General features: G+C 36.8%; 5 protein-coding genes across 7 annotated transcripts; 1 reads left to right on the top strand and 4 right to left on the bottom strand.

Annotated features, from left to right (window-relative positions):
- Window positions 1-18462: 18462 nt before the first annotated feature.
- Window positions 18463-27018, bottom strand: fbxw10 (F-box and WD repeat domain containing 10). The gene is made up of 14 exons (XM_042735921.1): window positions 25833-27018; window positions 25281-25445; window positions 24949-25179; window positions 24203-24330; window positions 23745-23861; window positions 23530-23642; window positions 23222-23425; window positions 23021-23142; window positions 21870-22024; window positions 21529-21671; window positions 21243-21401; window positions 20898-21121; window positions 19524-19721; window positions 18463-19397 (listed from the first exon to the last, which is right to left on the bottom strand). Exons 1-14 carry the CDS (start codon window positions 26359-26361, stop codon window positions 18715-18717), a joined length of 3171 nt encoding a protein of 1056 aa, XP_042591855.1. The 5' UTR covers window positions 26362-27018; the 3' UTR covers window positions 18463-18714.
- A 1840-nt stretch (window positions 27019-28858) lies between these two features.
- On the top strand, window positions 28859-42953 carry unc13d (unc-13 homolog D (C. elegans)). The gene is made up of 34 exons (XM_042735920.1): window positions 28859-29198; window positions 30495-30539; window positions 30638-30685; window positions 30835-30891; window positions 30972-31079; window positions 31192-31251; window positions 31615-31681; window positions 31838-32012; window positions 32117-32161; window positions 32265-32336; window positions 32457-32526; window positions 32728-32832; window positions 33598-33690; window positions 33892-33992; window positions 34224-34341; window positions 35178-35299; window positions 35397-35487; window positions 35663-35719; window positions 35831-35928; window positions 36691-36742; window positions 36853-36983; window positions 37632-37752; window positions 37874-38026; window positions 38104-38199; window positions 38298-38504; window positions 39083-39157; window positions 39246-39325; window positions 39428-39533; window positions 39789-39860; window positions 39950-40033; window positions 40117-40237; window positions 40442-40565; window positions 41802-41998; window positions 42678-42953. Exons 1-34 carry the CDS (start codon window positions 29136-29138, stop codon window positions 42779-42781), a joined length of 3318 nt encoding a protein of 1105 aa, XP_042591854.1. The 5' UTR covers window positions 28859-29135; the 3' UTR covers window positions 42782-42953.
- Window positions 42940-52837, bottom strand: unk (unk zinc finger). Of its 2 annotated transcripts, none has more exons than XM_019118516.2 (15): window positions 52559-52837; window positions 51712-51921; window positions 51454-51630; window positions 50648-50778; window positions 50418-50553; window positions 49367-49484; window positions 48511-48595; window positions 48123-48346; window positions 47322-47387; window positions 47063-47231; window positions 46205-46303; window positions 45892-46077; window positions 45417-45601; window positions 44609-44869; window positions 42940-44456 (listed from the first exon to the last, which is right to left on the bottom strand). In XM_019118516.2, exons 1-15 carry the CDS (start codon window positions 52708-52710, stop codon window positions 44295-44297), a joined length of 2361 nt encoding a protein of 786 aa, XP_018974061.1. In that variant the 5' UTR covers window positions 52711-52837; the 3' UTR covers window positions 42940-44294. The 2 variants fall into 2 exon arrangements, with proteins under 2 accessions (XP_018974061.1, XP_018974062.1); XM_019118517.2 differs by having other exon boundaries at window positions 48123-48268.
- Window positions 52838-54106: 1269 nt separating this feature from the next.
- On the bottom strand, window positions 54107-59902 carry si:ch211-250n8.1. 2 transcript variants are annotated; one of them, XM_019118520.2, is made up of 16 exons: window positions 59603-59902; window positions 58067-58171; window positions 57478-57553; window positions 56946-57102; window positions 56827-56872; window positions 56684-56742; window positions 56557-56592; window positions 56410-56462; window positions 56084-56216; window positions 55450-55667; window positions 55304-55349; window positions 55107-55172; window positions 54936-54995; window positions 54767-54855; window positions 54373-54467; window positions 54107-54259 (listed from the first exon to the last, which is right to left on the bottom strand). In XM_019118520.2, exons 1-16 carry the CDS (start codon window positions 59775-59777, stop codon window positions 54225-54227), a joined length of 1449 nt encoding a protein of 482 aa, XP_018974065.2. In that variant the 5' UTR covers window positions 59778-59902; the 3' UTR covers window positions 54107-54224. The 2 variants fall into 2 exon arrangements, 1 of the variants encoding a protein (XP_018974065.2); XR_002020370.2 differs by lacking the exons at window positions 54107-54259; window positions 54373-54467 and having other exon boundaries at window positions 54773-54855; window positions 55082-55172.
- Window positions 59903-65895: 5993 nt separating this feature from the next.
- LOC109105526 (galanin receptor 2a-like) lies at window positions 65896-68810 on the bottom strand. Its single transcript, XM_019118821.2, has 2 exons — window positions 68277-68810; window positions 65896-67183 (listed from the first exon to the last, which is right to left on the bottom strand). The coding sequence occupies exons 1-2, from the start codon at window positions 68621-68623 to the stop codon at window positions 66442-66444; spliced, it is 1089 nt and encodes a 362-aa protein (XP_018974366.1). The 5' UTR covers window positions 68624-68810; the 3' UTR covers window positions 65896-66441.
- Between the last annotated feature and the right edge of the window lie 2852 nt (window positions 68811-71662).

Here is a 71662-nt window from a genome sequence, read left to right as displayed (position 1 = left end):
CATGACAGTCGCTCAGGTCACAAAATATAGACTGAATCCAGACGTCGGGCAAAACCGCAACGTTTTTGAGTTTTCGCTACCAGAGGAGACCTGAATGTGGACGGCGAGTTGGAGCTGATTAGCCATGGAGATTATTCCCAGTTGGTTTTCATTTTCCCACCTTGTTTATAAAACATTACATTCCCCTAGAGTCCCAAAACAGCAGCTGAGGTTTCAGCAAGATTACACACTGTACACGGAGGGAACGGGGTATTTGTTACTTTAGACGAGGCTTTAGAGTACAATTGGGTAAGTCAAACATCCAATTAGTTTTACTGAAACATTTGCGGCCAGCCCGTACTGTAATGTTTTAATTGCGCAGTCTGTTGGCGACTGTTTCGTGCCCAAGCCCTCTCTGTGCTTTTACTAGCTGACAATAAGCTTGCAAAGTAGGTGAGGAGTTACAGTGTAAACGTGTCACATATAAACCGCTCCTCTTTCCAATTCGATCGTGATGTATTGATGCCATTAGTACGCTTGGTCTAAATGATAAGCACAACTTGAAAGGTTAGTTTTGGCCCCCAGTGATGTCATTCCACGTGTTATTTCTGTATTGGTAGACCTCACTGTTTTATTCTGTCTGCTAAAGGTTATGCAAACATTTCCTTAATGAGCAAATTAAATTCATTTATCAACACATTTTTTGAGGATGATACATTTCTTCTCTTATAAAAATAAAGGGTTTTTATTGGCATCCATTAAGAACCTTTCAATTCCACCAAAGATTGTTTACAGTGAATAGGTTTTCTCATATTCAAGAAACTGAGAAAAAAAGAACTGTAGATTCAAAGGTTCTTCAGGGAACCAAAATGTTTATTCTATGGCATCACTGCGAAAACCCCCTTTTGGAACTTTTATGTTTAACAATGTAATATAATACACATTTTTACTTACTATACTACTATAGTAGCCAAACTTCTTTTTTTATTTAATTTAATGTTTATTATTATTATTATTGTTATAGACTTCTGTTTTTGACTACTATAGTAGTCTATAGACTACTAATAAATTAATTTAAAAAAATGTATTATGAAAATCCTGACAAGCTTATGAAGCAAGTTATCATAATACAGATGCATTATTTTATTTTATTATATGCATTTGTTTGAAAAACTAAATTTGTTATTGCAATGATCCAGTGTATCACTTAATGGCATAAAAAGCTAAAATATCAAGGTGCAGTCTTAAAGTTAGAGTATTCAGTTACAGAACACTGGCCCAGGATCTAAGGAACCTCAACAGGATGTGTTTTTATGATGCATCCTCAAATGTCTAACCCACTAGAGCTGTGGGTGACGGCCAGCAGTGTGCGTCATACTGTAGCCACCAGCGGTTGGACGCTTTGCACTTTTTCCCCTTAAAGGGACATTTGCAAGAAGCTATAACCATTTGCTAACACTGTCCGCTTATACTTCTCTCTCACACTGATTTCCATTTTTACAGCTTGAAGAACTTTGATGGAGGTTTGCTGCTAGCAAACATTCTCATAAAACAAGAGATGATATCATTATGGCTTGACACATTAATGCAATGTGGAAACCTGAGATATTGCTTGTTTGTGATGTCATTAAAATCTAAAAGTTGTAAAAATGGAAATAAAACATTATTTTAGTATCATTGATATAACATTTTTGTTATATTAGTTATTATTATTATTAATGTCAATATAGTTTTTACTAAAATTTGGTTTTCAGTTTTAGCTTATCTAGGTTTAGTTATTTTAGTAAATCAACAAAAATGAGGAATGTTACCTTGGCACTGCAAGGCAACAGTTCATCTCAGCTAGTTGAAATAAAATGCATTTGCTTTTTCATATTTTACTTTATTTCAGTTAATGTTTATTTTATTTCAAGTAAATGTTTCGTGGTTTTAGTTTATGATAATGACCTTATGTATAAGCTTATCAAAGAAAGACTCAAAAAGTCAAATCCAAAATGTCACATTTAAATTTTGTCATTTACAGAGAAAAAAATAAATAAATAAATAAAACTCTTAATGTGCTCAAAAACATGTTGAGTTTTGTGTCCATCTGGAAAGTTTAACTGTGTGGCAATTGTGGGCTGTTATGTGACCGTGCAAAATTGGTCAGTAAAGACTTTCATTACTTGCAGAGTTTAATGGAATTCAAATGGAAAAAATACATATATAACATGTATATCTTCCAAGATAAAGATGCAAAACCCATATATCCTATATCACAGTTTTCCTTTGAAATGAACGGCTTCGTTTTGCTTTGGAAGCTGGTTTAAGTTGTCATCTTAAAACTCTTACTCCTTCAAAAACACTTGCCATTCAAAGCCAACCAGAGCAATCAGACCATCAAACCACTCTTTCAAAAAAAAAAAAAAAAAAAAAAACCTGAGATGTAATCATCCCTCTATATGCACAAATCCCAAGATATCAATTCTTTTGGATGAATTCTGATATGGAATACATTGTCTTGGGCAAAAAACGGACTTTCAAAGATCATTTCTGACTTCTCCACATCAAATATGTCAGCGCACAAACCCCGACACATGTGGAAGCCTGACATATCTGACTTATCAAATCAGATCAGGTTACCGCTTCGGGGCACATTTTCTCAGGCTTCAACCGCATGAGGCTCTTAGCAGAATTGTCAAGATCGAGGACCCCATCACCAGCCCATTCAGCAGATTGCAAGTGATATTCGTCAGCCGCTGTCGCTTTGCCCTCTATCATGTTCCACTGGCAGAACTCCACTATTTGCCCTAGTTAACTTGTAGATAGGCTCTCTATCCGTCTGACAGTAAGTACTAAGACTAATCCCAAAAAGAGTTTGGTTAACACTCCAGCTACCCATTTATATACCGAACGCAGCCAAGATGCTGAGGGATCAATTACTTTCCAATCTTGTGCAATTGTGGCCGCATAAACACTCCAAACAATGCTGTTTATATGAGCGTAAGGTGGCCAGCAATATTGTTTTATTATCTCTAGTTTTTCAGCCTCTTAATTAATTTCTGTGCAGCTGTTAACAGATGTTGCGAGGTGAAACCCTGAAATATGTTTCATTAGAATCGTTATAGGCGGCCGGGGAGAATCCAATAAAACAGGCACGTCACAGCAAACTGACAGCCAAACGGACGCAGCCGTGAAAACATTTGCTCAGAGTGAAGAAAATTAACGAAGAAGTCACCAGTGATTTGTGGGTCCTGGGAAGGTTTTGCCCACTTCATGGCTTCAAAACCAAGAAAAACAATGTTAAAAGAGATATGAATCTGTGAACAAGCTTTTAAAAGCATCAAGGGACAAAATTTGCGGTTTGTGTGTTTCAGAAATGTTCAAAGTGAAAAGAAAAAGACTGTATATCAGTCCCTGAAATGTGTCGTTAAAAATTTTGGAAACATCTTGAAGCTGTTTTTCAGGCTAATCCATTGCATCTAGAATAAAAGCTGAATATTTTTTTTATTAAAACAATGATATATTTATATAAATATTCAGAATAATTTTTATAATTATAATATTTATGTATATTTTTTTTATTAACCAGATCTAAAGCTTAATTCCCTCCAATGAATACAGAAAAATCATATCATTTAATAAAGCAGTAGCGATAAAGAAAAGACTGCACATTGAAAACAAATCTGCTGTCATTTAATTTTCCACATAAACATAATGTATAACTAAGATTAACAGCAGTTTTGTGTGTGTGAAGACTTTTCTATTTTTGTAATTAATTTAATCTTCATCACACCCCCTAATGTTTATGGGTGGTTGAGCACGGTGTTTAAATTTACTGTCACAGTTCAAAAAAATTATATGTGCTGTGATAAAAGACCAAAATGTAATAAATAAAGTAGTTAAACTGATAATAATAATACATTTCCACCAATTACTTTAGTTAATTTCATTATTAATATGATTGGCAATGCCACAACTTGGCACTGTAATATATAATGTGCACTCACAGATATGTATTTATCAGCATTGCACATCGTCTCTGAACACAGCTCATTTAATCAGAATTAAGATTCAGAAGTATTTAGATTTGTTGTGAAAGCCAGATGTTCTGAACTCCTTCGAGTGTATAGTCTGTAACAGCTGCAGGAGACCTTAGCTGTAACTTACAAATATGTCTGATATCTCCCTACATGTATGTTTTGTTGAAACGGGTAATGTCATCACACAGGGTCAGTCCATTTCAATGGAGAACGCAGGCATATAAGAGCGACTGGAGAATGAGTTTGTCTCTGTACACAAAGCAGGTGACGAGGCAGTGGAGAGTAAGAGGAATTGAGTGAGGAGAGTTCATAATGCATAGCAGAATCCCTCTGGTGACACCAAACTCTCTCTGATGTTCGGGATCTGCTCCCAAAGTGATCCAGCATTCTGAGACATAGTAGTCTGATTCAGCCTAACTCAAGAGTTAAAGAAGAAACACCACTGAAAGAAATGTCACACTTTAAATATCCTCCACAGCTGATAAAACATTACAACAATACAAGTAAAAAATCTAGAGGACTCCAGTCGATCAATTAACGTCTTGTGAAGCAAAAATATGCATGTTTGTAAGAAACAAATCTATCAGTAATGTTTTCTAACTTTAAATACAAATCACAACCCATAATAATCCTTTCTGTTGCCCTCTCACATCAAAATTCACCAACATATTTGTTTAGAGCAGTTCTGGACTGTTTCCACTTGTAAACAGTATTTGATCTGTGCATATTTCTCTCCTGATTCAGACAAGATTACTTTTTCACTTGTGTTTTAAAGGGAAGAGTTTACAAATGCTTCATTTTTGGGTGAACAATTATTTTAAAACCTGAATTTAAAGGAATGGTTTTTTAGTTTTTTTTTAACTATTCTTTTAAAACCTGATAAAATTATACATTTTTCATAATGTACTGGTTACCATTCAATTACAATAAATGTGGAAAGGAGGTTTCAAGCTTCAAAAAGGATAGAAAACACGAGGTAGGCTAAGTACAATAAAAGAAGTGCATATGACATAATTTTTCTAATTTGTAAGTTGCATTCAATTTAAAAAAAGCCTGCTAAATGAGAAAATCTAAGTTTAAATTGTAAAAGGAAAATTACAAGCTTCTCAAGATGTGCACAACTAAAAACTTGAATGCACGAACGTGAACTCTCGCTTTCTCAAAGCTTTAAATTATTGCCTTTTTGCTGCTACAGAATACAAAAAGTTCTTTCACGGACCATATTTAAATCGGAGAGGAGCCAACATACTGTAGTAACTGACCTCCATTTTCTTTTCCAAACTATTTGGTTAGCACTGAGAAAATCAAAGCAACCTACATTCCATGTTTACCTTCCCACAGACTCCATTAAAAGCCTTGTGTTCGCATGACACAAACACTCAAACTTACTGACATGAGTAACACGTACAAACTGCAGAATGAAGTGGATCTGGATGTTACCACATCAAAGGCAGCTGGTTAACAAGGCTCCTCAGATGGTCAGAGATGAGTGGACTAAAGCACATTTTACAGAATGTCAAAAGACTAAGATGGCTGAGTGTGTGTTTGCAGCTGTGCAGAGTTGTGTTGAAAGTCTGGTCGGGCTCAATTGTATGGTCAACATGACAAATGCTGGTTGTTGTTATGTGTGGGAACATCATCATTCTGGTTTTGGCCTGCTCTTAGGACAGTTTATGATTTTCTTTTTTTTTTTTTTTACAACAATGGAGACCAGTTTTCTGGATCACGAGAATGAAAATCTCATGACCATCCAACAATCTCTTTAAATGATCCATCAAACCAGATCCCACCCGTAAGGCTCAGTCTTAAAACTTAGTCAAATGTTTATTGCTAATTTAAAGTATCTGATTGAGAGGGAAATAAAATGAATAAAGAAAAGATGAACTCATGTGACCCATTTTCAGATGAAGCAATGTTTTTCATCAGGGTTGTAGCTTATATTGTCTGATCGGGATTTTACTTCACAGATCAAAAGCATATTTTCTTTTAAATTCATTTAATTTAAAAATGCATTTATTTTTTAAGCAGAAAATATTTTATTCGTGTTTAGGAAAATATTTTTATAAGTATCAGAATATAGACTATATATATATATATATATATATATATATATATATATATATATATATATATATATATATATATATATATATATATATATATATATTCTTGAAAAATAAAGGCATTTTTAAATAAAAATAAATAAATAAAAGAATAGGATCAATGAAGTTAAGTCCCATTCTGAGTTTAATAATATTCAGGTAAAAAAAAAAATTCAGACACTAATAAAAACATTTTTCTAAATAAATAAATATACATTTTTAAACAAAGAAAATAATAATAAAAAACAAAATTTAAATAATACAATTTTGGTATGCAAAACAGAAAAACGAATTTTGTTACTGCCACAGTACTTTCATACCTACACTGAAAAAAATGCTGATGTGGAAAAAAATCACTCAGAAATTGCTAGTCATTTTTATAATTACAAAGAAATGGCAATTAACTCATTACATTAATATGTTGAAATTATCTGAAATATTACTTTCTTGAAAAAGTACTTCAACAATCTGTTTTATTTAGTGTATTCATTACTGTATTCATAACCCATTTTCAACAGAGATAAGATAACATTACATTGGTGACAATTACATCAACAGAAATTTGCAACAACACCATTCAAAACCCCACAGAAAACCAAATAAATATGTTTATATGTTAGCACATTTGAGCAGTTTTATGTTTCTCTAGCATGGCAGTAACAAGGCCAAGGCAAGGGTTTGATTCCCCCAAAAAATGCATGAACTGAATATACACCTTTAATTCAATGTAGCTTTGGATAGAAGTGTCAGTATTTAGCAAGCACTGACCGTCTATCCTTTCCTATGCTGCTCATCGAACCCACATTCTTGAACGAAATGGAGGCTTTATTCAATACCTATTCTGTCATCCACAAATCTCTACATCGTTAAGTTTTTATAAGACAGACTGTTTACATTTTTCACACAGCTGCCACAAACGGTTTCAATGTGTTTCATGTAGTCACTATTAAAGAATTTTCCAGAATTTCAGCAGACGTATCTTACAGCCTCAGCACCTAACACAGCTCAGAGCCTGCTCTATTTTCAATCGCCCCAATGGAGGTGTCTGTTACACGTCACTGGGGACAAACTGAAAACACCTGATGAACAGGGCGGATTATTACAGTGAAGGCTGTGAATACCGCAGCTGAGAGGAATGTCAGTAGTCGAAGAAATCCATGCCAGTTACCGCAGCTCCCTAACAGACCTGACTCATTCCACTTGGCACCTTTAGCTCCACACGGAAACAATCATCGGCCTAATTTTGAGTGTTTTAACAGCTGACTTGCTGAGTGCATCTGTATGTGTGCGCTTTAAGGGGTGTTTGTGACTGGGAAGATGACAAGCACAATACCCATCATGCCGCATGTCAGTGCCCAGCTCTCAGAGCTGTCGACTCGGGGTCACTGCTCAGCAAAGTTCATTTTCTCACACTTTAGCCTTAATAGTGGGTTCAGCTTAACTGTGTGTGTGTCCAGCAGTTTAGTCCTGGGAAAATAAAACCTTTTGCTAACCGCATGTTTCTATCCACAATGTGAAAGCCAATGGATTTTTAAAATTTCAAAACCGACTGCATTAAATATGTTTATAAAAGTGCAGTAATGAAAAATGACTTATATGGTTCTCCTTCTCCTCAAGCCACATAACTAATGGACTTCATAGTGAGTGGCTGAGTTATTAAAGCAGGAAAACCTCAGGAAGCTTCTTAAACACAAGGAAATAATGGAAACATCCTCCCCAGGATTGATTTTTCTGATCTGTGAGCACAAATTATCACTCAAGCTATAGGTAACAATGCCAGGAACAATAACATTGGCACTTAAGACCAAATGCTTTTGTTGTTGCAAATGACTGACTCTAAAATTGGTACTGTTGTGTCTGCTTTTTCTCAAAGCTTTTGCTCAAAGCAAAAAAAAGTTCTTAACATGTACCTATTTTCCATGTAAAATAATTACATATCTTTTAAACAAGATAAATTTACTTGATAAGGAATATTGAATACAATTTATTTATTTTATTTTTTTATTCTTTTTTTGGGAACACCTATATACATTTCTGTAAAAGTCTGGGTTAGGTATGACTTTTTTTTTTTTTCATATTTTTGAAAGTAGTCTCTTATATTTATGAAGTCTGTATTTATTTGATCAGAAATAAGTAAAAACAGTAACACTGTAAAATATTACAATTTAAAGTAACCCATTTGTATTTGAATGTTGTTGTTTTTTTTTTTTAAATGTAATTTATTCCTGTGATGCAAAGCTGAATTTTCAGCCATCACTACAGCATTATCATTCTAATATGCTGATTTGGTGGTCAAGAAACATTTCTTATCAACTACTTAATATATTTTTTAGAAACCATAACACTTTATTTTAGAATTTTCTAAAGAATAGGAAGATCAACAGAACATCATTTATGAAATGGAATTCTTTTGTAACATTATAAAATTGTCTTGTCACTTTTGATCAGTTTAATGCATTCTTACAGAATCAAAGTACTAAAAAATATATTATCACCATTTCAGAATTCTCTGCATGCTTTAAAATGTTTGGCTCCAGAACCTCTATGCATTAGCTTACTTGACACCATTCTCTGCAGAAGTGACAATACCCTCTACTTGAACTGCAACACCTTAAAGTCTCTCCGATTGGTGGAGGCGATCACAAAACGGGCTTTTGAACATCTGGTCCTGGGATATAGGTTGTTTCCTACATTGCAACAATCGACAATAGAGTTCTTGTAATAACTTAATTCAAAACACAAATCATTCTCATGGTCCATTTTTGATGTGGCACTTGAGTTTATGTGAAAAGGATTGCTGGTGAACAGTGAAGTCAGTCAAAGAGAACAATAGGCGCCTGTGTGGAGAGGCCATTGAAGTTGTGACTTAACATTAAACAGTGTCACATAAGGGAAAGGCGTCATAGACAGGGTAACCAGTTCTGAAAAAATGAACAACAAGTTAACTGACATTTAGATTAAATGATGAAATCATTCATCAATGACTTCCTCGATCCAGCCAGAACATTAATAACCTCAACATAATTGATCTTCTGAACCGTGAAACATATTTGAGTAATGGAAAGAAATGTAATTGATATCACCATTACAGCGTGTTGAAGTTTCACTCAATGTTTACATGAAACTATAATGAAATATGTATCTATTTTAAGTTTGCTCTTGAAGCTGATTGTGTTTTAATGGGGTTAAGTTACAGATTTTATCACTTCATATATTTTAGCATTGACTATATCTATACAGAACTCAAGCCAAATCTTACAGCCTGCAATCCCTCTTGTACCAGGTTAAATCCAGTTTAAACTCACAGCTTGAATTTAAATCTGATAGCCCCTGAGACAAAAAAAGAGAGACAATGTAACTCGCGTTCCTGATAACAATCACTAAAAGTAGCTAAAATGAAGCACTGAAATCTGTGTATGTGCATTTATGCGTCTTTCTAAACTACTTTGTGCATCTTTCTAAATGACATATCACATGTTGTTTTTCGGTTTCCTGTGCCTTTAAGGACCGAGAAAGAGTAACATCTCTAGCAAGCGTGCAGTAATGGCTAAGTGCTTGTTAAAGCAGGAAGATGTTCTGGAGTCAGGCCCTTAGGATGTCTCTTATAGCGTTCTTCATTAACTGTTCTGCTCAGTGACTGATACAAGTAAATTGGCTTTGTAGTGATACAAGAAAATTGGCTTTGTACCAACACACATTCAACATTTGAAGTGGAAGTAAAAGGTTCAAAGTTGTCCTAAGACAAGAACGCCATTTGGTTTTAAGTTTTAGGACAACTTTGATGAAAGGTTTTGATCCACTTCAGTTGTTGATTACTATATTTATGAGCTAATTATTGACATTTTTCTTAAGTCCTATAGATATATTCACAACAAAAAAAAGATTTTACGGTCTAAATCTAGGGAAGACCGCAACAGAAATAATGCAAGGCCAAAATACCGAACATAACGAAACTAACTTCTATAACCCAACTAAAGCTTCAAAGAAAAGAAAAGAAAATACAATGAATTTAAAACTTAAAAACATAATCAGGAGAAAATAAGTAATGCAAAACAAAATGTCACCCACATTCGTACTAAACCCAAAACAAAAGACATGAATTAAAACTCAATATTTATTATGGGCAACTGAAGTTAACACTCACTTCTCTTTAGATAAAGTCTCAGTCAGTCATCAATGAGACAAAGGACAGAAGCTCTACTTCAACAGTTTCAACCAACTGAGAGAAAGACATGCCAAATGACCAAACTAAGGCTTCTACAGACAAAACCTCAGCCACCGCACACCATCTAGCCATCACCAACTATTGGTCCAAGGGTAGCTGTAGTTTAAATACTCGCTCTCCTCTCCCATCACCCAATCACAGCAGAGCTCTTAATTAACCTCAGGTGGAGATACTGCTTCTGCTGGGACAGAGAGAGAAAGAGTGAAAACAAGGCACAGAATTCACAAAGCAATTGAACCTTACAGCTCTGGATGTAACACCGAGAATAAAACATGCAGAATGATGCACATATCTATTTGTTTTTAATATTAGTATTATTATTATTCAAAATTAAATCTGTGAATTTAGGTATCCAGACTTTTTACAGAACTACTTTTATGCAAAGATTGTTTGTGAATATTTAATACTTTTGTCATTAAGTCACATTTTACACAAACCTGAAGAAAAAAAAAAGGTTTCTTTAATTTCTCCATTGTTTCTCCTACAGAACAATGAGATACACTACCTCTGCGAGATTTTTTTTTTTTTTTTTAAGAAGTCTCTTATGCACACCAAGGCTTTATTTGTTTGATCTAAACGTAAGTAAAAACATTAATATTGTAAAATATTATTACAGTTTAAAACTATAAAAATAAATACAAATTATTCCTAATATGCTGATTTGGTGCTCAACAAGCATTTATTTTCATTAACTAATATTAGTTTAATATTTTTGTGGAAACCATGATGCATTTTTTCAGTATTCTTTGCTAAATAGAAAGTTCAAAACAACAGCATTTATTTTTTTTCCTGTCACTTTTAATCCATTTAATGAATCCTTGCTAAATACAAGTTTTATTACTTAAAACTCTTATGAATGAAAATAGAGAGTTTTCTTAAATCTTGTGCACTTTATATTTTTCTCCTGAGAAATGATCCCAGTGTCCCCTTTCACTGTGCTCGGATTTGCCACTATTAAAAGTTAGATTTTAGTATGATCTCATCAGAAACTTTCAAACTGTATGACAACAATTGCCCAGTTTGTACTGTATCTGTTTCTAATTGTTCTACAGGAATGTAAAGAAACATCTAAAATAAACTTTGATAGTGTAATAAAATATAATCAAGAATTCACTGCCTAACATAGACCACATAAATAATCTAAAATCAACTCCACGACAACAGCAATTCAAATACATTAAAAGAATAGCACAATATCACATAAATCCTGAGCAACGAAAGACCATCCTTTCCTCTGGGTTGCTTGTGAGCAGTCCTTTATTCGTCAAATGAACCTAAGTTCATGGTAGCTGTGCATAAAACTCTTACTGCAGCATTATTTAACTTAACATTTGGTAAATAACTGGAAATGTCCTGAATACACAAATTCCAGAACACTCATCAACTAACCTGTAGCTTAGACTGACAGACGGAGCCTGCTCGAATTAGACTGCCATTCATTTCAGCTTGGCGTTAAAAGTCGGAAAAAATAGTAAAGCTTGCTTATGGAAATCTTTCCTGTGTGAATTGGCTACTTGTTTGAGGCTGCCTCCCTCCATTGCCCCCCTCTGATCAGGAAGTTTTACGCAGTTCACCTCTGACTTTCACGTCTCCGTATTTATGCCTTTGAAAACAGGCAAATTATAACAATCATCACTTTCGGCTCTACACGTCTGGGTCACTATGGTTGACCAGGACTGAGAGCCTTTTAAAACTCCAAAGTCTCCTTTGAGAATAAAACCAATAATATTATCATCTTGAATAGGGTGCTTGTCTTAAACACATGGGTTGCTACAAACATAGCCTTAGTATCTGCAGCTGCCATGAAATGTACTACTTAGTGTATTCTGACATTTTTAAGATTTCTTTTATGAAATAAATAAACAAATAATACATTAAAAAAGGTGGGGTGCAACTATCTTACATCATACTTTTTAGTGTAACCCAAACAATCACCAAAACAACCCAAAAATAATGGAATTCCAGTAGACATTGACTTCTTTCATTTTGTAACCGGCAAATATTTGGATACCGATACTCTTCAAAATATTCTATAAAATATTAATCAGCAGAAGAAATAAACTCATGGAATAACTCGAGTGAGTAAATGATGACAGAATATTCATTTTTAGGTGAACTATACTTTTTAGAGGAAACTGGAATTCAAATGGTAGAATAAATGTCAAGTGGCATGGTAGAGTTACTAAACTGACAGGGAGCTGACAAAGTAAAATGCCGTATTTATGTGGAAATAATGACATGCTGTTGCTTGAGGCTGGTAAATCATTTCTAACCAGCAGCAGCAATAAGACTTTTTCATTAGCAATGTGTAGATCAACGGCACCACCTACAGGTGATTCCTTGCTTCCATATAAACACCAAACTCTCAGGTCTGTCTTAAATTGGTAACCTGAGCCCTGCAGGGAGGCATCACCGAAAACAAAAACTGACACTTGAAAATAACAATCTGTCAACTTGAAAAAATCAGCACCCCGTCCACCAGCACTGCACTCTTTGATCCACACTTTTCTTTCCACCAGGCTGACCTAATCAAGGGCTCTTTGAACAGGTTAAAGTTACCAAAACCACACAATGTCTGCTATTGATAAAAAATAAAAAAAAAACAATCAATGAGCAATCAGGTTAACTATATGAATGAGCTGGAAGGGAATTAGTCCAATAGCGCAACTTGGAATTAGAGGCATTTGCCCACTCAAGTTCAGCTTATGTTTTCAATCCTTATCAGCAAAGCTAATTAATCCAGCTTCCATCTTCTATCTGCTTTTTCTAGAAACGTGACCTACTGTAAGCGAAAGTTCCCCGTTAGGCTGCTTCAGACAACCCACAGATCTTCAGATATTATTGTCCTCAGATACATTAAGGCTCTTTTTAAAAACCTAGTGAGCAGCCTGCGTGCGTACTCAGCATATTTAAGGCATTATAGGGTATTTGTAGGCATATAATTATGCTGCTTTCTGAGATATGTGAGCTCTGTGACAGTGTTAGCTATTTATTTATTTTTATTTCAGTTTAAATAATTTTAGTACTTCAGTAAACTCAAATCAATTTCTAATGTACGAGTTTAAGCTTTTCATATAATATTTATATTTTATTCAAGCTATATTTCAACTAATGAACAGATTTTAATAGCTTTTAGTTTATTATTTATAAATGTATTTGTTTTCATCAAGATAATCTTCACAAATTGACACAGCTTTTTTAGAATTTTGAAGCCTAAAAACAATCATCAGAAAAAGTAAACAGCAAAAATGAGGATAACACACTGCATCACAATTGCATGGCTACCACTAACCTTCTGACAACTCTTTATTTAAAATCTGTGTAAGTTTGAGGAGTTGTACTGTATAAACACAAAAAGGCTGTGAATGTGCAGTAGTGCAGTGCAGTGGTTCATTGTCCTATTTTTACCAATTTGTAATAAATAATTACTTAATGAATACACAAAAAAACATAAAACATAATTTGTAGAATAAAACACAAAAATATCATGAGCTTATGTTAACCACAGACCTTATTTCAGGCATTTATTCAAAAACCCACTGGGACAAATTGGAAGTGCAAAAAAATCTAATTTATTTCCAGGATTTAGAACTCATTCGTGCAGCACTTTTTGTAATTTAAATATAAATCACATGTTGAGTCAAACTTCTTGTGCACTTTGTGCTCGTGTAACCGTCCCAAATCACCCTCTTGTGAAGTTTCATTTCTTAAAAGACCGCATACGGAGCCAGTAGACAGCAAGGCAGTTCACTAGGTTTTGGAGTCTTAATAAAAGAAAAGCTGTGGCTTCCACGTTCCACTGTTTTTGTATTTAAGTGATGTCATCAGGTTTAGATCGAGTTACAACATCATGCTCCTGACAGGATATTTAGTCAACGACTGAAGTATTTACTTCAGCCACTGGATATTTAGCTTCGGATTTCTCTCCATAGAAAATATTATTAGGAAATAAAGAGAAACAAAGTTTTGACAAAGAAAACCAAACCATCTGTTTCTACTGTGTTTCCTTTCACATCACATCCTGGTCGAGAATTACACACACTCTAGCTTTAGCTTCTCGATATAATGGCGATTCCTTTGTTGTGACACTGCGGCTTGACGTTATGGCAGAAGCACTTCTGGATGGAGAACTAACACTGGACTGCACTATGAATCATTTCAAACTTTTTAAAGAAATCTTAGTTGCATGTCAGTCTTCTTGGCAGAAATATTCTTACCAAAGAGACTTACAAAAAAGCATTTTATGTTGCTGGCAGTACATACTGTATAAGCAGGCCCACACAGAATCTGTGGTCACAGAACTGTCCAAATGTTTTACCCTATCATGAACTACACCTGGCCTTTGCATATTTATCTAATATTTGCCAAATGATAATACTTTCATCAGCTGACAGCTGCATAACTACTACACCATGGTGATTGGTTGCAGCAACATCATGGACTTGGTTCCAAAGGAACAAAATGATATGATATGAGTTTTAAATGACAGCATATAATTTTTTTTTATTTTCTTAAGAATTAATACTTTTATTCGGTAAGTATGCATTAAATTGATCAAAAGTGACATCAAAGTCAAGATTGGTATTTAAAATAAATGGTTTTCTTTTCTTTTTAAACTTTCTATTTATCAAAGCATCCCGAAAAGGGTGTTTTCATAAAAATATCAAGCAGTACAACCATTTTCAACATTGTAAAGTAATGTTTTTTAACAGTAAATTAGCATATTAGAATGATCATTTGACACTGAAGACTGGGATTATGGCTGACTAAAATTTGCCATCACAGGAACATTACATTTTTAAAACAATATTAAAAAAAGAAAACAGATATTTTAAATTGTAAAAATATTCCATATTGTTACAATTTTTACTGTATTTTTGATCAAACAAATGCAGCCTTGGGTGATATCCTAAAAAATCCTAAAAATCGACCCCAAACTGAATGGTATCGGTTGGTTTAGGTTTCCTTGTTTAAAAGCTAAGCATAAACTAGTCATTCATTTCTTTCCAAAATGAGGCCTAATTAATGTAGTTCCTCTGTATACCCTCATTCTGTCATGTATACCCAGCCTGGGGACAGTTCTGTCAAATGTCAACATGCCATGCAAATAAACTGTGGTTTAGGAGTTAAAATATGAGCCAGAGGGACCATTAAGCCTGCCGTGTGCTTCCAACTGCCACCTCCATCTATGCAGCACATCTGCAGCAATGTGATTTGACAGACCGTCATGACTAAATCCCTCTCGCTCCCAGTCAAATGGAGATCACAAGCCCTTCTGGCCATTCATATGCACCGATTCCGCCTTATTGTTCAGGTTTTCAACTCACATCTGAGCTGCTTTATGCAAAGCAGAGACTTTGTTCTAGGAAACTCCTTTCCTACATGCATCCAGCCCCCTCATCCCAACGAACAGCCTCAATACGTCCCACCCCAGGTCTCAGAGAGGAACAGGAGGCTTGTGCGCACTCCTGCATGAAGCCTGTCTGTTGTTCACCTTTGCTTTGATTTCATGCGCGTTATCTCACCATGGAGCCGGTGACCCCAGACAACAAGGCCGCTACCTGGGGGAACAATGCTGGGTTTTCAGGATTTCGGTGTCCACTGAGAAGGCTTTTAGGAGTGAGTTCTCCTCCCACCGATTTCAGACACAGTCACTGGATGGAAAGAAAAGAGGGTTACGGTGAAGCCCAATTTTCTGCAGATTAAATCAAATTAGCACAAGAGAGCTCCTGAGAGAGTGGACTTCAGGGGTGAGGGGTGATTGCTCTTACCGGGCCCACCCCTCACTCTCCACTGCTTTCACTTGCCGTTTGCTTCCTCTGCTGCACCGCTGCACAGCTGTTGAATGCTTAAATGGACCCTCCCTAGAACAGGACCTCATCCACACCCTTCAGTAATGCCTTGAAGGCAATGGCGGACAGCAGGATGGGTTACCAACAGCTGCTGGACACAAAACCAATGGCATCAATGATCCTTGTGCCCAGAAATATCCAATCCATGCTTGATTGATTGATGAAGGCTTACCAAAGAACACATTGTCTGTGTTGCAGAGGTGGCTAAACATGATTTCTGAGGAAATAGTTTTATGAAATTTAGAGATACCTGATCTTGATCTCGATGTTCAGTTCATTTTCTCAAGGGAGAAAGATAGCTAAACAGAGATGACAGAATAAAAGAAGCACTGAAAGCAGCAACAGTATGACTGCTAACAGCACAAATGTTCTTTAACTTTATGGCTGCTGTATTTTCATTGACAAATCAGTCATTTTATTTAAATTGGCTTTTGGCTTCAGAATGAAATGGCAGTGATCTTTTTTTCTTTTATATTGTGAGTAAAACAAATTATTGACAAGGGGGAAAAAAATAAATGTGGCTCTTTCCGTTGGCTTTTGACTAGATGGAGACAACTGGCTGAATGTGGTTGCAGTCGACTGTAAGAAAGGGCAGGATTTAAGCAGAATAAATGACTGGAGAAGTCCGGCATACAAGACTAGAAAGAAATCTGCCGTTTCTCCAGAAGAGGTAAAAATGCAAAATGAAGATTACTGGATGCAACTCACATTAAACATTAAAATGCTATATACTTATCTTTAGAATTAGAAAACCTCAACAGATGATGTTCAATTGATGAACATCATTTAAAGCAGACAGCTTTACATTGCCTGCCACAAAATCTACTTTCAACAATAATAAACCCCATCTCACAATTATTTTTCCATCTCAATCTTTAAATTAGAGCAGCTCCCTAATAAGAATCAGAAGAGGCATAAAATAACAGAGTTCTGACAGAGATATAAACAGTTTCTTCAAAGATCTCTTTACTCACAGTGTGTGGCAAATCTAATTTATTTTGTCTCTCCAACATCAGCAAAATATGTTTACACTTCTTGTCAGCATGTCTCATTAATTAGGTAAAAGTCACAGTGTTTGTATATGCATGCAGAACTAGTGATGAAATGTCTAAAATAATCAGACTCTCTTAAACACAATCTTAAATGAGTAAATGTACAAAGGTTACAATGTAATGCAAAATATCCTTTAAAATGTAAAGATTTAAAACTACTTCAAATAATATTCATTAATTATGTACCACCCTGAGATTATTATTTACATGGGACATTTGAACTACATAGGACATTTTAACTTGTACTTTGCTGCCCCCTAGCAAACATGTTCAAGCATACAAAAAAGCCACAAAAGAAAGACATGGCTTTGCATAGATATAATGCTACATCCATCAATTTAGCTGTGTTTTGGAACATGTTTCTACCTGGTTATTAGTAGAACAACCACCATGTTTAAAAAAAAAAACAGCTTAAAGGGATACTCCACCCCAAAATGAAAATTTTGTGATTACTCACTTACACCCATGTCGTTCCAAACCCGTAAAAGCTTTGTTTGTCTTCGGAACACAATTTAAGATATTTTAGATGAAAACAGGGAGGCTTGTGACTGTCCCATAGACTGCAAAGTAAAATACACTGTCAAGGTCCATAAAAGTATGAAAAGCATCGTCAGAATAGTCCATCTGCCATCAGTGGTTCAACCGTATCGTTATGAAGCGATGAGAATACTATTTGTATGCGAATTAAAAAAAACAAAACAGTTTATTCAACATTTTGTCTCCTCTGTGTCACTCCACATCAGCGTAGCACCATTTTGGAGAATATGAGCTGAATGCAGGCAGCGTATTCTCTTCTGTTTCAGCTGCGCTACAAAGATATGTTTTCTACATATATTTACGCTTTGATTTGAAAGAAAACAGCACATCGGTGCAGCGCGGCTGACACAGAAGAGCGTACGCTGCAAGCATACAGCTCAGAATCGCCAAAATGGCGCTATGCATATGTAGAGTGACACAGAGGAGACAAATTGTTGAATAAAGTCGTTATTTTTGTTTTATTCATGTACAAAAAGTATTCTCGTCACTTCTTAATGTTACAGTTGAACCACTGATGGCAGATGGACTATTCTAACGATGCTTTTCATACTTTTATGGACCTTGACACTGTTATTTACTTGGCAGTCTATGGGACAGTAACAAGCCTCCCTGTTTTCATCCAAAATATCTTAAATTGTTTTCCGAAGATGAACAAAGCTTTTACAGGGTTTGGAACGACATGGGGGTAAGTGATTAATTACAAAATTTTTATTTTCAGGTGGAGTATCCCTTTAACCACCTGGTAGATGGTTTGTTGCTGGTCCCAAATGGTCAAGCTAATGATCAGCTTGGACCAGTTGCCACTGCATGTTCTAAACCGAGTTATCCTTTTAAACTACATTTTCAACCAAATGCAACCGAAGTTACCAAATGCATTTTAAACTGAGAAATCAGTTATGGCTGGTTAGCTATGACAAAAGTGTCATGCCTTTAGATTTTAGTACCTTACTGCTGACAATGACTGTGCTTCCAAATAGTTTTACCTTGGTCATCACCACTGCTATGTTTGTGAATCTGCTCCTGTCTGGTACACTCCTGAATGTAAGCCTCCAGTTGAGTGTCTGTCCTCAGCTGAAAGTCTCCACGCTCCCTGAAGGGGTTTAGTGGGACATGATATGAACTGGACTTGTTGGTCATTTCAAAATCTTCATTGCAATGTGTGGGCATGGAGGTTCGCCTCATAAACAATCGTTGTGGTGTCTTGCCATCTTCAGGGGAAGTCGAATTCAGTGGGCAAATCGTGTTTGTTCTAGGCCTAACTACTTTGAATGATCTCTGGGATTGTTTGGGAAGGGAGTGGGGTGTGAAGCAGGTCTGTCTGGACTGTGAGGAGCTCTGAGGGCTGAGGTCAACGCTATGGGTAGTGAATGGGGTATGGATTTCGGAGGTTTTTTTGGTGGTGGTTTGAAATGCTGGCTCTTTGGAGGAATCAGGTCCCCAGGCATCTCGTACTCTGGCATTCAGCTCCATGTTGGACCTTGCCAGGTCATGGTACTGGGCGCTGCTGGTACTTAGTAGAATTAGGTCTTGGGTCATTGGGTGGTGAGGACCTCGCTTTCTCACCCTGTCTCGGGCTGCCTTCTCACTCTGGCTGAGAACTGAGCGTTTGGTGTCAAAAGTCTTCTTATCTTTAAATAAAGAAGCTATTCTTACATTTCATGCATGAACATTCTGTTTTAATGTCTAAATAATGTTCTATAAAGCTTTTAGAAACATTTGCATATCAGATCATTTTAATTCGGTTACTTTCTTACCCAAGCTGCTGGTGGAAGTGCTTTGTGTCTGGCTGACTCTGTTTTGAAAGTCCTTGTATCCACTGATAGGCCTGCCTGCTGAAAGAACAGATCGAGGCCTGGCGTGGGACTCAGACTGTGGGCTGATTGAGGCCCTGCTGTGACGACAAGCCTGGAGTTGACTCCTCGTCGCCGCCCTTGTGGACTCCTGCTGAGCATCTAAAGGTTAAAGACAGCAATGTTAAAGTCAGCATGAAAAGAAAATTCACCCTATCTATTTTCTAAATACATGTTAATGATTCATTGATGCATGTTTCATTTCTTTTTGCAATTTTGACCTCATAATGTTTAATAAAAATATAATTTCTGATCTTCTGATGAAATGACAGACTTCTCTCTGGTGACATATACTGGAATTATCCAAACATTTACTTTTCTTACAGTAGACTGTGAGCTGACATTTAGATCTGCATCCAACGAAAAACCGGTGGATTGAAACAAATCACCATCCAATATTTTTTTTTCCTTTTCAATACTAAGATAATCAATTTGGTGCCCACACACCCAGCCAACTCTCTTCAAACTGTTGCCTTCTGGTCAGTGCTCCAGAACAGCCAGACACAAAAACATTTTTTTCTCTCAGGCTATATTCAGCCTGAATAATAAAAACTTTCTTAGCTATACACTGTCCATCATAACTCACACTTTTATACACAGAATCCAAAATTTGTACATTTGTAAACTGCTCACTTGTTAATACCATCTGTACACTTGTAAATAACATCTGTACATTCAACAGTAGTGGAAGGAGATGGAGCATTCATATAAAAATGAATGGTTAATATGATTAAAAGAGGCAACTTGATTTTTAATAGAGGTATCTGCTTTTTACGTGTAACCCCCCCCCCCTTTTTTTATTTTTCACTGTGATTTGAGTTAAAGAAGAAAACTTCCTATACTTCTTGTCAAAATTTGTTTTGATTTTAATTATATTGTTTAAATAAAATCTTGACTTAAACAACATTTTTAGTTATTGTTGCATAAATTATTGTTGCTTATTGTAAGCCACCAGGAGTGTTAACAATATGTCTGAGGAGCAAACTGACATGTAAACAGGAGTGTCTTGGAAACCTGTTTTGAAACAGTAATTATTTTTGTCATTAATTCTTTTTGGTGATTTTAGTAGTTCAGAAATGACAAATTTCCCCTTTAAGTATGATGAATGTCAGCCAAATTAGTTAGGCAAACTATTTAATAAACAATGCATTTATTTAATTATTTATTTTAATAGCATAAATTATTGTTGCTTATTGTAGTTCATAAACCACTGTAAGCAAAGATCATAAATTATGTTCTGTATATAAATTTGACTATAATCTATTTGAAAGGTTGTACCTTGTGCACGCTGCATACTGGGGGTTGAGAGGCTCTTAAAATGGTGGGAACGACTTTTTAGTCTGGATGAGCTCCCTCGAGGCATCCGTTCAGCACTCCGAAGCACATTCTCAGGGGAGACGTGGGACTGCTCGAAAAAATTCCTCACAGCACTGGCAGAGTAGTCCCAGTGAACCTCCGCAAACTGAAGCATCAGAACACTGCTTCTGTTGTTTACAACCACACTGAGAGCATGACAGAAAACATCAATCAAACCTTATTACAATTTCTTTTTCCAATTACATAACATAAGAAAGAACAGCATTGCAAAATTGTGTGATATGTCCGGCTGTAGGGTACACTCACGTGTTGTGGTGCGTGTGCAGAGAAAGGACAGGGCATTGCTTTATGTTTGTCTTAATAACTCTCAGGCAGTCTCCAGTTAAGAAGTTGAAGATCCGGATCTTTCCGTCCATGCAGCCGGTAATGATCCGCAGGAACAGGAAAGACATGGTCAACACCTCTCTAAAAGATTATAATAGAAAATAGACAAGAGAGCAAACCATTTATGACAGTGCACAGTTATGGTATTAAAGGTTATTAATGAGGATGACCAGCTGTAAGGTCACTGATGACAAAACTGTTTAGATACTTCGGATGCTGGAAGATCCTCAGGCACTTCTTGAAGCTAGAGTTGGTGCTCCATGCCTTGACCACCCCATCTGAACCCCCAGAGAGGATATGCCACTGATTGATGCACAGACACAGCACTGCCCCCTGGTGGCCACTGATTTGCTGTAATGAGGAAAGAATTAACAAGTGAGGGAGAACATCTACCATTTAACTATTCAGTAGCAGTTTCACAGAGAACATGTTGCTGAGGTCAGGAATGCCTATGTTTCTATTATTATTATTTTTTTTTTTAAATCAAAGCTTTTCTAAGGTTAAAAACTCATGCTTTTGTGCTCTGGAAAAGATCATGAAGCATCTCACCCTTACAAGTGATGCTGTCTCCATGCTCCATATTCTGATCTGACCTCCAGCACAGCTGCTGATCACCAGTGTTTCATTAATCTTCACACACATGATTGGTTTAAGGTGTTTAAACTTCAGATTCTCAACACATTTCCCTGTCAGTAGGTTCCACACTGTGATGAATACACACAAACAGATATACATTTATTCTTTCAAGCTGTTAGGCTTTGATGTACATTATTTCAGTGCAGACAATATGCTAATGACGGCACATTTGATCATCCCAGAATGGCAATTGTGCATCATTTTGGCCAGGACAACACATATTTACTAATAGGAGTACAAGGATGTAACGGCATGCATTAAATATATACTACTGTTCAAACAGTTGAGATGTTATTCCTTTAATAACTGAAAAAAAAGTAACAACATTTATAATGTTATAAAAAATATATATTTCAAATAAATGCTGTTCTTTTGAACTTTCTAGTGATCAATGAATCAATGAAAAAAGTATATCACAGTTTCCACAAAAATATTAAGCAGTTTCCAACATTGATAAAAAGAAGAAATGTTTACTGAACAATATTAAAATCAGCATATTAGAATACATTTTGGAGGATCATGAGACACTGAAGACATATGTTGAATTCACAACTTCACACTGCACGATTTTAGCCCTCTCGCCGACAGATTTTGCGAAATCGCAGACAAATGCCCGAAATCAGAAGCAATTTGGTGCTCGTTCATGCAAGTGACAACCACGCAGTGCAAATTATCAAAGACGTGATCTAAGAGAATCACAGACACGTCGCCGATGCTCGTGAAATATTTGGCATGCTAAATATCTGGACCTGTTGGCGAATTATATCCTGCTTTGTGAAATTGATTCTGGCTGAATAATAAATCAGCGATGACCTACAGCCAATGAGGCAGCGGAAAGTTCGCAGATAAATTAAAACAAACTAAGTTTGCCAGACAGACATATCTGCCATCCATTCCTCCTATTGTAAAGTTATGCAGTGTAACCTCCTGTCGCCAATCCATCATGGAGTGTTAACACAACAGCAACTTTGTACAGTGTGAACTCATTGAACTCAGTGTGAATGGCATAATGACATTATACAGAATTGTGTTGTTATAGTTGTATACAGGTCATAACTGCCTACCTTTAACTCTACAGTCTTTGGCTCCAGACACCAGTCTATCTTCATTCAAATCCAGGCAGTTTACAGTGCCAAAATGTCCATGAAAAATGATCATACATACACCTGTCTTCAGATTCCAGCACCTTTGAGTGGAGTACAGAAATGAAGCACTGTTGTCTCCGATCTTACTTTGTTAAACAACCACAGTAATGTTTGACTAACCTGATACTGAGGTCATAGCTGGCGCTGATAACTAGGTCTCTTTCTTCACAAACTAGCACTGCTCTTATACTACCTGCATGTCCTTGGATCACTGGAGGAATCTCTTCTAGTGATGGGACATGCAGCAACCTGATTATGCGGTCCTTGGAGCCAACCGCAACTAACTGCCCCCCAGCATAATGCATCACTCTACTGGGATCTTCTCTAAATCGAGCAACAACAACAAAAAAGTGACAGAAAGTATCAAAACTATGATGCATCTATATATTTAACACGTTTCTTAAAGTATATTCTTACATGTTTTCTACCTTTCCAACAGGACTGATATGTTATACACTCCACAGTACACGTTGCGTTCTTCCAATTGGACTGTCTTGGTTTTAAAGCCTTTGTAGATAGAATCCAAATCTTGCTCTTGTAACTAAAAACACAGGAATTGTTAAAACTATACAATGTCTAAACTGAAGATATTAAAAAGTGTGTTTAAGTTTTTATTCAGAGAGCAAAAGATGGCTTTTTATACCAGCTTATGTTTGGGGAAAGATTCTCCATGCTGAAAGTGCTTGTCCTCCTCACTGACTGGCACTACAACTTCACAGATCTTTGCATAATTAGGGTTGACCTTAGATGCGGAGTTACCCTGAAAATGCATACAAATTATTAGGGTTGAATTGTAACATTAAGAACAAAGTTACAGGAGTCACTTAAAATACTTTCATGTGGCAGAAAAAAAAAAACAGACAGACAAAATATAAATGATCATACTCTCAAAATTGGTGTGTTTTAAATTTATCCTAAGCAACACATTGTGCATTGAAGATATGGATATTAACAGTAGGTGTGTTTCCTGGGAATCAAATCTATGAACTTGCTATTGCTAAGGCCACGTTCTACCAGCTGACCTGCAGGTTAAACTGATGTATCTGATATCCATGAGATGTCAAAAATCACTTAGATGCTGTTTATTTTGTTATGTATTACCTGCAGAATCATGGCCTGTTTCTCAACACTCTTCTTTACTTCCAATTCAGTTAAGACCTCCTCCGTTAGCCACTGCCAGTGCATGGACACACGCCTGCAGCTGTACAGTGAGACCTTATCCAAAAGCCCTAAGTGTCAATAACAAAAAATATGTAAAAGAGGAGCAAAAGATTAATATTATGTCTAAATAACTGCTAAGTGATGCTACTAGGCTACCTTTAGGCTGAAAAATGCATAATTGCATAAAAATAATTTAATATAAATGCATAAAGATAATTTTATATTATATGTTAAAATATACATGTATGGCAACTAAAGCTCAGCTACATCAGTTGCTAAGTCTTTTACACTCCAGGTAAAGAGTAGCTTTAGAGTCAACCTAACCTTCTTGTCCAAGTGTGGTTTAAGTTCAGTTGCTAAGTCTTTTACACTCCAGGTAAAGAGTAGCTTTAGAGTCAACCTAACCTTCTTGTCCACAGCCAATAGAATTGTTTCTATAGCAGCACAAATCTAGACTAATTATAGGTCTGAAAAGAACAAGCTGACGAAAACAAAGGGCATGCACTAAGCATGCACTCATATATCAATCAATTTAAAATAAAGCATCTAAATTTATAACATCTGAGAATATGAAAAGTGACAGACATTCTAGAGAATTAAAATAAAATCTGTCTATACTTAATTCTGACGGTCAGTCTGAACAGTCAATCTCTTAATAGCTTCATGTTTGTAAAAGCTAGACTAACCTAAAATCCTCTTTGCAATGTCGACTGGCAGGCTTCGAACAAAATCTCTATGACGGCTGACCCCTGACAGAGATTTTGAGGACCTGGGGACAACAGTGAGGGCAGGATCTGGATCATCCGAACAGTCAGAGTCTGAATCTTGGCCTTTTGTTCTTCTGTTCCAGGGGTCTACATTCGGAACGTCCAGCTCAACCACATCACAGATACTCTTGAGAGACTTGGAGTCATTCACTGTATAATAAAAGGGATAACTTGAATAGACCCACAACTTATAAATATATTTACCTTAATATGGAATATCCAATCACTAATGCAATAAGCGAACTACTTACACTGTTCTGAAAGCTCCTGTTTTAAGAGATCTGTTTGACTGCCCTGGTGAGCTTCTTGAGGCCGGTCAGCTGGCTCATATACAGAACATGCTTGGATGAGAAGATCTAGATCTGTGTTGTCAGATTCTGAATGGTAGGAGACTCGTGACTGTGTAACTGAAAGATCTGCATAAAAATCTACAATCAGGCAAGATATTAAACTATATAAAACAACCATGTTTAAAGCCTTCAATGTACAGTATCTGTAAAAAAAAAAAAAAAAAAAAAAAAACCTTACAGAAGAACTACAGATTTGTGGCACTTCAACTATAAGCATTGATATATATGGATATACTTTGGTGAAAAATGCTGAACTCGTATGAGTACTATATTTACATATTGTATATTTCAGAATCTGCCTTTTGATTTTGCCACTTAGAATTTACTAGAAATCATATACTCTCATGCCATTTACTTAAATCCTTTTTGTGAATTTTAATTTGCTAATATGTAATGCTTTTTATTATTTTTTCATAATCATTGTACAGTTGGCAGTGTTATGTGCATTCTTACCGGGACTGCTGAATTTTAGAAAATTGTGTTTCTCCCAAACAATCAGGATATGCACCAGATTTCCTAACATGTGCAAAAGAGAGGTGTCACATAAAGACAAGAGCCCCAGCACATACTTGGACTTGATCCAGTCTGGGCTCGTCCTAAACCATTCCCAAGTGTCCAACGTGTCCATTCCTTTCAGTTTTGTGTCCAGAGCTCCATACATTGTACCTACAGAGTCCTCGGCTCGGCTGAGCTGGCCTCTGGACCTGGCATATGTGAAATCCTTGCCTGATGTGACTTGTAAAACACTCTGAAGATTCTCCAGGATTTGAAGACTGTGGCAGCGCACCAGGACGCCAGTGAGAAACCTCCTCTGGGATGCTCCTCCAGCCTTTTTCATCCATTGGGTGGAGTGGTGCAGTTTCTCAGAGAGGACACACGACTGACAGCGTCCACAAATACTGAACTCATCATCCTCTCCTGTACAAGACCATTCGAGCACCGAATCACCAGATTCTCCCCTTAAACATTTCACTTCAGTCATGTTAATGATCTAGAAACGTGCGGATCCATTCAAGTGTGCTGTTTTTTAAAAAACAAAATAGGTAAGGAATTATAAATAATAGAAATCATTCCATTCGCGGAACAAACTTCAGTTACTGAAGTCTCAAAGTTTTCAGTTAACGTTACACCCTCCTAGAGACTTCACACAAACTTATGACGCTTGTTGCCAAGCAACAACAGAAGCGCGTCAGTTCACAAAATGACATCCCACAAGATATCTTCGCTTACACGTATTCATTTAGCAAAGAACATAGTTTTTTATCTTCTACATACAAGAAATGTATACTAAGCCAAACATTAGCGAAAATCCTCCAATATAATATTTTTAAATTGTAGCAGTTTCAACAAGGGTACACCGAGCCTAGTAAAACATAGTTGTTTACTTTAGTTTCCGTGGAGAAAGCATTTGTCCGTGGCTGTGGATTAAGTGTTTGCTGAGGTCTGTGTCTGTAAATGAAAAATTATCCCGTTATGTTATTACATCAGCAACATTTAGGTAAGTCTATAATGAACACCAGATGCTTTGATTCGTTCAAGCGAATCTTTTGAATCACTTCAATAAAAGGATTCGTTCAGAAACACGCCAGTTGGTGAACGATTCATTGAATCTTTCACTCAATCGAAACACCAAGCCGATCAAACTCGTTTTAGATTCTTTAAAAAGCATCTATGGGATCCGGCGTTTCCTTATATAATTCATAAATAACATGTAACTACTAATTGTATATTATCACCCGCTCTAAAATTAACTCTCACAACACACAACGCGCAATAAAAACTAATATAACAAAAGTCAAAAAATAAAAAAAATATAGGCTAAGTTTAAAATGAACGAAAAAAACACAGAAGCTATTTAAATAACGTTACCTGTAAAACAATCCTGTATCACCACTGCCAGAAAATGTTGTGAGGAAATACTGTAACGCTATCGGAAAAGATAAGGAAGTGGCCAGCCTTGACATTAGTATTTTGAAATGGTAACTGATGCTTTTTGATTATGATGGAAAAGTAGAACGACATCCAGTGAATTACAATTAACCAACGCTTGCTCATTGCTAATATTTTTGCCTCGTTTTGGGGGTTTAATAAATTGTGTCCCGCCCGGGATTCGAACATGGGTCGCAAAAAAAGAGACTCGTGCCGAGGAAGAGGGTTAATGTGAAGGACACCTTTCCCAGTGAGTTCAAATTGTATTATCATTCAGGAATATGACTTGTAGCACAACAAACAACATTCAATATGAATTTCAGTACGGCTAACGTTACAACAAACAATACAGCACAACACAATACTACTAATGTGCCACACACCCCGGATGGAATATAAGCATTATAATACAAACTAAAGTAAACTATTTTAGTAAAATGTTTACCAAAGATTAAGCCAACCATAAATAAATTGTACGGTTCTGCGCTGATTTAATCTTTAACTGTGTTTTGCATATTTTTTTTACACCAGAGGTTCTTCATAATGACCACGTGGTGGCGCTTTTACTCTTCACACCGCAGGGGAACTACAAATATTATATTATATTATATTATATTATATTATATTATATTATATTATATTATATTATATTATATATATTATATTATATATTTTAAACAGCCCCCTTGGAAGTTTACAGTTCTAAATATAGAGGGGAAAATGTGTTTTATGGGGATTTCCCATTAACAAGTGCAATATGCAATTACATGTTGGTGGGATCAAACATAATTTGAATGACTAAGACTTTCCAAACACTAGCATCATAACCTTTGCTGCAGGTTACTGACTCAGCAACCCAACAGAAATGGCATGCTCTCTGCATGGAAAATGATGCTTAATAAAAAAATTATGCAATCGTGCCTCTGGACATAGTACAGCATTTTTCCTTTATGTTTAGAGAATACAAATGATCCTTGTATTCTTTATGTTTTTCGTTTCCAGTTATTTATTTCAGTAGAAAAAAAATAGCTTCCATTCCCGTCACTTTATTTTACAGTTGCTTTTAAAAATTAATCCCGTGTCCAGTGTAATCAATATATTAAGATTAATGAGCTCTGTAATAGTTAATCTTTATTTTAAGAAACACAGTCTCCCATTGATTCTTCCCAACAGAGAACTTTGGGAACTGTTAGATTCAACACAATTGTTGCTTTGCGGTCTAAAGCTTTTTCCTTTCCTAATGCAAATCAGTGGTGTTCTCCATTATTACTGAATGTTATCTGCTGATATTCACCAGAATGGATAACACGCTGCAAGGACCAGCCACTTTAAATGGTGCAAGCAAAGTTAGTGTGCTACAGCTACAGAGAGGTGACATACACTGTCAAACCATGGAAACTATGAGAGCAGAGCATCCTGTTTGATAAAAAGCTACCAAGACTACGCCGTGCTTGTTTAAATAGACTCTAAATACGTAAAGATAAAGAGTGAGTGGCATAGAGTGCTGCGTTGAGAGAGAGGAAGGAAGATTGAGTGACAGAACAACAGGAGGAGACGACGTGGTAGCAGTTTCTGCAGTGTGAAGTAACAGTTTAGTTGCAGGTCCGACCTTTAACAGGAAACGCCAACTTCCGCACCCTAAATGAAACACTGCGCTCATAAACATGAGACGTTTTTGAAGACTCAACACTTGTATCCACTGTCAATTTAGGCGGTTGACTATTTGATTAAACAAAAGAAAAGCTGTGAGCATCTGTCGCTTACTCGCTTTGCTTGTGTTTAGAGAGCTGAATAATCAGGTTAGGTGTGTGGAGTACAGCTGTAAATATGGTTCCAGTCCAAGATGGGGCATCTACACAAGGGGAAAATCTACTTCTTCCTCCTAAAGAGGTTAGTAAAATGCATGACTTTTTAAAAATCTTTATCTTTCTGGGGTCAAAGCAATGATTTATATGTTGCATGCTCACAGCAGAGGTATGAGTTGAGGGTAGTTGACATGACAGCAGTGACCTGCAGTGCTATATTAAAACACTTTTAACTGTTTTTATCATTCTTTTCTAATTATCTTTCAGTTTAGTGACCTCATAATCATCGAGCAACAACGTTTGTACTTTTAAAAAATAATTTACACTGTACACTGCAGAACTCTTTTTAGTTATTATTTTAAATGCAAAACTAAAAGAAAAGAAAAGAAAAAGAAATTGAAATGGTAACCAGTTACATAAATATAAACATTTTAATTTTAAAGACATTTTAATAATTAATAAAGACATTTTAATAAAGCCTTGATTTAAAAAAAAAAAAAGAAAAGAAAAAGTTAATATATATAAAAACTGGTCTCTGTTCCAGAGGACATACGTTGACATTTATTCTGTTTTTTAAATGTTATCACATATTTTTCTTTGAGAACAAGGTGCCTTTATTTTCTGCACACTCACTAGCAACATCCTAAACCCATGATGGTGGGTCACTATGATGAAGTTTCCTTAATAATAAGGAAGTGCTGCAGAGAAGATTGGCCAACAACATTTGCATGAGCATATTCCATGTGGAGCCCGACACTTGATAACTGATTAAAAAAGGGTTTATGAGATATTATTTTATAAATGATTCTGATTTCTGCTGGATATTTTATAACAATAAAAACAAGAATATCAGGAATTAGAATAGACAATGTTATGACGTAATGATATTGTATAGTATGATGTAATGAGTCTATACATATTTTTTTGTGTCTGAAAAGTGCCGATTAATTGCGATTAATCGCACTCGAAATAAAAGTTTTTGTTTACATAATATATGTGTGTGTACTGTGTATATTTATTATGTATATATAAATACACACACATACAGTATATGTATATTTTGAAAATATTTACATGTATATACATTTATATTTTATATTATATATAAATATATTTAATATATAAACATTTAAAAAAAATCTTAAATATATAAATGCATGTGTTTGTATTTATATATACATAATAAATCTACACAGTACACACACATATATTATGCAAACAAAATCTTTTATTTTGGATGTGATTAATCGTTTGACAGCACTAGTCTGAATACATCTCGCTTTTTTTTTTTCATGTACTTTCTATATCAGTTTGATGATTGCAGAAGTGTTGCAGATTTATGAACAAGTACTCTCTTTGTTTCATTTGTTTATATCTGTAGGCCCACACTGAAAGTACAGGGTCCAGTCGGATCCGACAGAGGCAGGTACTGTATAATTATTTATGCTTTCTGAATTTCTTTCTAAATTTCTGCATTTCTCTCCAGATTTCTGAATTTAAATGCAACTCTTCTTTCTCTCTCAGTCCTCCCCTGCACGGAGAATGGGCATGACCAGAAAACTGAACAGAAAGGTAAGGAATTAGTCATTCTATAATTTCTCACTTTTTTTTTTTTTTTGAAGATATTTTTAAACTCTATTGATGCTATTTTTCTTTTAAAGAAGGGCAATGTATTATGTAAATAAATTACTATATTTGTTACAATATAATTTAACCATCAGGATTTCAAAGACTCTGAGAACCCAGAGGAGACTGAAAAGAGACATAAAGAGAAGGAGGTAATGATTCAGCAGAGACTAATAACTTCTAGTATTTTCGTGTCAGCTTTGTGGAATAATGACTATTATTGTCCCTGCAGCTCAAACCGCTGTACAAGGAGCTTCTGTACACAATCACTCATATGTTAGGAAAACCACACACAAAAGAGCAATACAGTGCCAAGCAGTTACAAAACTATATCAAAGAGGTAACACACCTTTCTGGATTTTGTTTGTAGTCTCGTATATTTTACAGTATTGTTGTTATTCATTTTATTGATGCATTTTGTATTTATATTTTTATTTATTTTTCTCTGACAGGCATTCTCCATGACAGAAGATGAACATAAAACCTCAATTGAAAAAGTCCAGAGCATGCTGGTAAGAATAATGTAAAAAAAAAATTACATCAAAATATGCTAATGTAATCTCGTGTGTAATATAATCCACATGTATGTAATGTATAAGGCCTATACCACATGCAAAAAGCCTTTAAAGCCATTGGCTGGCCACTGCTCTGGGTGTGTGTTCACGGTGTGTGTGTGTGTGTGTGTGTTCACTACTGTATGCGTGCACTTTGATGGGTTAAATGCAGAGTACAAATTCCAAGTATGGGACACCATACTTGGCCACACGTCACTTCACTCACTCACTCACTCACTAAAGATATGTGATATTGTTTTAGTCTGTATATCATTATGTTGTTATTCACTGAATTACATATGTAAATATCTCAACGAACAGGCTCCGATCTACTGCCTCATGGTTACAGTGAAACAAGCCAAGGGAATTCTGGGAAAGGACATTAGTGGTATGATTGTCTCTTTTTTTTTTTTTTTTTGACCAAGGGTTGTTAATTTTAAAGAATAGTATTGATAAACATACAAAAACACAAACATAGGTATTACTGCATAATTGTTTTTTTTGTTTTTTTTGCTTCTACATGTATCTAAATATTTGACAAAAGGATTCAGCGATCCGTACTGTCTGCTGTCGATCCTTTGTGAAGACGAGTCTCATGGTGGTGGATCATCCAGTAAACCTCAGAAAGCAGTAGTGCGTGATTCAGCTAAAGGACAAGTGTTGCAGACAACTATAAAGAAACAGACACTCAACCCAATCTGGGACGAGACCATCAAACTGTGAGTAGGAATATCTTCTATAGAGAGAGTATTTGACCAGCTGTTTATAAAACTTGCTGATTAATCATTTTGTCTGAACGCTTGCATTTTTTTTTTTTTTACAGGGAATTTGAAGACATCTCTAATGCAATTTTCCACATTGAGATGTGGTGCGTGAAATGAACTTAAGAAATAAGAAATACTGATTGTATTGTACTATATATTTTGTAGTACGTTTTCATTCTAAGCACCACAGTGATGTTTGTTTTATAGGGACAAAGATGAAGAGGTGTCACTAGTGCAAAAATTTGATGAGTTTCGCACAAATATCCATGGACTTAAAAGGTTTAAAATCTTTAAAGCTTTTAGATAATACAAACCATTTTAAATAAATATGTTTAAATAATTAGTATAAATGGTACTGGCATTTAATTTAATTCTGAGTGTTCAACTGTCTCTTCACAGGATGATAAAAGATGCAAAAAAAGAGAAAGGACAGGATGATTTTTTGGGCAATGTTGTTCTAAAGCTGAAGGTATATTGCATAACACTAGTCAATGCCCATCAATTTGATAATTTTAGTTACCAGTTCTTACCTCAGACACATACCTATTTATGTCATATTTAAAGAAGTATTATAATATAACATTTTATAATATAAATTACAAAGATAACTCAATTTCTCATATTTAGTTTCATGGCATGTGCTTCATGTACTTATGTGTGTTGTGGGCAGGAACTGCATTGCACAGAGGACACATGGTATAACCTGGAGCCCCGAACAGAGACATACCCAGACAGAGGACAGTGTCATCTTCAGCTTAAATTCATTCATAAAGAGGTGAAAGCTTGTTTTCTCCTGTATCAGCAGGCCATCAAGTTGTCTAGTACTTAAAAATTGTGGGTTTTGTTTGGTGACTCGTAAAGATCACAAAGGGATCTGCAAAGTGTTGCAAGTACATTTTTGTTTTTAAAGAAGTGTCATTTTAAAATATATTTTTAAAAAGTGAAGTGCAACTGTATGAATGACCAGAGCATGTGGTCTTATTTTCAGTTCTTCTTGAACTAATTTTTTTAGAAAACTGAACCTAAATATCTATGCATTAAAATGTGTGGCAGGGTTATTAACATTAATTATAACTAAAACTATTAACACATTGTAAATAAAGCTGAAATAAAATAAAATGTAAGTATTAGATAAAAAACATGGATGGAGATGAAACTGCCTTGACAACTAACTTCAATAAATATGAGTTAAACACTAAACTTACTAACTGGAAATAAATAAGAACTAATTCTGAAACTGAAATAAAAACTGATTAAATCTAAATGGTAATACTTAAGAAAAAACCTAATACAAAGGATAAAACCACATAAAATTACGTATGTTATCTAAAGTGAAAGACACTCAGTGTGACAAAGCTGTGAGATATATTCTGGAAAAAAGCGTCTGCTTGTACACTGGCACCTTTGAAACAGACCAAACCTGCGATGAACATTGCAGACTGACTATTATACTTTTAGTATTCTTCAAATATTTCATTTACTCAGTATTGACTGAATGACAGATCCTTAATTTGAATTTAATTGGATTCATTTATTACAGAGAGATGAGACCCTGAGTGCTGGACGGAGTCCTTATGTGAACTACTGTGGCATCCTGCAGCAGTTTGTTCAAGCCCATATCTCCAAACAAAAGGTACATCTTTAACAGAGAATTTTTGAAAGCTTCTCTAAACATTATGAAATATCTTAAACAGTCACTGGTTGTGTAAGCTTCAAAATCACTTCCTGCTGCGCAGTACTTTTATAGACTGTAAATTTATACTTGGCTTTTCATTTCACAACACTGTCTGCATCTCTCTCTGTTTCTCAACGCTACTCTACTCTCGCCCCTCAGGACAGTAACCCGTGGAAGGGAGAGTTGTGTGGGGAGGGGACGGCCCTGCTCGAGCACTACGCCAACCAGAATGACATTTCACCTTTTCTCCAAGACTTGGCGTAAGAGCATATGATACTGTACATCACACTGATCTGGAAGCAAGACTGACAAAATAAAAACAGCAGACCAGACAGTGTTGATTTGTTCTTTTTAGGGACAGCTTTTAACTACATACCCAGTATGCTGAGCTCAACAGTGTCAGCATGCTGCTTAAATGTAATGAACAGAGCACATGCAGATGAATTTAAATCTCTTTTGCATATGTGTGGGTTGTTTGTGGTGCTACACAGGAAGTGGGTGGCCTACAGCAAACTTTACCAAACCCTGGAGGTGGACTCAACTGTGCTTTTCCAGCAGCTAACCAGTATAGAGTACCACTGGGACCAACAGGAACTCCCCTACTTGCAGGTTGGTGATTCTTGTGGGGTATGAAAGCTGAAACACACAGCTTTCAGAGTGGGTGTAGATGTACAGAATTAGAAAGTACTTTCTACACTGCATCACGAGCAAGGTTGTTGCAACAGTGTCATGTGATGTTTAGCAATTTATCACAGTAATCATCAGTGTTGTCGGCTGATATCAAGTCATCATGCTGTGGTAAAGATGAGCTGTTTTTGCTGTCACAAGAAAGCCCAACATTTTTTACATGACAAACATTTAAAATAATTTTGTTCTAGTCATTTTTGTGTTTTGTGACATATACTGTATGAATGTGTGTCTGTCACTTTTATTAATTTAAAATACTTTTATATAGCAAGGATGAATTAAAGAGAGAGTTCACCCATACATGACAATTCTGTCATTACTCACCCTCAAGTTGTTCCAAACCTGCCTGAGTTTAAAAAGATATTTTGAAGAATGTCCGTAACCAAACAGTTGCTGGTAGACATTGACTTCCATAGTATTTTTTTCATACTTATACAAACTCATACAAACAATTATAGGGTTAAGTACATCCCCTCTCAAAATTTTTGTGAAATATCCGTTTAGTACATCCTTGCTAAATATATGTATTAATTTCTTTCAAAAAAATAAAAAATATTGTTTCGAAACTTTTGAACGATAATATATTTAAAACCAAATCAGCATATTAGAATGATTTTTGATGGATTGTGCGACACTGAAGCTTAAAATAGTGGCTGATACAAATTCAGCTAAGCTATCAATGGAATAAGTTACATTTTAAAATATATTAAAATAGAAAACATATTAAAAGCATGTTAAACATGTATGCATGCTAACAGAAACAGGAGCTTGGTGACTCTCTACATGGGTTTCTGCAGTATGGACTCTGCTTAGTATCCAAATACAGGGACATCTATCCTCCAACCCCTAAAACAACACCACGGCTACAAACACTGCTCAGGTAACACACATAAGTTAGCAATCATTCATTTATATATATATATATTGTATACTATGCAAAACTCTCAAAAAGTATATTTATGTTTTGGTTTATGTAGAGTTCTTGTTCAGATTTGTAAGACCCGAGCATTTCAGAAGCTCAATCCTGCTCAGTTTGACTTACATGTTGAGGTCACAGATGCTGTTGTTGTGAGTATTCAGTATAAATATCTTACATGATACTGCACATCACAGTAAAATACCTTTTGCACACCTGTCCGAAATAATATTTTTCTGTGTATATGAGAACAAACAGGCCCGTTTTTGGGCATTATATGTGCAACTAGTCACTTAAGTCAACTAAACCATGTTTCTTTTCTCCCAGAATGGCACAGAAGAGTGGTTTAACATCAAAAAAGGTTTACATCAACCCATGACCAAGGTAAGAAACCATGCAGATTATTGGCATTCATTCTATATGTGGATAAAACATATATTCCAGTAAGTTTAGATGTGAGTTCAGGTTCTTCATACAGTACGTGCTCTTTGACAGGATCCGTTAGAGTCCATCAGCGCCCTCTCTCGGTTGATTGGAGAAGTGCAAGAAGACATTAGAGTCAGTAAAGATGTCTGGAATAAGGTGTTTGTCAGGTAAGAATAATGAACTGTATGTTTTAAAATGTAAATCTAGTTTGAACGACAAATGGAGCACAAGCGTATTTCAGGCAGGCCACGGCTGACACTCAGCTGATCGTAACCCCTCCCACTACAATTAATAAGATATATACTGTAAGTTCATCCGTACTCACACTTGCCATAGTCACAGATATGCGCTTACCCTCCTCCATCCCCAGCTCCTCCTTTTGCAGACACATGATCATTTAACTGCTCTCCCACAGAGATATACCATCTATCAGCTTATTGCTAAATTTGTTCAAATTTATCCACAGTACTATATGACTCTACTTGGAATATACAACTGTTGCATATAAAAAATCAACCAATTGCTTAGGCTTCAGGGGGGTCTGAATCTGAAAACGAAGCCTGCCGCCAAAAATAAAGTTCAAGAAATAATCTTACAATAATCTTACTCAAACAGAGTGGTCCTGACTGAACTAATCTATATATAATATCATCTATAAGTTTTAGCTTTTTATGTTGTAATTTGGTCAGTTAACTAACTGCTAAACATTGAATTTCTTCAGGATGTCGGAGCTGAATACACATGCTGCTCACTGGATATATTTTCATTGAGAAGGCCTAATCTGAACAGTTCTTGAACAGTTTTTCGGCCATCTTTGTGCCACTAAAATTAATGGACAGTTAATTTGACAGCCATTCCTATCCATCACATCACTGACGAGATGTAATGACTTTATGACTAATACAATAGACCTCTCTCTCTGTTTCCAGTGCTGTGCAGGTGGATGTTTTCACTGTGGTTTACCTAAAACTGGACTCTCTGGTGAGAATCAAGAAATATAATATATAAAGCTACTGTGCATTTTTTCTCCGATCAGTCTATTTCTATGGTCAGTATATAATTGGTTGTCCCTTATTTGTGTGTGTGAACAGCTGGCTGATGAGTTACGGGCTACCCTCTCTCAGCTGGAGAATCAAATGGATCAGGCATTGGCAAACAGCCTGTTTCCTGTTTATCTCACCTTGCAAGCCATCCACAAAGACAAAGCCTTCTTACAAAAAAGGTCAGTCAGTCCTACAATCAGCTGTAACTTCTGAGTTGTTACTTACATTACACATTATTTTCTGATGTACAGTACTCAAAATCTATTAAAATCTCAACCCAGTTTACAGATACTGACTTCCTTAGGATCTAGGATAGTTCACCCAAAAATTTAAATTTACTCACCCACAGGCCATCTAAGATGTAGATGAGAGTAAAGATGGATCCTCTGCAGTGAATGGGTGCCATCAAAATGAGAGTCCAAACTGCTGATAAAAACATCACAATAATCCACAAATACCTGATCCAATTGATTAACATCAAATGAAGTGAAATACGTTTTAACTTTAAAATTGGAGTAAATTATCAGCAGATTTTAATTTTTGGGTGAACTATTGCTTCATTTCTTTCTTCAGTGGAACACAAAAGAAAATATTGTCAACCAAATGGTTTTGGGTCCCACTGATTTACTGTTTGGACAAAAATACTATGGTAGTCAGTACAACTGAAACTGCTGGGTTGCCAACAACATTCTTCAAAATAGCATCTTTTGTGTTCCACAGAAGAACAAAAGTCATACAGGAACAACATGTGAGGGAGTAAATGATGACTGAATTTTCAGTTTGAGTGCACTCTCCTTTTAAACATGAAGTTTGGATTTCTCTTTTAGGGGGAAGTTATTGCAGCTCACAAGTTTCCACGAGGACTTCAGAGATGCTCTTCCATACTGGTTAAACAAAGCCTTTAGCACCACAATGGAGAGGGTGGAAAAAGCTGTGCAAGTGGATCAGGTATTATGCTCTAAAACACTTTTTTAGTAAAAACAGTTTTGTCAATCTACTTAAGCAAACAGTTCAAGTAGCTGAAGGGAACTACACACTCACATTCTCATTCTCTTTCTCTCTTTTCTAGTTGCAGCCGCTGCAGACCGGAGGAGTTCCCATCAAGCACAGCTCTTCTGCAGTGGACATTGCAGCATGTTTGCATCCTGTGGCTCAGCTCTGGGAGCAGTTGAGCTGGCCTGACCCGGAGGAGGCCTTCATGCTTATGGTCAAACTCACAGAGGTACACACATCCAGAACACACAAATGCTAGCATGTAATTGAATTGTAGGATGTATAAATATGCATTGTTTGTGACAGGATGTGTGTAAGATTGCATCAACGTACTGTCAGATGCTGAAGGCTCGAGTGAAGGAGCTCTCTGTAGACTCAGATCGAGAAAGTGCTATAAAAATGGTGAGCTGATGATGAAGTGGTACTGTATGTGGTGTGTGATCTTTAGATTGATCATCTGCTTGTTTACACCTAACTTTGCATGGTTTATGTATATTTAGCTGTGCGTGGTGGTGAACGATCTAGAGCATCTGCATACAGTTTTGACACGTCTACCACAGCAGCTAAACTGGGCGGGGCTCCGGGAGCGCACGCGGCATGTGATTGGAGATACTCAGTTCCAGAACACACTTCCATCTCAGCTGCAACACACACAGTCCGCCCTGAACCGAGAGATCCGCTCTGCTGTTGAAACACTCGGGAAAAAGGTAACATAACTGATTACATCATCAAAAGCGTCAGTTTAAGATTCCTTAAAAGTGTTATTTTATAGTTTTGATGATATGACTATTGATAGTAGGTGTCTCCAAACTGGTATACTGTTCTCAAAGTATGATGTGAATGATCTACTTCAAAATCCTAAAAATCAGAAAGGTTCTCAGAAATGAACAGAGAAACAGGTAGTGTTATAACCTCTCTCACGGAGTCTCACATCTACATGAGCTCTTCCTGAGAACGTGACACTTTCACAACAACCAGAACACACAGTTTATTTTGATAGTCACCTTTTGACATTCTGCTTACTTACATAAGCCTAACTTTGCAACTACATCAACTAACAGTCGTTAGAGTATTATTAGACTGTCTGCTAAATATCTGAGTACACTTTATTTTGATGGTCATTCTGTTGACTATAAGTGACTTTGCAAGTACATGTCATCTTATTGTAACTGTAACCTTAACCTAACAGTCTACTTATACTGTAATGAGAGTTAGATGACATGTAGTTGCAAAGATAATAGATCTAAAGTGGACTTGAAATCAAGTGTCTTGTGTCTCTTTTTAGTTAAACACAGACATTGAAACACATGTTCGCAACATGGCTTCACGTCAAAGGCTTCCCTCCAGATCTACAGAAGACGTAAGAGAAATGTTTTATCAGCCTGAATCTTGTGATGACATTTTTTGAACCCATTGTGACACTGAGTGTCTGGCTCTCTTATCTCCAGGCCGTAATTCCTTTGATGAAATATCTTGAGAAAGAACTGCAGTATATGAATGAGAATTTGGTTCAGGAGAATTTTAATAGGTATCTATACATGTTTTTTTCAACCTGCCCATATCTGTATATTTTGGTTGTTTTTACTTTAGTTGATCAGCCTTCATGATGTGTTTTAATTGTCTCTTTCAGTCTTCTTACTCCATTGTGGATGAACTCGGTTAAGATTCTGCATCAGATGTCTCTGCAGGAGGACAGTAACCTGGTTTACTTTCAGAGATTACTATATGCACTGCAGGTTAGTTTTTTAGCCTAATGCTAAATATTACACTTTAGCATGTAACTGGACTCAAATACTGTTTGTGAAAGAGACACAAGCGATACCACAAAGAGTGTGGTTTGTTTCTAAACTGTCAGACTTAGAATCCACCCAAGAACACATAACACATTAAGACACTCAGAACACCTTAGAAATGCCTTGGCAGCCACCTTATATTTTACATTTTCTTCAAAAAAGTACTTTTATTTATTGTTTTTTTTTTTTCTCTGGCAGTGCTTAGAACAGTGTTTTCATGCTGAAGGGAATGGACTTTCTCTTGAAACACTACATACTGAGGAATATAAGGTCAGTGTTATTATTTGACGCTCTTCACGTGTTGTTTTCTTCCCTTTCGTTCCCATTGAGATATGAGTTTTTGGTTTTTGTTTCCTCAGACTCTACGGGCAAACCTGACACAAAACTCTTTAAGCTGTAATCAGCTGATAGAGAAGTTCTTTGAGCGAAAAGTGTGGGAACAGGTGAGGAAATCACCCAGATCAGGAAATCATCCATAAGACCCAACCAAGTGTTACTGACCTAGATTTGTTTACATTTCCTGCAGAAAGTGTTTAATGGAGAGAAATACGGAGCTGTTACTCTCATCACCTCGTACAAACGCTCAGAGAACAAACTGCATGTAGAGGTTCTCAACGCCGTCAATCTGATTCCTCTCGACTCAAATGGTGAGAAGACAAACACATTTTATACTATGCTGGTTAATCTGTGGGATTTTTAGAAGAAACTGATAAATCTTGTATCAGTGGTGGTCTGACACTGCCAATACTAGAAATTATCTGAATGCCATTGCTTTAGATTAATATCAGAATTGGCTGCTTTGTGCATCTGATCCCTGTTGAGTCTATAAAACTGCATTTTGTCCATTACAGGTTCCAGTGACCCTTTCGTTCAACTGTCTCTAGAACCAAAGCACATCTTCCCTCAAGTAGAACCGCGATCCACCAAAATCAAGAACTGCGATCTCAACCCGTTGTTCGAAGAGTCCTTTGAATTGTATGTAAACATGTGGTTTCAGTTTATTTTTAGAATCCAGTCACTAAATAAAGGTAATCTCACAATTCTTTCTTTTCTCACAATTCTGCGAAAAAAGACATTAACTTGCAATTGTGAAATATAAATTAGCAATTGTAAGAAGAAACGTGAGAACTGTGAGATACAAACGTGCAATTGTGGGGGAAAAGTCAAAATGGTTAAATTTGCCTTTTTATTGTTTTATTCCATGGCATAAAAAAAAAAAAGAACAAACAAAAAGATAGTTAGAATTCTGAGAAAAAGTGAGAATTGCAAGAAATAAAATAGAATTACTCTTATTCTTAAAGGTGCTGTATGTAGGATTGACACCAAGTGGTTGAACTAGGTATTGCAGTCCAAATTCAAAATATTGGAGAGAGTTTTTTACCTGGCCCCTCCTCCTCAGGCTTGAGGTGCACACAGGTTGCCAGATTGACGACACCAACAGGAACGAGCGCACTTGACATGAAATGAAATACGCTGCGTTTTCCGCCAACTGGCAACCCGGGGTGAATAAAAACAATTAAACAAACATTCAGTGGGTTTCACAAACAAAAAAAAACACAAACCATTCCTCCGGTGCTGAATGCACATTTTCAAAAAAGGAGAATGACTGAGTGTAGCATTGTTTTTCAGATAAACAAGTATGTTAACTTACCATGTTTCTTAAATATCTGAAAACATATGGTATTTTTACACTTTAGTACAGTCAAAAACTTAAATACAGCACCTTCAAATAAAGTCTTCTATTTACAAACCACACACTCAAATAATCACACTAATTCTTTCAAAACTACATTGCACACTCAAATTTCCATTTTCCAGCTCTTTTTGTGGAAAGCCCAAATTGAGGGTTTTTAAAGTCTTTCAGTAACCTGTATCACCTGTGTTCACTCGTTAGCCCAATCCGTATCAGCTAGCCCAGTGCTTCCCAAACCTGTCCTGGAGGCCCCACTGCCCTGCATCTTTTGGATCTCTCCCTTATCTAACACACCTGATTCCACTCATCAGCTTGTTAGTAGAGACAGCAAAATCTAAATTGGGTGTGTCTGATTAGGGAGACTTACAAAATGTGCAGGGCAGGGGGTCCTCCAGGACAGGTTTGGAAACCACTGACTAGCCTATAAGCAAATACAAACTGTTAAACTGAATAGAGATGGCTGGTTTTAGATTGTTGTTTTATGGTTGTAATGCCTTTCTGTCCTCTGGGGGGCACAGTATCATTTCATTAGATCAGTGCCATTCTCCTGGAGCATGTCTGATGGTGACAGTGCTGGACCATGACACTTTGAGGAGCGATGACTTCGAAGGAGAGGCGTTCCTCTCTCTTAAAGCGGTGCCAGGAGTCGGAGGTGGACAGAACAATCCCACACCCGCACAGATCCGCTTACCTTTGATGCACCCCAAACCCAACAGTATGTCACTTCCTGTTATGCGCACAACATTTAGTGCATTAAGAAACTAATTGTCTGTACTGTTTATGTAAGATCATGTTTCACAAAAGAAAATAATGTGAAGTTGGAATAACAAAATTAACACTTTTTTTTTTAGTCAACATGGACACATTAAATTGATCAAAATTGACAGTAACAACGTTGATACAAACAAATTGTTTCATACAATTGCTGTTTTGAAATTTCTATTCATCAATGAAATGAAAAAAAAATAATGGTTTCCTCAGAAATATTGATTATAATAATAATACATGTTTCTTAAGCACCAAATCAGCATATTAGAATAATTTAGGATCATGTGATGTTTTTTTTTATCAATATACACATCCATAGCTAATTCTTTAAAAACGTTTGACAGTAGTGTCTATATATATATATATATATATATATCTATGTATATATATATATATATATATATATATATATATATATATATATATATATATATATATCTATATATATACACACATACATATATATACACTTACACATATACATACACATATATATATATATATATATATATATATATATATATATATATATATATATAAACACATACATACATATATATATATATATATATTAGATGTCATATGTAGAAATCCAATATGACCTCATGCTGTCTCTGTTTTTGTAGGTGAAAATACCTTGAAGTTACTTGAGGCCAGGAAAGGCGAGAGAGAAGCTCAGGCCTTCGTTAAATTACGCAGACAAAGAGAAAAGAAGTCTCAAGAAATCTAAGAGGACAAAAAGATGAAAACATCCAAATTAACATTATTTGTTACCTTTTTCTATTATCTGTTATTAAAATATTATTTAATGTAAAGTCTTTTAATTATTGTAAGGAAGTGTAACGATGATATTGTCATTATTTGATATTAAAAATTAAACATACAACATTTTCATCCAAAAATATACATTTGTTTATTGTCTCTTACAAAATCAGACTGAAACACTGTATATGAACAAAACTGAGCAGGTGATTTCTGAATTCACAGTGAAGCTCTGTTTCAAAGGAAGTCAGCTGTTGAGCATCCCATATAACTGTGCCTTCAAACTGAATTCATATTAAATCATCGAAATAAATTGAAACACTGACGTCAAGCCCTCTTCCACAGCCGTAGCTTATGCTCTCATGTTTCCTAATCAGTGCACGTGAATTACTGTCTTCTCCACTGGTGTCAGACATGTGTTCATATAAAACGCATCTATGTGAATGGAAAGCTGCAGTTGGGAACGTGCTGTTGGTTTAGTAAACAGGTTAATTATTCATTCAATGCATTAAATAAAATATGCACATCATAGGAATTACATTAAAAAGAATGTTTGCCTTCTGACTCTTGCACTCCAGTTTACCAAGACTCCTAAAAAAAAAAAAAAGAAAAAAAAAAACCCTGAGAACAAAAAGCTGCAAAACCGTATTTATTTTCCATTTTGCTGTATAGCAGTTCCCTTGAATTTCTCCATAAAAAATCCTATGAATGTAATTGTAAATTTTCTATATAGCTACTAACTATCCTAAAATCTGTATTAATTACGAAATCTCCCCATCTGGAAAAAACAAAAATCATTTCAGCTGCACTGAAGATGCACAAACTGCATTTCTTCTGTAAACATTTCAGAATGTTCTGGAAAGACATTCCGCATTTCAATTTAAACGTGTTTAAAAAAAAAGAAAAAAAAAGAATAGGATTGTCTTACTATATATATGTGTATGTGTTATGCTTCTATATAAAGCATACAGGGAATATGGAATTTTGGTATCATAATCTTCACTTAAAATCTCTTAATGTGTTGTCATGTAAGCACTAACTAAATTATTAGTGCTAGACCAGATCTGAATACTAATACAAGTTATATTTGCTCTGTTCCCATTTAAAAGACATGGAAAATGATTACAATGAGACATAACATAAGCATATTATTATACTGTATCTGTGATGTTTTATCCCCACAATAAACATGAAAATATCACAAACTGCTGATGGATGTTAGTTTCTCTAGTAATTTTTGAAAATAGAATAGTCCCATTGAGGTCTAGAACTGACTGCATGCTAATGTAAAGGATATGGCATGGCATGTCTTATTGATATGGTCAATAATAATCAAACTAGATCATATTTATCAATTAAGCCTCAGCTTTTAGCTAAGATAAGGCTTTGGGTGTTAGCCGTAGTTGTAATGAGAATTTGAGTGAAATCTGAATGAGATCCAGTGAGTTTGTGTCTAGTGTGTGGATTATAGCAGATCAGGATTATGACTGCGGGATATTCATGCTCTGCTGGTGTTCGGTGCACAGCGGGCATTCTGTCGACGCTGCGCATCGTTCGCAGTGCAGGCCATGTTGGCATGGCAACGTCACTGATCCCATCTCATCGCAAGATACACAATATAATCTCTGCTTCCTGAACACAGCCTGAAAGAAGAGAAGAGAAGAGAGATTCAGTGCAATCCAACATGCCTTGTTTTTAATCTAATTGGGCTCTATTTGTATATAAATAATTAGCATAAAACCCAGACATTTCATGAGAGTTTGATCAGGGGATTTATCAGTTACGCGTGCATTACCTGTTCTACAGTGCGCAAGCAGGAGCAGAGCTGTGCCTGCAGGCTGCAGACGGAGCTCAGTGGAAGTCTGTGCAGTAACTGGAGCTGGTGAAGCTGGAGATGTGGGTTTTCTGCGTGCCGTAGGCTCTCTAGCGCCTCCTCCAGGAAAGCGGCTTGCTGTTGCGCCTCCACTTCAGCCCGCCGCGCTCGCTCCGCTTCCATACCCAGCTGTCCCGCCAAGAGACGAGTGTCCTCTGCGTCTGCTTTTAGAACCGCCAATGACTGCAGCAGGTAACAGAAAACAGTCAAAACACTAACCACACTACAGGTCAACAAATAATTTGATGGAATTTATTAGTAACTCTATAATGTAATATAATATAATTTATTACTATGTTATTACTATGTAATCAGTATTATTATTGTTCAAATATTATATTAAAATTAAATAATATAGGTTGTTCAGAAATCATTACAACCATCAGTATATCAGCCTAATAGCGCCTAATTATTCAGAAACTCGATGATCAAGCCTGAAATATGTAATATGGATAGCAAATCATATTTCAATATAGAAGTCTTAAAGATAAAAAAAACAATGCCATCCTGATTAATTTCTCAGAATCAGAAAAGGGTGTAAAATGAGAAAATCATGGAAAACTAGATTACAGGTGTTTTTGGTAGAAGAAACCCTAACATAAAATATTATATATATATTTTTTTATTATAATTTTTTTTTTTTTGTAAAAGTGTGAAATGTGTTTCTGCATGTACACAGTTCCCCATTCCTTTCACATAAACACACATGCACACACAGATGGGGTCTGACCTGAGCCATCTGTCTCCAGCTGTGGTCCCAGTGTTTCAGCACCCTGTGTGCCTCCTCCACTTCCTGTTTGAGACGTGACGCCTCGTTGTACATGCTCCCTGTGGAAAGCAGGGCAGGAGGGGTACCTGGCGAACTTTGGCCTGTCGGAAAATGTTCCCAAATACTGCTGCTCATGCCATTTAAACCTACAAAAACAAAACAAAGCTATCAAGTTTGATTGGATCTGCCACACAATCTATGCAGTGCATTACAGCAAAACAACACTGCTTTGTATTAAAAAGACAACTGGTAATTGAACTTGTAAACAAAAATGTTGACCTAGATATGTCTAGGAAGCTCTAAACTCATTCTGATAGAGACTGCGTGTAATAAGGAAAGAAATATTACACTCTATTAAGCACTCTATTCACAAGCGCAAACTCTCATTTGAGGCTAAAATACAGCTGACATTAAAATGAATGACAATAACACAAACCTAAAGAACCATGGGAGGTCCCCAAAAAGCTGCTCTCTGATTGGCTGGGTTGTGGCAACTGTGCAGAGAGGAATGGAGAGTGGTGGGCTCTGATTGGTGGAGAAGGTGAGGGCGATCTGAAAGGGGAGGGGCTACTGAGGGAGCCAGGAATGTTCACAGGTGCTGAACTCTGCAACTGACTGCCTCCTGAGGAAAACGATCACAAAAACAGAACTGAAGATGAATGTCAATGCTGAATTTTATGACACTACAGTTTACAACAGAATTTTTTTTTTTTTTTTTATTTGATAAGACCCTTAAACTCGTCACCAACCTAACATGAGGCCCATGCTGGGTAAAGCTGAACTCTCCAGACTTTTCTCAAGAGCCGAGACTCCAAAGTCATTCAGGTCTAGATCATCCAATGCAGACTCTAGTCAAAAGCAGAAACAGACGCTGTTTTAAAAAATACAGAAGTCTTACGACATTCTATTTAACAGTAAAGCTTAGTAGTAGATTTAGAAGTAATTTTAGAAGTAGATTAGTAAGTAGAAGTAGATTTTTACACATCATTATAAACAAATTAATAAAACAACACCAATTCTTAGAACGACATTTTGTGTAGAAGAAAATGAAACTCATTTGGAATGACAAGAGGGTGAAAAAATTATCATATTAAATAATAATAACATATAGGGCCAGATTTACTTTCAGCATGTGCCAGCGCAAAACCTAATTTGGCATTAAAAACTACTGTCAGGATTTACTAAAGACACGCAGTGGGAAAATAAGTGCTGAAAAGTTATGGTTATTTTTATACACAGTTATTTCTGTGACTCTCCTTATTGAATATGCATTAGTAGGAGTTTCCCTTTCGATCTGTAAATCTAAGGGAGGAGAGTATTTAAATGAATCAAGCAATGCGATTTACTAAGATTTGCACTCATCAGTTCACTGGTATTTGTGGCATTATTTAATGCCCCCCCAAAAAAGCCTGTTTTAAAGCAGGCAGTAATTTGCGCTGCTCTTGATAGATTGCGCTGGTCATTATGGAAATTAGATGTTGCATCTGTGTTCTTTAAATGTGCACGTTGTCAGTAAATCACTCGCAGAATATTTCCCTACGCTCTAACGCTAATTTGCCATGCTTAGTAAATCTGGCCCAAAACAAACCAAGTTATCTCCCACTCACCCACTACAGACTCCACCGTGTCACTTGTAGGGTAGAAGGGAAGAGCGTTGGCGTTCATGCCTGAAGACAGGCCGGGGGGCGCAGGGCTGGGTGGGGTGGCTGCCAGACTGGAAGGTATGCTGGAGGACATACTGAGAGGACTGCCGACGGGCAGAAACACCAACAAATCCTGAAAACACACAACATGGAATAATACAAAAGGTGCTTGGCCTATTTGTGTTTTTCATTCATGTGTGTTTTGAATCCGTAGCTTCAGTACCTGTTTGCTGTGCATGGATGAAATGTCTCTGCTGCGCTGCTCCATTGAAAAACTTCTATGTCTGGCCTGTATGAAAAATATGAAAGTTATTTTTTAATAAACAAAAGACTTTATTTTTTATGGATATTTTTGGGGCATATGTTCATTTGTATGTCAGCTATCAATCCTTGGTCCAGGAATCCAATTAATTCGAAACAAGATTTTGTTTTAAGTTTTACTTTATAAAAAGATACACTAACATTTACAAAGTTTGGGGTCAGCAATATTTTTTATTTATTTTATTGGTTTTTAATTAATTAATACTCAGCAAGGATGCATTAAACTGATCAAAATGACACTAAAAGAAGTTAGTGTTACAAAAGATTGCAAATAAAAGCTGTTCTTTTCAACTTTTGAAAAAAAAAAAAAAATGTTTTATGAGCATCAAATCTGCCTATTAAAATGATTTCTGAGGGATTGTGTGGCACTGAAGACTGGAGTATTGGCTTCTGAAAATTCAGCTTTGACATTACAGGAATAAATTACATTTTTAAATATATTCAAATAGAAAATTGTTATAATATTTCACAGTATTATTGTTTTTGCAGCCTTTGAACTAAACTGCGTGTTAATTCTATCCAAATATTTTTGAACTGAGAAAAAAATATAACTTTACAGATTTAAAAATTATTCATTTTTATGACTTTTCCTAGCCCGGAATCCTAAAATTCCCAGTTTTTTTATGACAATTATCTCAAAAACACAGAAGTCTTCTAACCAACGGCTTTAAATAAAAGTATTAATAAAGTGTTATTGCTATACCTGGTCTTCCCTCTCAAACCCAGGGGCTTTCCCATAACCCCCCTCTCCTCCTGGACTGGCATCGAGACTGGAGGACTCCTCAAAAAGAATCCTTCCCAGCAGCCCTTCCTCTGTGGTGGCATTCAGCCCACTCTGATTGAAGTCATCTAAGGAAGCAGAGCAGAAAGTTTCAAAAGGAGGTGAACTGCATTGTGCGGCCAGCTGCTCATCACTGACAGTCACTTCTGTGAAACAAAACAGAAACAACACACAATCACCACATACACATTTACAATCAATTGGTCTTTACTGGATAAGTTACCATGCAAGATCGGAAAATATCCAATACAATGCAGAGTCTAAATAGCATCATCACATGATAACTTTGCATAACAAAATGTAAGCTTACTTTCTAAATGAGCAAAAGCACAGAACGGCCCTCTCGGACAGTTGCCACTCTGCTGAATGTCATTGCATTTTGTGGATTTATAGATCTGCGGAGGAAAAAGTTTATAATTAGATAAAATAAGAAAATATTAGTGGCGCTTGATTTTTCAAAAGCACCAAAAAGGATGTTGGTATGCTTCTTAGAGGGCCTCAAGATAACTTAAAATTATTTAAATGAAGAAAAAACGAGCTTTAAATATTTTAAAACAACTACAAAAAATCAAGGTATTTTTTATATAAGATGGAAAACTCATGTAAATGAATAAAAGCTTAACACGTCATGGGCATTCTTAGAAATAATAATTTTTTGTATATACAAATCTCTAAAATATTTTAAAATATCATGAAAAATATTTTAAAAAATCCAGTAAATCACGAATGACTGTAAGGGTCACGAAACTTAATTTGTTAAAAGAGACGGAACGCTGAAGAACTTTCAGCTCATAAAACGTACATGTAGCTATTTTAAAGTCATATTATTATATACATTTTTTACTTTATAGAATCTATGAGTCTATCATTTTCTGATCCCTATACAGGATATGGCTCAGGTTGCTTTTTTCCCACGTTTTATCCTTCGCAAGATGAAAATCATCAGGAGTAATGACACAGGTATGACTAACAGCATTAATCAGTAATCTAAAAAAGAGACACTTACGCCAAAGGGCCAAAAAAAAATAGCAACCCTAGTGAGCATCACAAGCACAACATAATCCAATAGTCACTATTTTATCATATTACATCCAATTACCATGCAAGAAAACAGACGTCCTTGTTCTTACAGTAAATGCAGCCGCATTAGATTGAGTGTGAAATACCTCCGGGTGGAACTGCTGTTCTGTCCGCGTGTGGCAGTACTGACAGCTTTCTCCACTCTCACATTTACTCGGGTCCCCCCACTCATCACTGTGCTTCACTGAGGGACACGGCAGGGCTTCAGGAACAAAACACAGCACCATTTAAAACTATCATCATCAAAACATCTGTCACCTTCCTACAAAGCAGGAAACGAACTGAATTCAAAAGAAACCCTGAATACAAAGCACTTTGATTTCTCATTACTTTTTAAAAGGAACAAATCATTCCAAACTGTAGCGAGTCCATAAAAATATAAATGTCTAAATAATAGAAATGTCAAATAATAATATAAACAACTACATAAATAATGTTAAAATACATCTATATATAATACACTAACCAAAACTTCAAATAGTTGTATTGTTTACCTGCAAGTCAGGTGACAATTAACAGACATCAGAGAACAAGAGCACGCAAAAATTATAGAAATATTAACTTTTGGTAAATATTAAAGAGGTTAGGTTAAAGAGGCAAAAAGTTTAGGAATCTGGAAATAAAGTTACTCTCAAGATCCAAAAAGAACTCAAAACTGCTTCGAATTATTACTTTTTTTCCCCCACAAAAAGCTATTTGGAACATTTGGAATATGTGACCGTGAAACACAAAACCAGTCATAAGTAGCACAGGTATATTTTGTAGCAATAACCAACAATTAATTGTATGGATCAAAATTATTAATTTTTCTTTTATGCCAAAAATCATTAGGATATCAAGTAAAGATCATGTTCCATGAAAATATTTCGGAAATTTCCTACCGTAAATCTATCTTAACAACCCATACATCAGTGGAAAGCTTAGTTATTCATATTTCAGATGGATAACTGTATATGATGTTTAAATCTCAATTTCAAAAAACTGACCCTTATGACTGGTTTTGTGGTCCAAGGTAACATATAGTGTGCAAGTTGTTTTTGTCCTTTTTGGTCACTATGATATGAACTGTTGTTGTATAAAAATGATCTGCATAAGTTCAGTTTGTGTTCTACTGAAAGAAGTATTTGTTATACAGACCTGTATTTGTGCTTGTGAGGGCTCCGCCTGCGGTCTTTGCTGTTGTGATAGTAGGGACATGCATAGCCCTGACGGCACAACCGGGGAGGTTTTTTGCAAAGCTCAGTCTTGTAGTGGGAAAGCACGAAACTGTTGTCTGCATGAGGAGACATGAGCACAGAACGGCATGAAGAATGACATATGAATGTAGCGTAGGTTCATTTTAATGTCATGTGGAGAGGCTGCATCACCTTGCCAGCGTGGATCTTCACTCAGGATCTTTTCTATGAGTGCAGTGCTGGCCACGACTCCTGACTGCCCTTCTCCAGATGTTCCCTCAACCAATCCAGTAGCAGACTGGGCTTCTAACACCTGAACCTCTCTAAACAAGACATTCAAATTACAAATGTCAATCCCAAGGGAAAATATCCACAATGAACTCCACTGTTCCCAATTTTAGGGTCAGTATGATTGTTTTTTAAATGAATACGTTTATTCAACAAAGATGCAATAAACTGATCAGTAAAGACATGAATAATGTTACAAAGTATTTCTATTTCAGAAAAAAAAGCTGTTTTTTAACATTCTATTCATCAAAAAATTCTGAAAAAAAAATCACTGTTTTTTACAAAAGCATTAAGACACACAAATGTTTTCAACATTGATAATAATATTTTTTTTTTTTCTTGAGAAGTAAATCTGCATATTAGAATTATTTCTGAAGGACCATGTGACACTGAAGACTTGAGTAATGATGCTGAAAATTCTGCTTTGCATCACATAAATAAATTACATTTGAAAATATACTAAAATAGAAAACAATTATTTTAAACTGTTATAGTATTTCATATATAGTATATTACTGTATTTTTGCTCAAAAAATGCAGCCTTGGTGAGCATAAAAGATTCTTTCAAAAACATTATTAAAATCTTATCGACTGAACATTAGTGCATCATGATAATAAATGCATTTTAATTAATGACTTCAATTAAAAATGACTCTTTTGTGTCCCACAGAAAAGAAAGGATATAAGTTTTCACATTTACAATTGTCTACCTGATGTCATAGACGGGGCTACGGAGGTCATGGGAGCCGTGAGCAAAGGCACAGTGAGGGCCGTTCTTACTGCAGTGGCCCTTCCCATCAGTCTCGTGGATACAGGAACCAGTCTTAAAGTACCGCAGGTGATAGCGCCTCTCTGTGTCCCCAGCTGTCCGGTGCAGAAACGGACACCTGGCAGTACATAAAGAAAGAAAGGCATTAGCATAAATTCAGACAATGTGACTTAAAAAAGGAGTTTGTGCTGGTTCTTACTCATCTCCGTCGGGACATGTCCCCGTGCCCTCGTCGTATTTAACACAGTACACGTCAGGGCTGTAATTAAACGTTCCATCTCGTCTGCGGATCGGCCTCCGTCGTCTCTGGTTCAGGAAGTGCCAGTGGAAGCAGGTGAAGGGCCGGTGCTGAGTGCACTTGTGCTGCACAAATAAGGGACACTGCTCTGTCCTAAACTCTTTCAGATACCTGAACACAGATAGAGAGACGGGAAGAGTAATGAAGAGCAAATGGTTTAATGGCAAAAACTAACAAAACACTGCATGAAAGCATATTTGGACACCATTAGCTCACAGGTGCCCAATCCTGTTGCTGGAGCTCTTAACATTTTCGGCCCTTGGTAGTAAAACTTTGGGTGCCTCAGGACTATAGTGATGATCAGTTTTGTTTTTTTAGAGGAATCACTATAAAATATTTGTCTTAGATCCTTATACAGCAATGAACGACTGGACAAAGAAAAATCCATTGATAAAAAAGTGTGGGCACCCAGTTCCGTGGTGCTTCGTGAGAGATCTCGATAAATGTAACTTTACAAATGATTTAACGATGACATTTTAGACTAATGAAGCACTGTGTAGTTTCTATTCTTTATTGTGTTTACAAATCACCAGAGTACTTGCCAGGATGCTCAAGTGCATCTTTCAAAACATCATATCAATGCAATACATGCAAACAATCGCACTACTAGGCCTCTATAAAACAAAGCTCTTGATCCAGCTCATCACCGCCATAAAAACTCATCAAAGGCGTTTAAAATAGCTGATGCATAAAATATACGTGATTTGCATGAGTGATCAGGTGGGTGTAAAGGTGTTTCGTTACGTACGTGTAGTGCTGGGGTTTCTCGGGCTGTGCGTGCAGCACGTTAGCGGGGGACGTCGTGCCACCTGCCGAGGGTGAGGAGCAGGAGGAGGACGATGAAGGTCCCAGGTTGGCCGCGGCACTCGAAGAACCGGCCTGAGATGGTGCTTTCGACATGATTTATCAAATTATGGCCATCAAACAATTTAATATTGGGAGAGCTGCGACGTCCGCATTCTTTTTCGATGTGCGCATGCGCCAGATCTGGCGAGGAGGAAATTCCGGGCCATTGTGGTGACGTCGTAGTAGTGAGAGAATCGGTTCTTTTGAACAGTTCGATTCGAACGCCGCTCGGACCAATTCAGTTCAATGCGTGCACAATTTGTTGCGTGAACTGATTCAACTGATTCATTAAAAAGAATCAAGTTAAAATAAAGACTCGTTCACTAAACGAACCTTGCTACGTCATACGAGAGTGAAGTTGGAGATAACGAACAGAGGTAAATCCCCAATTTAAGAGCGAGATGTGCTTCAAATTCAAAGTCGCGACTCTCAGATAAAGGTCTCCAAACGTGATGGTGATTTCTTAATGATAAAAACTGCATAACACTTAATGATGTTTGTCCGTGCCCTGCTTTTTATTTTTACACTTCTTGATTTGAGAATATTCTTAACATTTTGTGCTCAATGAAAGCAAGAACATCTGTCTTTTTGTATATTTGAGTTTACCTGCTTAATACATTTACATATTTGACCTCAAACAAAAGCCAGTCTTAAGGGTCAATTTTTGAAACTGAGATTTATACATCATATAATAAATAAGCTGATGCATGGTTTGTTAGGATAGAACAATATTTGGCTGAGATAATACTATTTGAAGATATGGAATCTGAGGGTGCAAAATAAAAAAAAATACCTTTTAGATATTCGCCTTTAAAGTTCTCCAAATGAAGTTCTTAGCAATGCAGGTTAATAATCAAAAATTATGTCTTGATATATTTACGGTAGGAAATGGAACATGATTTTTACTTAATATCCTCATGATTTTTGGCATAAAAGAAAAATCGATTTTGACCCAAACAATGTATTGTTGGCTATTGCTACAAATATACCTGTGTGACTTATGACTGGTTTTGTGGTCCAGGGTCAGATATAGTATTTGATTAGAGACTTATGGTATTGGAGAATTATTATTTTTTTAATGGTAGTGGAGAATGGTAAATTTATCGTATTCATTCTATAAAAAAAAAAAAAAAAAATCTTTATTGTGCTTATAAAAATGTTTAAAACCTTGTATATTTACAAGTTTAAATGCAAAAATACATAAATCAAAATTACAACATCTTTGGACTCCAATGTGTCCATATAATTTAATGGTGATTTCAATTTCTTGTCTGTTTTAAGTGTTTCATAATATTTGTGTATTGTGTGGGGAAAAAAATATATAAAAGCATAAAATCTTGTAACAAAAAGAGACGCAGTATTTAATATATTTCTATCAAAACAACACTGCACAAATACAGAATATTACAATAAGCTATATTGTTAATATATAGAATATATAACAATGCAATATAGGTTAAGCTATATTGTTAATATATAGAATATATAACAATGCAATATAGGTATTGTGCTCAAAAACACCTGATGCACACTTCAGAAGATGTCCAGTCCACTCAAGATCTGAATTTTCATACAAACCATTCTGTATGTTTGAACCCAGCGGCTGTGGTGATAAAAAGAAATACACAAAAATCTTACAAATGATATTAATAATCAGGACTTGACATAATTCTTTCATTACATGAATACTGTGAATTAAAGTGGTTTCACGCTCACCTATACGGTTAACAATCTCTTCACACTCACTGCTTGTGGCAGCCTGCAGGACCACACAACAGAAGCCTGACTGTTTGCCTGCTTGCGGTGAATCTCTGAAACCAATTACATGGTAAGTACTGAAAACACAAAGCCTGGAAGAAATGTCACTTATAAGCAAATGGAATGCAGATAAACCAGTCTCATAACCCATCTGCCATTTATTCAAACTCCAACACCATATCGCATACTGAAAGCTAGTAATTATCTGAGTTTTAACTGAAAGAGAGTTTCATATCTGAGAGAAACATTGGATATTTCAAGAAAGAAAGCTTAGCATAAAACAGCATGCCATGCATTTAATTTTAATGACTTGAATCAACATCTAGCTACAACATTTTCTCAAAATACTTACAGTACACAAAAAGCAAAAATGGTTAAATCAGGTTGGCTTCCAAACCTCCCAACACATGATATCTCAGGGAAATGATGTTGAAACAGCTCCTGATCAAAAGGAGAAACTTTGGCATAAAATGACTCACCTTTAACCTAAGTTATTTGTATTTATATTGAAAAACACAAACCTGCTTATTGGACTTATCTATGCAGGTAAGATGAGTCTCCTTTACATCCAGCAGCACTTCCTAAATGACAAAATCAAAAAGCATGCATGATATATTAAAGGCCAGGTCTTAAAATGAGCTTACATACCTTTCTACATAAAACTCACTTGCTCAATTGTACTGTAGATATACCTTTCTTGCCTGACTGCTCTCCAGAACCACCGGAATGGCATGCTGCAGGACCTCCTTACCTCCATACTTTAACAAAAATAACATTCATATTCAATAATCACATGCTTTAGGATCAAATATTGACTCAAAAATACACATGCATGGATTAAAGTGAAACAGGAGCACCATAAAGAGAGATGTTTACACAACTACTGTACCATTCCTATGTTTGCTTTTCCTAAGAGGTGCACGCCGTACAGGATCCTGTTAATGAAACATGATCAAACAGTTACAGGCTGGGGCTGTATGTGGTATTTCTGACTAATACAATTGCAAACATACATGAAATCTTTATTGAGAGTACCTGCCGTCTTTCACACACTGCGTCTGGCCTCTCTTCTGACCCGAAGCTCTGTCCTGCTGAGAGGCTGGTTTTGGGCCAAACTGAAGTGAGGGTTTTTCCTGTTTGAGCTGCCGTAAGTGTTTGACCAGTGGCTGATAGATAGACCCATCTTCTCCTCTCCAACGTATCAAGTGAATGGAAAGGGGCTGACCCTTCAGCTTAGACAGAACCACACCTGCCTTTGGATGGGAAAAGTGTGTGACCTGTTAGTCAGATATTGAGTCTTTTCAGGAGCTGTGCATTTATTTTATCTTCCACTTTGTGGAAAACAGCAGCTCGGACATTGTACCTAACATCCTTTTGTTATGTTTCCCAGAGGAAAGAAAACTAAATGTGGTTGGAACAACATGAAGGTCAGCAAATGATGACAAAACTAATTTCTGTGTGAAGTTGGGAACTATTCCTGTCAGGAGCCATATCTTGTGATGAATAAGTCTTAGAATAACCAAACACAATGAAGCTTATCATGATTATATAATCAATTCAGGCAAAGCAGATAGCAGAGTACAAAAACATAAAGCTCTCTAAGATTCATTTATGATGATATGTTAGGTCATGCAGGACGACACATTTTATGGGAAAGATTACTTCTGACCTGCCCATTGCTAGCATTCCTCAGTGATATCCCATTCATTTCATCAATGATGTCACCAGGCTCGGCAAACATATCCACCTGAGCTTGACTACCCTGAAGCAGGTCCAGTACAAAGACGCGTCCATCTAGGTACCTTTAAAAAGAAAGATTATTAAAATATGTGATATGAATAGAAATACTAATTTGGAATATTTGCTATTAATTCTAGAAAATCCAAAACTTGCGATGTGTAGCTGAGAGCAAAAATATATATTTTTTTTTAATTGGCTAAAATGACATGAACAAATGCAGCATTCAGAATTGAAAAGACATGCCAACATGCTAACCTGAGCACCATCCCCAGCTCTCGACAGGGAACAGCTTCATAGATTTGACACACCTAAAACACAAGCAAGGTTTGCAACATGCAGTTCAGCAAGAACTCTTCATGCACATACAGGTAAATCAAATACATGAGAACATCAAGATTGTACCGGAAGCAGCCAGCTTTCATCCAAGAAGCTGCAGTTCTGAGATTAAAGTCACAAATAGAAAGTTTTGTGTAAGAAATGAAGATCTCAAACTCAAATATAGCAAATGCAGGGGACAAGCAGTTCATACCTCAATACTGATCTTAAAGTTCATTTCTGACAGCACCATAGACAGTGAAAGAAATGGTTCTGTTTGGAAACATTTGAGACAGTAATTACAGCAAAACAACCAGTATATAACTGCTAAAGTATCTTGACCTAATAAAAACTCACCAACAAACTCCTCATTTCTCAGAATAGCAACATTAGGGCAATACCACTGTGAAGATAAGAAATGATGTTGATTGTCTGTAAAAAAATAATTTTCAATTATCACTTGAGTGTCTACTAACCTCGATGACTCTGTTTGTGTGCAGCAGGTGTTTTATGACATTTCCCAGGGTTCTCCTCATCAGCATGAGCCGTATGAAGAAGCGTCCTCGGCCTTGAGAGGTGATGAGCTTGCTGCAGGCTGTGGTCTGCTGCACAGCCAAAGAAACTGAACTCAACCTTCAGGAGCACACAGAACATTCTGATCAGACAGACCTCACTGAGATGCATTTTCTGTCCCATTTTCAGCAAATCTGTGGCTGTGATTCATCAAAAGATGTTATTTTTAAAATATAAAAATGAGGAGACATACATTATAAGAGTGAAAATGCATTTGGCTTTTTTATCATTTATTTTTTATAGTTTTAGTGTAATTAGCAGCATAACAATTAGGCAATGACAAAAACAACAATTTCCAAGATTAATTATTTATTTTATTTACATTAATCAATAATGTATCATTGTTTTTCATTCTTTGTCGTAGTTTAAGTTAGACTTTTAAACCTATGTTATGTTAAGCTAAAAATGGGAAGCAATAAGTGCATAATGACTCACCTGCCACACGCATCATGGTGTAGAAGCTGTTCAAAACAATGCCAGTAATCTCTATGTGCCAAACTGAGAACAGGCTCTAAAAACATTAACGATTAATGTTCATTATGTAATAAACATAGTGTCACGTGCATACACTTTAATTTGCTTGCATACTAAAATTTGTACTAATATTAAAAAGAAAAAAAAACTGTTTCAGAATATTAATAAAAACAATCTTAGTGATACTAAAATAACAGACTTTGTGCTTCTCCTTTACTATCTTGTCCAAATAACACTTTAGGTATGTAAAGAAACGCTTCCGTTGATAGTTTATGTTTGTGTACAAAACTAATTTGAAGCACTGAATCATCGCATGCATAAAATCATGAGAAACATAAACTAATTAAAGTAAATCCAAACAAACATCTAATATATACAATAAATACATACATCATTATCATCAAAAAACAATAAAAGTCATCCTGTAATGTGTATGGATATTCCCACAGTGTGTGCCAGGTGTAATGACGGCTCTTGTTTGTACTGTGTTTGCTGACAGGTGATGATGTGCAGGTGTACAGGAGAGTGCGTGTTGGTGTGTGGAGCTCACGCTGTAGTCCCTTTCGCAGTATCAGTTCCAGGAGCTCACAGCAGGATGCCAGGTGTGGGTTGGAGTCAGACACAGTGCCTTCCGATTTTAAATTCAGAATGCACACTGGGAATAAACAGGGAGGACGATGGTTAATGGTTAGTTTTCTGTTTTTAATCACAAGATATTATGTAATGTAGGTGGAACAGACCTTGCTTCATTAACCCAGACCCAAACAGCACACACAACAGCACACTCTGGCATACTTGGTTGCCCTGGAGCTCACCACAGCTGTGTGGCTTCTGTTTACCCCAGGAATATAGCGGGCCGTTCCTTCTGAGCTGCTTTTTAAGTGTCAGTAAATGTGCACATGTATCAAGCAGATGCATTTTGCTGTTGCATCATGTCTCACTTGTTCTTTAGCATCCAACACCATGAGCATCACATTTACACATATAAAAGTGTGGTCACAAAAGCGAAAAAAGGTCTATTATCATCTGTGTATTGATGCATGGACAGCTGCTCACAGAGAAGTCACGTTCAAACTAATAAGCAGCTTTCTGTTGGTGAATGCACCAATTTGCTTGAACAACAAGCAAAATCTGCAAGATCGCTTGGATTTCTATAAAAACATTGGATTTTACAGAGCAATGGTAAATGTGACCCCACCTTAAAAGGTGTATAAAAACAGCTAGATTGAGAGTAATAGTCAGGGGTGCATTTCCCAAAAGCATCGTTAGCTAACTATGGACTATTGGTAACGACGGAATTGCATCCATAGTTGTTTTGGGGAAATGCACATACCCTATCTGTATCTGAAATTTAATACTTCTCTACAATATTGTACGAAAAAACAGTACGCAAAAAGGGTTGTTTGTCAGAATTCCTAGTTGAAGAACAGTAGGTGAAAAGTATCTGGATGACCTAAGGTCATTGTTTTTATTTTTATGTTGCCTCCAACATGAAATACAAAAACTGAAAATAAAAAAAATGTAAAGTAGCTCCAGACCGGTTTGTTCTGTTAATCAGTTTATACAGACCGGTTTGTTGTGTTAATCAGTTTAGATTAAGAATTTTTTTATTAAATTATTATTATTAGTTCATAAAACTGTTGTATAAAAGGTATTACATAGCGAGTAAAGGGACAGTTCTACTACATTTTTATACGTGCTATAAAATCCTCATTACTATGGCAAACTCATGCATACTCAACAGACAAATGCTGTTTTTATTAAATAAAGTGTTAGTTTAGTATATTTGGTTCCCGTGATTTACACACACACACACACACAAAATGTAGCAAATATTGCAAATGACCCGGTCTCTTCTACATAGAGCAGCAATTTAAAAATCGCTTCCAATCATCAAAACGGCTAGTTTGAGTGCGCAAACAAGTATGCTAGCTGTCTGTCTCCCAGCAGCACTGCTAACCGAGCAGCGAGCAGAAGCCTGTCACCTTCAGCTGCGTCACCAGAACAACAACTCATCAGTAAAACAGCACATCAAAGCTCAGGTACAGCCTTGAGTGTATGCAAACATATAAGATGCGAAACGTACCTTTAAGTGTTTCGATAAGCGGGTCTTTTGCAGGCATTATTGTGAACGCGCATATTCCGCGACTTCCATCCAGTTTCACTGAAAGCAATACTAATAACCTATCATCAAAGGTTTGTTTTCCCAAGGATGGTTCATGAGTGAAATGTAAAGCACATTCAGTGGTGACACCTGTCATAAATGTACATTAGTCAGTCTCTACCGCCCCTTTGTGAACCCATATGATATGATGGTGATGAAGAGGATGGTGGCGCCCTCTCTATTAATTCAATAAATCAACTCAACAGATACTGTAAAGTTTACAGTGTAGACTATAGTCGCTCCCAGAAGGCTTCAAAACATTATTTAAAATGTGGAAGAATTTGTTTTGAAAAGTATACAAATAAAAATATACAAATAAAGAAATAACAACTAAACAACAATATAGTGTAGTATATTATATATAATAAAGCATTTTTTTTTTTTTTACATTTTCTTTTTTACTTGTTTAATAATAATCACAAGTGTAGGCTATAGGGATTATGTTTTTACAACACGTTTCCATCACATCTTATTAAGTAACCTATTGAGTTCAGAAATGTTACATTTTAGACTTGAGGCAAGCTCCACTATCCATATTGTCTTCTTATTTGGAAATGATGCACAATAACACATTCTGTTCACAAACTTACCATTCTTTATGTATGCCTGCAGAAAACTGGACCTCTAACACTATGGCATCATATTCATATATATATATATATATATATATATATATATATATATATATATATATATAAAATAGTCAGTTTTCCTCAGATGTTGAAGGAGACAACAGAGCAGACATGAATTGAATGTTGAAGTGTTCTTTTTTGTCAAGAGCTTTCATTAAAATGGTGGTGTCATTGTGGATCAGTGTATAGACACAGCACATCTTCAGAAGACTGCATTTCTTATTGATTCACAGCATGAGGGAATTAAAATCCTGTCATCATCAGCCCGTAGTAGCCACTGGTTGTGATAAGTGCTTTTTGAATTACCATTTCAATTCAGAATTACCATTCACTCAATAAGCTTAAAGCTTACTGTATGTCTAGTTACCTTGGTGATAATTGTATATTGTATGTTGCTGGTACAGAAAATCATGCAGCCAATATTAGGAGGTGCACACCACTGATTATATTTAAAATATTCAGATTTCGTCAATCTGTGAATCTGAGTTAAAGGAACAGTTTACCTGAAAATTACAATTTGCTGAAAATGTATTCCCCCTCAGGCCATCCAAGATGTCATCATCAAAACAGATTTAGAAAAATTAAGCATGATATCACTTGCTCACCAATGGATCCTCTGCAGCGAATGGGTGCCATCAGAATGAGAGTCCAAACAGCTGCTAAGACATCACAGTAATTCAAGTAATCCACATGACTCCCATCAATAAATATCTTGTAAAGTGAAAAAATACGTAAAGTGCCAAAATATGAGTCCATAATTTATAATAATGCTGAAAACGTCCATTCCCTGTTGTCCTCTCAAATATAAATCATCTTAATTGTTTAGAAATGTTTGATATATTTGGCCAAAATGGTTTTCACTTGGAAACATTGCTTGATTTATGTATATTTCTTTCCCAATTAAGTGAAGAACTTTTTCACTGGAGAAAGCAATATTATGGATAGAGAGGATTCATTTTTCAGCTGAATGCAACAAACACACAGCTTTTCACATCACTAGACATTAACTGATGGACTGCAGTCATGTGCATTACTAAAGGTGAGTACATTTTCAGCAATTTTTCATTTTTGGGTGAACTATTCTTGTAATATTTCCATAAGAATCATACTTGAACCCTTGCTAAGCTGAACAATTCTGAAAATCCATGTTTTTTCTTTTTTCACTTTTAATTTAGCACGAAAACACACACTGACAATTCCTTTAGTGCGATGTTGGGCCTTTGCTTAACAGCAGTTAAAACTTACTTTTCTTGTTGTTGAAGAAAGTCTTAGATCCTAACTGGACCTACTTCACTGAAGGCACAAGTCTGCTGGGAGGCAACATCTCTGTTCAATTCTCAGAGCATGCTTTAACTCACAGGTTCTTCCATTAGAACTGATTGGAAGCATGAGGTAAAGGACGGCCCCTACCTGTTACATACCAGCGTGATGTCTGAAATGATGGAGCTTATGAAGGGTGCAGCAGGATCTAGACTTCAGCAGTAATTACCTTCAAGAAAACTGCATGCTGCTTAGGTGAATGCTGATTTCTTACCTTCTCAGCCACGATGACACTGTAATGGAGTATGTCAAGCGGTTCTGGCTATATTAATGGCAGAGGATTCATATTTACAGGGTTAGAGGTTTAGAACAAACCCTGAATCAATCAATAAAGCACTGCAATAAGAAGCTTTCAAGTACAGTACAATGCGTAGGCTATCAGTGTGAACACTGGTTACTTTCACCATGTTCTACAACAAGCCTAAGCTGACAACTTTCATCTAGACAAAATCAACAGCTTTCATTTAAGCTGGATCTTCTCTTTCCCCTTTTCCCCCAGAGAGATTATAAGGAGGCATTAGGAAAAAGTACACGATCACCTCATCTGTACACACTGAGGTGTGAGGTGGGCAGATGTGACATCGTTACGGAGAGACAACCTTGCCTTATTAACATCAGATAACTCATCTTATGCCCCTGAGAGGCAAGACAGAGGAGTAGCTTAAATAGTGAACTCTGACTTGACTGTACTAGACTACCACTTTGTATTTGTAGCAGAGATTTATTAAAAATGTGGGGGGGGTTGGTAGTCTGAACATCACAAACAAGAACAGACTAGAAAAGGCAAACTCACTGCCAAAATGTACCACTGTGTAGGTTACAGAACTAGTCGAGAGATTAACCCTGAACCTAAGAAATACTTCACATGCAGGTTTTGTTTAGGATTTTTTAAATGCATTATTCTGTTTACTATTGCAAAATGTACACTGTAAAGGTAACACAGAAGCGCTTCTGCACTATCATCCCAGACCTCCTCCTGCCCAAACTAACTCTCCGTTCCCACCTCCGTCTGTCAGTGGATCAACAGCTTCCTGACAGACAGGCAGCAGCTAGTGAGGCTGGGAAAACTCATATCCAGCACCCGCATAATCAGCACTGGAGCTCCTCAGGGTTGTGTTCTCTCCCCACTGCTCTTCTCCCTCTAAACCAACAACTGCACATCTAAAGACCCCTCTGTCAAGCTCCTCATTCAGGATGGTGACGAGTCTGCTTACAGACACGAGGTTAATTAAAGAGCTGGCTGTCTGGTGCAGTCTCAACAACCTGGAGCTCAACACGCTCAAAACAGTGGAGATGATCGTGGACTTCAGGAGAAACCCCCTGCACTCCCCCAACTCACCATCATAGTGAAAAAGGCCCAGCAGTTTGTACTTCCTTCGCCAGCGGAGGAAGTTCCACCTGCCACAGGAGCTGCTGGAACAGTTCTACTCCGCCATCATTGAATCCGTCCTCTGCACTTCCATAACTGTCTGGTTCAGCTCAGCTACTAAATCTGAAGACTACAGAGGGTAGTCCAGACTGCTGAGCAAATTATTGGTACAACCCTCCCTTCTCTTGAAGAACTGTACTTATCCAGAGTGAGCAAAAGGGCTGGCAAAATCAATCTGGATCCCTCACATCCAGCACGCTTCCTCTTTGAACTGTTGCCATCTGGTCGATGCTACAGAGCTCTGAGCACCAGAACTGCCAGACACAGGAACAGTTTCTTCCCCCAGGCAGTCCATCTCATGAACACTTGACAATAACTGTGGAACACACAATACTATTTATACACTCATACACTTATTTATCTAACACACATAGTCTACACTTCAAATTTGCACATAATATACCTGTACATACAAAACTGTCTATTGTAATATACCTGCACATACAATTGTCAATTTGTATATTGTTATTCCTTACTTACTTGTTCTATTTTTTCATTCTTTTATTATCTGTGTTTTTGTTCAGTCACTGTCATTCTGTTGCACTGCGGAAGCCTCTGTCACAAAAACTAATTCCTCGTATGTGTAAACATACCTAGCAATAAAGCTCATTCTGAAATAAAATATTAGATGAAAAAAAAAAAAAAAAAAAAAAAAAAAAAAAAAAAAAATGAGAAATGTTACTTTGGCAACTAACCGAAACAATATTTATTTAAAGTACTAAATGACTAAAACAAAAATAAATATATAAAAAATATTTTTAAAAAAATCATAAAAATGGACAAAAGCACATAGCAAAAGTTACTACTAAAAAAAAAAAAAAAAAAAAACCCATCATAATAGTATATATAATTAGTAGTTTTTTTTATAGTTTATATTATTTTGTATATACCAAAATAACACGGAACTGCAGTGATGTATTCGTTTATGTTTTATTTTTGAAACTGGCATACAAAAAGGTTTTATGTTATGACATGTTACAGGGTCATCCAATAAACTTAGGTCTCATGTAATGTTCATCTTGGTCCCACATCACAGCTCAGTTAAGGAACAGGAAATTAATAAAGAATCACATTTTTATGATCTCAAGTCATTACAGTTGTGTTCACCCACCAACCCCCTCCTCCATTGCAGACTCTACCCAGCAACATATTCTCACTGGTAGTCTCTACCATTAGTAGTGCAATTTTACTCACCTTAATGTCATTCCTATATTTTTAATTTTATTTTGTGAACCACAACAGAAAGATACCTTTCTCCAAGTTTCTGTTTTTTTTCCACACAACTATAGTGCATTGAGATTTCTACCATCACACATACAATTGAGATCTAAGGGCTCTTGTAAACAGAAGGTGAGTAAATGATAACAAAATTTTCAAACTTTCTTTCAGCACACATTATCTTTATTCTTTTTTTCTTTTCTGACTGCCTTGGTTTTCCTTTGATCATTTCCGTTCAGAAGAGCATCATCATAATCCCAATAAGACACATGAAAATAATTATAACTTATAACAGAAAAGAAGGACACATGGGAAGAATTATCATGGAGAGCAGAAGAGCATCATCATCATCCTCAGTAGAGAGCTGAAATTGATTTTGGCACTCCACCGCTGTCCTCTCAGCATACAGCAATCAGTTTGACTGCAGAGTGCCTCTTCAAGAAGATCCCTAAGTATATGGTTCATGGCCACCAAAGTCTCCTACACAATTACATAGTGAACGAAGAGACTTTTGACACCCATGAAGGACACTGAAATTAAGTTTCTTCTTGTAATATTACTAAAAAACAAATTACTTGCCAGAATGACAACAGCTGGTGCTTTACGGAGAAGAGGTCCTTAGAAATAGATGCCCTCATACTCTTTTTAGCACATGAGCAGTGTCATGGGAAGTTTAAAATAACCACAAATCAGGTTAAATAGTGATTGTACAATAAATACTTGCGTCAGGTGTTAAATGAGGCTGCAACACTGGGCTTTTTCCACTGATGGAGCAAATCAGAGCGCACATATTACCCACAAACTCTCTAAGCAACAGCTGAGCTTAAAGCATCTACACGCGAGAACCAGCCAACTGGCACATTCCCAGTAAAGCCAGATGCAGGGAGAACCAAGATAAGTGGATGTTCTTGTGTGGATCTGTTTCGTAACAGCTTGAGAGATGTATACATTCTGTTGCTTGGAAAGACCAACCTGTATTTTTCACTGCGGATTTCCTTGTGAACAATTATTTATTTATTCATTGTTAATTCTTTGGAGGCATTTTTGGCTCAACCTAAGACAAAATACATTTGGGTCTCACCACCAATACTGTACATTGATAAGAGACATTCAAAGCATTATCTTTAAAATTCATAACATGCTTTACAAATCACACAAACCTAAAGGACAAAGAGGTAGTGGTACAGATATATGTGAGGCAAACTCAAACATTTTTCTGTTTAGTTGTTGAACAGAAGCAAACAGTTTTAGGAAATTTGCAATGGGTCAATGGTCATTGCATTTCCTATTTATTAATTTATTCAAAATACATACAAAATGCAGTCTTTCATACAATTTATGAATATACACTAGTACCATTCAAAGTTTAGGGTCAATAGAAAGATTTTCCACAAAAATGTGAAGTGGTAAAATTGTCTAACCATTGGTAATAATGAGAAATGCTTCTTGAGCACCAAATTTTGTGGCTGAAGTAATGGCTGCTGAAAATTCAGATTTGCCATCACAGGAATAAATTACATTTACCGCCTACATGGGAATATTTAATATTAAAATATTTGATATACTAACAAAACCACATGATACAGCCAACATATATAATAAAAACATGCAAAAAAAAAAAAAAAAAAAAAAAAAAAGTGCATACACACAAGAAAACACGTTTTACAAAAAAAAAAAAGGTTTTTGACAGATTTTTCGACATTATAGACACTCTTGACTCATACATCAGATCCTGTAGACGTTAACCCTAAAGGAGCCGAGAACATAAATTCTAAAAATGTTCAAATATGATCAGATTGTTCTAAATGTTTGCAGTGAACAACTTAATGCCGGCACTGTCCTCTGATAATTGAATCTGCTTGTACCACCGGAAAACCCTACCATGATTCACAGTCTGAAAACACACAGCCACTACTGCACAGTGACGAAAGCTGCCAACACTGACAAAACACAGATGCAAGAGAAATTTTCATTTTAAACATCGGTCACTGTCCTCACCAAGAACAAAAAAAGCGCTGCTTCCTCTCTACCTGACAATCTGCGCCTATATGATATCTTCTGTTATGTAATCACAGCTCAAATGCTGTTAAAAGCCACCGGAACAGAAGAGTTTTATACTTTGGTAAAGCGCTGATTTGACAGTAGGTGAGAGTGTAAGTGGATTATGTCACATTAAATGTCATGAAGGCACTCGTCATCATCTTCTTGCTACTTTTGCTCCAGAGGCGACCCCGGTTTGACCCATTGCTATGATTGGATCCTTCACACAGGGCAGCTTCCATCAGGCTCACCGTCTGTGCTGGCTGCACGGTGTGGATCCGGTTTACGACCCGATTACGAAACACGCAGCCAAACACCTTCTTGAAGCCCTTTCGAAAGTGTTTAGACACCAGGGCGTAGACGATAGGGTTCAGGCAGGAGTTGGTGTATGCCACCAGGTGAGAGAGAATGCGGAGGACGTAGGTCGTGTGGTTAAGCGGGAAGTGGCCGAACCACATGCACAAGATAACCAGGTGATGTGGCAGCCAACATAAACAGAAGAGCGCAGCAACGATGATTATCATCTTGGTCACCTTGCACTTGGCCTTGCGGGATTCCGACATGTCCTGCATGGGGTCCACTGAGGTCCAGAGGTAGCGGATGGTGCGGGTGTACGTGATGCCGAGAATGAGGACTGGGATCAGGTAGCCGAATATGAAGGTGCAGACGTCCATGGCTCGACGATGATGGGTGCTCCATGCTGGGATGCAAACGGTGGTCCCGTCTAGATCCATCTGCTGGTAGTAGCTGAGATAAGGGCTGGAGAAGAACAGAGATAGAGCCCACACAAGGCTGATGGAGGTCAGAGCGTTACGAGGAGTTCTGGTCTCTCTTGAGCGCAGAGGATACCGAATGGCGAGATATCTGTAGGGAACATGCAAACATAATAGCTCAATAATTCATTAGGTAACTAGTGGTTAATCGATAAAACTGCATGAGTCTTGCAGAAGAATATTGCTATGGTTGTGCTTCTATCCGGGGGGAATTAAAAAACACCTGGTGGCTGGTTTTCCAGCATGGACATAGTTTAGTAGGCTGGTTTTAGATGGTTTTTGACCACTTGGTCAAACTGGTCTTTATTATTTATGAATGGCAGTGAAGTGACGCAACTGTTGCTGTAGTCACATGACAATGCCAACATGAAGAACAAAGTACATTTGGATTACATTCAAACTTTAAAGAACATACTTTTTTAAATGGTCTATTGTCAAAATACATATAATACAGTATGCATTATGGGCATTCTTTGAATGTTTCAAAATGATTAACAGTTGAAAACATTTGATAGAAATTTTGAAAAATGATCACAAAGTTATCAAATGTAATCAGTTACATTAATAAAGTAATTGATATAGTTAATACTTTTAAATAGGGTAACTTGTAATCTCTAACCTATAACATTTACAAAGTAACCTTCCCAACACTGGCTACTGGCTATGAAGAGTTTTGGTTCTGGGCAAATATATATTTTCTTTTTTGGCAGCTATCAGCCAATCAGCGTTGTTATGACATAATTTTCCTTTCTCAAGTGTGCTTTTTATTGCTAACAATTTTAGCAATTAACAAAAAAGTGCAATTTAGCCATTATTCTTGAACAAATTCTTCATAATAACGCTATGTTTGCTGTAATTATATTTAATAAATTAATCATTTAATATCTAAAGAGTGAATTCAGGTAAACTGAATTAAACCCAATAACTAAAATGCAACCCAACAATGTTATAGTTGCAAAACAATCCCAAAATAAGATAATGAAAAATATTGCCAATGGTAGAAGTTAAAGTTTCTTTCTGCTCTGTTCTCTAAGTTTCTTGCATTTGCTATTATTTCCTTGTGCATAAATATTGCCTATATTTATTGTCGCTAATTACATCTTATCAGTTATGCGTTTCAGCACGACTCACTGAATTGGAAAGAAACGCCCGCGCTGCTCGTGCGCACCAGGATAAGAACGCACCTGTCCAGAGACACCGCTGCCAGCGTAAAGATGCTCGCGTACATGGTCAGGAAGATGATAAAGTGTACAGCTTTGCACACAGACTGTCCGAAAACCCACTCGTCCATTGTGTAGATGGTAGCCTGGAAAGGCACGCAGAAGACGATAAAGCAGAGGTCCGCCAGCCCGAGGTTCAGGATGAACAGGTTGGTGCTCTTTGTGTTCATCTGGCCGTTGCGAATGAGAACCGCGAGCACAAGACAGTTCCCCACGGTACCAACCAAAAAAATAATCGAGAATATGACAGAAATGATTACAGACTCAACTTTCCAGATGGAATGGAAGTGGATCTGCTGTGATGCGTTCATCTTTCAGACCAGCGAAACGTCTAAAATGCTTCAGCGCTGCATAGAGTCCATATGGACACTCATGAAGAACTTCTACATCGTCATTTTGTTTTTGCGAAAAGTCCTATAAACATACTCAAGCACAACGAGAAAAGAAAAGAATCTTCTGTCTGTAAGGTTTCATGCAGGTACAGAAGGAGGTGTTAAACATCTGATGATCACTCCCATCATCAGCCTCCTCCCCTTATACTCAACTATTCATCAAAAACTTTTCTTAAGATACAATGCAAGACGTTTACATAAATTATGAACACTAAAAATAAAATAAAACTATATATGATATATAGGCTATTTATATAAAATATTTGAATATTTGAAATATGATGCAGGATAACAACTCTATAAATGCAGTTATCGCAGTTAACGCACTAGCCCCGCCCCCAGACCTGAAAAATATGATGCATAAAAACAAATATATAAATGCAAAATATGATGCAGGATAACAACTCTATAAATGCAGTTATGCCCTAAAATTCAAGATATTCGTGCAAAAATGCCCCTGTATGAGTTTTTGTCTTATATTTATCATATGATATTACACGAGCAGGGAGCAGTAGCCTATCACACGAGTGCTGACTTTGTCCCGAATATCACGAGTTTAAATGTGATTTTATACAACAGTTCAATAAATAAGTTGATATTGTGTTATAATTTAAACAGAATATGTGTTTTTGCTCAATTTTGAAGAGAACATATTACCTTTAAAGCCACAGCAGAGTTGTTGAGCGTTTCTTAGTTTCTGAATGAATCCGCGTTTTGAACGAATCGTGTGAATCAATGATTCAAAGACCCATTCACAGAGAGAGTCCTTTACTTCATTCCTGAATCAATCAGCCGTTTTAACGAATAGAATTAAAACATTTACCGCCACCTGCTGGCAGTTTTAGTTTCTTTTTTAGCGCATTATTAAAAAAAAATAATGATAATAATAAAAAAATAAAAAAATAAATAAACTTTAAAGGGATTTAAAAAATTTTTTAAAAATTGTGTCATCATTTGCTCATCCTCATATCGTTTCAAACCTTTCTTTTGTGGAACATAAAATGTATTAAGAATACTTTTAACAAAAAATCTTTATTAACCAACAACTACTATTACATCAAAAAAAAAAAAACACAGATATTTCTCTAAAAATATCCTCTTATAAATAGTATAGTTTATGTTAGGCCGTTGTTGTCAGGATTGGACCTGTTGTCATTTGTGTCAGTTCCTGTTTTTTACTTATTTGGTCTGTTTCCTGTCATTGTTTACTTTGATTATTAATTGATTCCCTACACCTGTGTTTCCTCAATATCCTGCCTTTATAACTGCCTTTATAAGCTTAGTCCTTACAGTTCAGTTTTGTCGGGTCTACAAGTCAGTATGTGTCTTCCTCCTGTTTCCATTGTTGGATTTACCCATGTGTTGGATTAATAAAAACTATTTTGCTTATCCTCGGCTCCGTGTTCCTTCTGGCACAGTAGTGTGACAGAAGACCTGACCTTAACAGTTTAAATTGTGCGTCTACCCTCTGTTTGTTTTCTGGTTTTCCTCAGTCCTTTTGTTTCTGTAGTGGTGTTCATGGATCCCCTCCTTTACCCTGAATTCCTCCTCCTCAATCTCTCGAGGACCATACCAGACAGTTCCTGTTGCTAGCTCACATCACCAGCTACCCGGATGATGCACTCTGCGCTTTCTATGAGGCAAGCCTGAACGCTGAGTGCAGAGCATTGTCGTCTGAAGATGCTCCTCGGGACGAATTCACTGCCTTCGTAGATTGGACTCTGGTGAGAATTAGGTCGCCCCTTACCATCTGCCCCATGGAGGATCTCGCCAGGTCCACTCTGGACCCAGAGCCCAGCCCACCATCTCCCCGATGTGCGAAGCGCATGCCCGAGCCCACCGATGCCAGAGCCCAACCTGTCAGACCAGGTGCAAGAGCCGGTTACAGTGCCTGCTGCAAGGGAGCAAGCCGTGGACGGTGTGAGCGCATAGAGGAGATCCACCCCCTGCACCACGGCTGAGGGTGAGCAAAATATGGAACACCAAAAGGGCCAAAATCTGGAGGAGGATCTTATTGATTGGAAATCAGAACTGGAGGTTGAACTACCCCCTCTCCTCTCTCTGTCGACTCTGCTGGTCCTGTCCAGTCTTCCTTCGTCCTTGGTTTCCTCATCCAGCCCTGAGTGGGCTTCTGATTCTCCAGTGCCAACTCCTTGAAAGTGTCCTCCAGTGCCCGCTCTTAGAAAGTGTCCTCCAGTGGCCACTCCTCCAAAATGCCCGCCCTCCCACTTGCTCCTGCCTCCTTCATTCGCTGTCATCTGGCAGCCCCTCTGCTCGCCCTCAGCCCACCATCTATGTGGTGCGAGCCCCACGGGACTGCCATCCTCTAGCGTCGCGGTGGTTGGAGTCTCCCTCACCTCCGCCTCCTCGGCCCGGACTCCGCCTCTGCCCGTAGTCCCAGCGGCTCCACCGCGGCTCCTAGCTGCCTCGCCTCCACCGTCAACCATCGATCCATCAGCTCCCTGGTCCCTCCGGCTCTGCCTTGGTCGGGCGTCAACCCGCCATCGCCTCTGGACTCCTCTCCACTGGCTGCGCCTAGGTGCTCCGTCCCACCAGCTCCGTTGGGCTCCTTCCTCCCGCCAGCCCCACCTTGGTCCTCAGTCGCTCTGGCTCCGCCATGGATCCTTGGATCTCCTCCTCGGTCGCCAGAGCCCTTGGCTCCACCCTGGCCCCCCGGATCCTCAGCATCCCCCTGGATCGTTGGTTCTCCATCTCCGCCCCTGGCTCCTCCTCCACCTGCTTCGCTGACATTGGTTGGCCCTCTGGAGTCAGCGGCCATTCCTCCTCCATGGCTCCTCCCACCATCGGCTCCACCTTGAGCCGCTGTTATGGCTGTGGCCTGGGTCCAGCTGGGCTCCTCCTGCTCCGGGCTCCTCCTGTCTCCTCCCTCTGTCGTCTCCTCCCTGGCTCCTCCCTCCGTGGTCTTTGTCTGCCGGCCCCCTCCTGGGTCCGTCCTCC

Source organism: Cyprinus carpio, chromosome B12 (genome assembly GCF_018340385.1).
Source record: "Cyprinus carpio isolate SPL01 chromosome B12, ASM1834038v1, whole genome shotgun sequence".
NCBI classification, from domain to species: domain Eukaryota; kingdom Metazoa; phylum Chordata; class Actinopteri; order Cypriniformes; family Cyprinidae; genus Cyprinus; species Cyprinus carpio.
Note: the sequence above shows the minus strand (reverse complement) of the source record. Positions and strands in the feature narration are given on the sequence as shown.

Coding starts and splice junctions, on each gene's coding strand:
- LOC109105526 (XM_019118821.2), bottom strand. CDS start 68,623: ATGAACGCATCACAGCAGATCCACTTCCATTCCATCTGGAAAGTTGAG. Junction 67,184..68,276: donor GCAGCGGTGTCTCTGGACAG/GTGCGTTCTTAT, acceptor TGTTCCCTACAG/ATATCTCGCCATTCGGTATC.
- unk (XM_019118516.2), bottom strand. CDS start 52,710: ATGTCGAAAGCACCATCTCAGGCCGGTTCTTCGAGTGCCGCGGCCAAC. Junction 51,631..51,711: donor ACATGTCCCGACGGAGATGA/GTAAGAACCAGC, acceptor ATGTACTGCCAG/GTGTCCGTTTCTGCACCGGA. Junction 48,596..49,366: donor AACAGCAGTTCCACCCGGAG/GTATTTCACACT, acceptor TTTCCTCCGCAG/ATCTATAAATCCACAAAATG.
- unc13d (XM_042735920.1), top strand. CDS start 29,136: ATGGTTCCAGTCCAAGATGGGGCATCTACACAAGGGGAAAATCTACTT. Junction 35,720..35,830: donor TACATCAACCCATGACCAAG/GTAAGAAACCAT, acceptor GCTCTTTGACAG/GATCCGTTAGAGTCCATCAG. Junction 36,984..37,631: donor AAAGCCTTCTTACAAAAAAG/GTCAGTCAGTCC, acceptor TTTCTCTTTTAG/GGGGAAGTTATTGCAGCTCA.
- fbxw10 (XM_042735921.1), bottom strand. CDS start 26,361: ATGACTGAAGTGAAATGTTTAAGGGGAGAATCTGGTGATTCGGTGCTC. Junction 21,672..21,869: donor AGACAGCATCACTTGTAAGG/GTGAGATGCTTC, acceptor TCCTCATTACAG/CAAATCAGTGGCCACCAGGG. Junction 21,122..21,242: donor CTGCACACGCACCACAACAC/GTGAGTGTACCC, acceptor TCATGCTCTCAG/TGTGGTTGTAAACAACAGAA.
- si:ch211-250n8.1 (XM_019118520.2), bottom strand. CDS start 59,777: ATGACAGGTGTCACCACTGAATGTGCTTTACATTTCACTCATGAACCA. Junction 56,463..56,556: donor ATGAAAGCTGGCTGCTTCCG/GTACAATCTTGA, acceptor CTTGTGTTTTAG/GTGTGTCAAATCTATGAAGC. Junction 56,217..56,409: donor GAGCTGGGGATGGTGCTCAG/GTTAGCATGTTG, acceptor TTCTTTTTAAAG/GTACCTAGATGGACGCGTCT.